Source organism: Odontesthes bonariensis, chromosome 5 (assembly GCF_027942865.1).
Source record: "Odontesthes bonariensis isolate fOdoBon6 chromosome 5, fOdoBon6.hap1, whole genome shotgun sequence".
Classification (NCBI taxonomy): Eukaryota; Metazoa; Chordata; class Actinopteri; order Atheriniformes; family Atherinopsidae; genus Odontesthes; species Odontesthes bonariensis.
In genome coordinates, this window is record NC_134510.1 from 34,041,476 (window position 1) to 34,113,564 (window position 72,089).

Consider the following 72,089-nt stretch of genomic DNA (forward strand, 5'->3'; position numbering starts at 1 on the left):
GTCAGTTGAAGCACATTGCCGTGCTTTTTCTCAGGTCGCATTAAATGGAACGATTCCAGAGAAATCCCACAAGGGAAATATATGGTTACAGTTTATGTGATTGATTTAAAAAATAAAAAGGGTGAAATTGGGGAAAACACAAAATAAGATAAATGAATGAATGGGAATGACCTCCTGTATCGCAGCAGAGCTGAAGAAGCCTCTGACTGAAGACACAAAGCTGGTTTTATCAGTATGTTGTGTACAATCACAGAAAACCCCCAAAATGATAAAAGCTTTACGTGACAAAGAGCTCATTATACATGACGAGCTCATTTGTGATCCTCATAAGAGCCCTGTGTCCTGCTCAGTATAACAGGAGAGCACATCTCTGAATATCTGATGATTGTGAAAGAGGGCTGCAAAGCACCGGGTAACTGTCACTGAAATGCTGCTGACTGCGTGTGCAGTAAATTAGCTCGTGTGGATGCTTTCAGTGTAATCTGTTGGTTTCCTTAGCTAGGCTACTTTCTTTGAATTGGGTCTCACTGATTAGTTTATAACTTATTGTTAAAATGATTTACACAGATTTGCTGCAATGACAAAAGGGAAGACACAAATGCCTGTGTAAGATTTTTTTTATTTTTAAAGATTACAGTTTATTTCAGCAAAGAAGACAGTGTAGTTTGTAGCTACAGCCAGTGCTAATACAATTACCAGTTACTGAAGAGTGATCAGTAATCTGATGTCTTTGCATTCCTATTAATGTAACTAATTATTTTTTTTTTTTTTTTTTTTAATGATTTGCAAATGAATTAGAGTTTAAATGTAATCTAAGACAGAACCATACACCTCCACCTCGCACAGAGTTAGGTACTCCTTCCTGTCTGCCTGGAATGAATATGTTAACATCGCGGCCATCCATCCTGGTACACTGAAATTCAACGGTAGTACCTTTGGCGATGCTGCTGATTATGCCTTACCTGGTAGAAGAAATAGACATGACTTAGTAAGTGCTGGATAGGTTGACTAAAAAGATACACCTCATTTTCACCATTTGCATGTCCTTTATTTGACTTAGGCCAAGAGGAATGTTGGTATTTAAAGAGTTCTCTTTTTAGCAAGTTTCAAAAACACAAGAAAGAAAGTTTAATTAAAGTTATATTCCTTCTACTTTGCTCAATAGGACAAATATCTATCTTTTTATAGATAGATAGATAGATAGATAGATAGATAGATAGATAGATAGATAATAAAAAAGACTTTATTCATCCCCCGTGGGGGAAATTTAAAATTCAAATATATATATAAAACCTCTGATGAATTAAAAAGCATAGCTTAAATTCTTACCAGTTTGGGCATTAAAACCGTAGACCTCCACTTCACAGAGTGTTAGAACTTTGTTTGAACCAGGTATGACCACAATCACATAACGTCCCTCCACCGCATCAGATAAAGTTATAGTGTGTGTTCCCCCATCAGGAATTCCTGCAACTGTAGCAACCCTAGAAGAGAAGAAGCATCTCATCAGTGACGTTTATGATCTGCTTGGAGGATTCTCAGTGGCAGGGTTGTGTCAGGTTAAGGGACGTAATTGTTATGACTTGATTTAAAGGTCAGATTCTCAAAACCTGTTGTGACATATTGGACAGTATTTCTATAAACTAAAATAATTCACAAAGGGAGAGATCAAATGTGGTTATTAGCATTGCAGAAAAATAGAAAACTAAAGGTGCTCCAGTCAGTCACTGTCACAATGTAACTGTTAATGTTCACTCACCGTGGGCTGTCTGGACCATTGTAATCTTTAGAGCTGCCAATGTGAATCTCTGCCCCAGCAATCCTGGTTCCGCAACAATCTCCTCTGTTGGTTATCTTGATGGAAGTGATTACATAGGACTCCAGCAGGTCCACTCTCCACCAGGGACTGGTTTGCTGAACGGTGTGAGTGCATGATCCGGAGTCAAAGTTAGAATTTTGGTTTCCATCGATAGCATTGTAGGCAGCCGCGAATACATCCCAGTCTCCCCTGTAGCGTTGAGACTGAGTGGCTTTACCACGCAAAGCCAAATTTGCTAGAAAAAAAAGCATGTTTTATTGTTTTTTTGTGCTGGTTTTTCATAGGATAGGCGAGGCAAGGCAAGGCAAGGCAAGGCAATTTATAGAGCAAAATTCGAACACAAGGCAATTCAAAGTGCTTCACAGCTACATAAAAATCACAAGAAGGCAATAAAATCATTAAAACGAAATAATAATAAAAATAATACTAAAAAAAAAAAAGAAATTTCAATTTTTTTAAAAACCCATTAAAAAAAATCATTAATGAATTAATTTAAAAGTGAAGAGTGCAGATAAAATACTTTCAGGTGTCATATGCACAGCTAAATAGAACAGTTTTCAGCCTGGATTTAAACATTGTCAGAGTTGAGGCCTGTCACATCTTCTGGAAGACTGTTCCAGACTTTAGGAGCGTAAAACTGAAACGCAGCCTCACCTTGTGTAGTCCTGACTCTGGGCACCAGCAGGAGACCCCTCCCTGAGGTTCGGATACAGTTTTATGTATTTTTTTTTCCTTTTTTGATGTTACAACGTGTTCAGTGTGAAAAATCAACAAAAATAATCAAAACTGGTGAAGTGAAATGGGGGTGAATGCAAAAGGGATCCACTTGAAAAATGTTCACTACACTTTTAGCTTCCGTTGAAGCTAAAATATTGTTGAGTAATGCCACTGCTCGTGTGAGGTGTTCAGCGGACTGCGGTCATACCATCTGCGCTTCGGAAAGGCACGGTCGGGCCATCTACACTTAAAAACCAAGAGTGCATCTACAATATTTTAGCTTCAACGGAGACGATCAGGACCCTGTTAAATGCTACAACGCTTGGGCAGCAACCGATCACTTCAACTCCAGCTCCGGACTCGGTGGATAGCCGCTTAGCATCTCTTTTTCCGTCCCGCCAGCGCAGCATGCCTTTGCCAGCTGCAGCTGCAGTGTGAAGGGAATGTGCCCCTCACTATCAAGCCCAACAGTGCTTCGGTGCATGGATAACTGAATATACCATACCATACCATATCAACTTTATTTATAAAGCACTTAAAACACCCACGGGACCAAAGTGCTATACACAATCATAAAATAAAAGGGTCAAATATAAAAGCAGTACTTAAGCCTGGTTTATAGTCGGTAACGCAAGACGCAACGCAAGACGCAAGCAGCAACGCAAGCCCTTGCGTGGTTGCAAGCCCCCCCTTGCGTGCTTGCGTGTGTCACCTCAATTTTCTAAACTTCACGCAAGACGCAAGCGCAAGCCACTGGCTGTGGTCGAAACCGCCTACTACTTGATCGATCTGACAGTATGCAGAGCGTTTACACACAGTGCACTTCACTCCTGCCCAAGCCGAAATCTATAGGCTAAACTCTGTAAATATATAACTTTAGCAAAATTTGAAACATTTTCAGGCGAGAAAGTAGTCGTTTAGACCCCCAAGGTGTTGAAAATCTGACAAAATACCGGCTGTTTACAAGAAGAAGAAGCATGAATCTATGGAAGAGAGACTTGCCAAAGAGTCGGTGAATTTCCTTTCATCGTAGTAGGCTTGTCATTGAAAAAACCCGCTACTCCACCTACTGTCCTGGCGGTGAATCGCCATGCAGCACAAGCAACCGCCGACGAAGCAAAATTAAGTATAAACGTCTCGAGCCATTAACATACGCGCAAGACGCAAGCGCAAGGGCAGTTAAAAGAAGTATAACTCAGCCTTAAAGTAATTAAAATGTAAACACAATAAAACAAAGTCAAACATCTCAGATTGTGCCAAAAGCCAAAGAAAAAAGATGGGTCTTAAGTTGGGCTTTAAAAACAACAAGTGAAGAGGCCTGTCTTATGTCCAAAGGAAGGTTATTCCATAGCTTGGAAGCTGCCACAGAAAAAGCACGGTCCCCTCTGAGCTTGCGCTTTGTCTTCGGGACCCTGAGAAACAACTGGTCAGCTGACCTGAGAGAACGGGAGGGTGTGTAGGAATGTAGCAGCTCAGACAGGTAAGGAGGGGCAAGGCCACTAAGAGCTTTAAAAGCAAATAAAAGGATTTTAAAATGAATCCTAAAATATACTGGCAACCAGTGTAAAGAAACTAAAACAGGGGAAATATGGTCAAATTTTCGTGTACCTGTTAAAAGTCGTTTCTGAACCCTCTGAAGCTGGGCAATGCATGAATCACTGACGCCTATATATAGTGCATTACAGTAATCCAGCCGTGAGGTCACAAATGCATGGATTGCTGTTTCAAAGTGCTGTCTAGGAAGAATGGGTTTAACTTTGGCTAGCTGCCTTAAGTGAAAAAAGCTGGATTTTACAACAGCTCTAATGTGAGCTTCCAGCTTAAGACCAGCATCCATCTTGACCCATAAATTTTTAACTGTATTGTATCAGTAACTGAAGTGTGTTGATGATGTCTCTATTATTAGGATCATCTCTAGACATAGCAGCAATGAATGATGACAATGATCGTACAGAATCCGGAACAGGGTCTCCGTTGAAGCCAAAATAAAGTTGAGTAATGCCGCTGCTTGTGTGAGGTATTCAGCGGGTAGCTGAGCATTATTTTATTTCGTAAAATACCGGCCGGAGATTGCACAAAACGCCCGAAGCTAACAAGAATGACTTCTGTTTTTTTTAAAAAACTTCTGTTTCAACTACAACTCCCGGTTTAATAAAATGCCTTCCGTTTCCAACTGAAATCCACAAATATTTGACTAGTGTATATGAGAGGTTTTACTAGTGTATATGAGAGGTTTTACTAGTGTGTATGAGAGGTTTTACTAGTGTGTATGAGAGGTTTTACTAGTGTGTAGGAGAGGTTTGACCAGTGTGTATGAGAGGTTTTTACTAGTATATATGAAAGGTAAAGCTTTTCACTAGTTAATATGAAAGCTTTTCAATAGTGTGTATAAGAGCTTTTGAGTAGGTTATATAAGAGGGAAATGTTTTCACTAGTTTATGTGACAGCTTTTCAGTAGTGTTTGTGCAAGGTTTTGAGTATAGTATGTGGAAGAGTTTAATTTCATATGTGTATATGGAAGTTAATTCTGATTTATGTCCTTTGTGGCACCTCATAATAAATGCCCTGGTTTTATTTGAATTGAATCATTTTGGCAAGGGCTGCATGGTGGTGTGGTGGTTAGCACCGTCACCTCACAGCCTCTCGCCCGATGACCGCTGGGATAGGGTCCAGCCCCCCCCGCGATCAAACCGATGAATTCAGCGAATATAGAAAATGGATGGATGGATGAATTTTGCAAGCCTTTGCAGACTTTGTTTACTCTTTAAATTGTCAGAGGGTATTCACAATTTAGATTCATATTAGCACAGCCTTGCAAACTTCCGCTAAACATCCATCCATCCATCCATTTATCCATTTTCTATATCCGCTGAATCTGTCGGTCGGGTTGCGAGGGGGCTGGAACCTGTCCCAGCGGTCATCGGGCGAGAGGCAGGGTACACCCTCGACAGGTCGCCAGTCCATCACAGGGCCACACGGAGACAAACGAGACAAAAAAAACCACACACACACTCACACTTACTCCTAAGGACAATTTTAGGCTACGGCTACACGAAAACGTTTTTCACTGTAAACGATACTTTTTCTTATCATTTGGCTGTCGCGGCCACACAGAGCCGGCGTTCCCACTACCCCAAAACGATAGTTTTTGAGAACTGGTTCCAGAGTGGGAAGATTTGAAAACGGTGTCGTTTCGTTTCCATTGTTACAGCGAAAACGGATTTGTTTACATTGCGCCATAGCCACATGGCTAACGCCAGTGACGTATACACATACGTCAGTGACCAGAACAAATAGCGGCTTCCATTCAAAATCCGGAAGAAGAAGACAACACAACAAGGACAGACAGCGATCATCATGGACCCCACAACATTGATAGCAGCACTGCAGACACTACAGCGGCGTTGTTGAAGGAACAACGTGAGCTTCGCGCTGGTAGAAGTAGGGGCGTATACGCATGCGCATTGCTTCTTCTATTGTTCTGGTGTAACCGGTGCGGGTGGCTTTCAGCGCACCTAGAGGTGTTTCGTGTGTACTGCATCGTTTCATCGTTTTTCATCGTTTTCGTCTGGACCTGTCTTTACAGCAGCGTTGCCGTATGGCCGCAATAATTTTCGTACCCGTTTAAAAAAAAAAAAAACTTGTTTCGTTTTCGTGTAGCCGTAGCCTTAGAGACACCAATTAACCTAACATGCATGTTTTTGGACAGTGGGAGGAAACCGGATTACCCGGAGAGAACCTTCTCTAAACATAATTATTGAAGATCATCCAGATCTTGTACTTTAAAAGTGTTTTTGACTCAAATGCATCAAGTTCTCGCCTTGTTAACTCTGCACCTTAATTAAGTGGAAAGGTTACCCCCATGATCACGAAAGCTTTGCTAATAGGGGCATTAGACCCTGGTAGGGTCGTCCAAGGCAAATAAGTGTCAGGGGAGGTGTAAGATTGAGAGCGGTTCAAAGACCTTAATGGAGAGGGTTAGATGGTGATAGATGGGTGGATGAAGTTATTTTAATAATGAGTTATATTGTTCATTGTTAAAATGTGATGCATGCTTTGTGGAAATTATATAATTGCAGTCCTCCAGCTGGTATATTGTTAATATTGTTAATGGTATATTATTTAACACAACTTCTGATGAATTAAAAAGCATAGCTTAAATTCTTACCAGTTGGGGCTTGATAACCGTAGACCTCCACTTCACAGAGTGTTAGAACTTTGTTTGAACCAGGTATGACCACAGTCACATAACGTCCCTCCACCACATCAGAGAAAGTTATAGTGTGTGTTCCCCCATCAGGAATTCCTGCAACTGTAGCAACCCTAGAAGAGAAGAAGCATCTCAGTGACGTTTATGATCTACTTGGAGGATTCTCAGTGGCAGGGTTGTGTCAGGTTAAGGGACGTAATTGTTGTGACTGGATTTAAAGGTCAGATTTTTAAAACCTGTTGTGACATATTGGACAATATTTCTATAAACTGAAATAATTCACAAAAGGAGAGATCAAAGGGGGGAAATGTGGTGATTAGCATTGCAGAAAAATAGAAAACTAAAGGTGCTCCAGTCAGTCACTGTCACAATGTAACTGTTAATGTTCACTCACTGTTGGCTGTCTGGATCATTGTAATCTTTAGAGCTGCCAACGTAAATCTCTGCCCCAGCAATCTTGTTTCCGCAACAATCTCCTCTGTTGGTTATTTTGATGGCAGTGATTACATAGGACTCCAGCAGGTCCACTCTCCACCAGGGATTGGTTTGCTCAGCGGTGTGAGTGCATGATCCGTGGTCAAAGTTAGAATTTTGGTTTCCATCGATAGCATTGTAGGCAGCCCCGTATACATCCCAGTCTCCCTTGTAGCGTTGAGACTGAGTGGCTTTACCACGCAACGCCAAATTTGCTGGAAAAAAAGCATGTTTTATTATTTATTTTATTTAATTTTGCTGTTTTTTCATAGGATACAGTTTGTCCTTTTTCCTTATTTTGGTGTTACAACCTGTAATTCAGTGTGAAACATTAGCAAAAACAATCAGAACTGTTAAAGTGAAATGCGGGTGAGGGGTGGAAGTATTTTAAAATACTTAAAATAACAAAAAGTGATGCATGCATATGTGTTCACCCCATTTGCCATGAAGTCCCTAAATAAATAAATGAAAATAAGTAAGTAAAATAAGGTCCATATCCAAGGTGCGAGTGTCATGAACTGAGAGTACAATAGGCCTGTTCTGAAAGGAGTCTGGAACACCACAAATTAAGGCATCCCACCTAGTAAGTGACACCATGAAGACCAAGGAGCTCTTTTACAAATACAAGTACAAATTAGGGTTGGGTCAGAGGAAATCTATCAGAAACTCTGAAAATCTCACATTAGATCAATCATCCAAAAATGGAAAGAATATGGCACCAACAAGTATACCAAGAGACGGCCATCCACCAAAACTCTCAGACTGGGTAAGGAGGGCATTAGACATACTGCAAAGAGACCAAAGGTATCAAGGAGGGAGCTGGAAAGCTCCACAGAGGAGACTGGAGTATCTGTTCAGAATCGAAGGAATTATGGTGCAAAAAACAGGTGAATTCTTCTTGTTTCAGTCTTCCAGAGAGTTAAGATTGGCACTAACGCTCACTTTCCAGGAGGACAACGAACCTAAACACACTACAAATACAGTACTCGAGTGGATTAGGGTGAAACTTTAAAAAGCCCAGATCTCTGTTTGACTGAGAATCTGTGGCATGAAAAAAAGATTTCTGTACGACAGATGAACTTCAACAACTTGAAGGAGCTGGAGCAGTTTTGTTTTGAATAACGGGCAAAAATTCCAGTGGCTTGAACTGCCACGGTCATAGAGACAAACCCAAAGAGAGAAAAAAAGAATCTGGCTCATCTTTGTGAATTAGGCTTAAGAGACATGAATGGTTTTAAAAGGAAATATTATCACTATTTTATAGCATTTCTCGTGTTATTCATTACATTAAATTACATCTGTTGTTAGTAAAATTATCAATGTTCAATGTGTTTTCAAAGATTGAATTGTATAGTTAACACATAAACACAAGTATTTTCATACTTACGGTAATCGTACGCTGAGTACATTGGCAACAAGAAGAACAAATAAAATATCGAGTGCTCCATAATTCTGGTTAAAACAAACAAAACAGAAACTAATTGATATTTAAAATCAGAATAAACATCAGGCTTTCCTTTAAAACAGAGAAAATAACACTGATTGTTTCCTGCTCTGAGCATACATATGGTTGATAATATAGTTATTTTTGAGCTGCTGATAGTTTTTCCTCTGAAAATGGAGCGTTTTTTAGGAGTAAAGATAAATTAATGTCAAAATCGGTCAAGAATTCCTTTACTCAAAGATATACTGATCAAATAATTCTGACAAATGTGTCAAATGAAATGCTTACCCTGATTTCTTGGTGGACAGATGTTGTGTCAATGGGGTTGAAGGATTCAACAGAAAGCTTCTGTAAAGATGATCACCGATTCTTTAAATATTGTGGAATTTCTCGTGTCTTCATGTCTCTATCCAATCACATCACAGAGTATAGTCTACTCCTCCTGTGTCAAGTATTTTGTTTAATGTTTCCTCCAGCTAAACTCAGACAATACTGAAATCATTGTCTGTGGCCCACAGAAACAACGAGGAAGTGTTATCAGACTCTCTCTCTAAAACCTAACTATCAAGTTAGAAATCTCTGGATAATGTTGGACTCAGACCTGAACTTTAACAGCCACATTAAATCTGTAACATCAGCAGCTTTTTACCATCTAAAAAACATTGCCAGAATCAAAGGAATAGTGTCTAAACCAGACTTAGAAAGGCTAATCCATGTGTTTGTCTCCAGCAGGTTAGACTACTGTAACGGCCTGCTCACTGGGCTCTAAACGGGCTATAAGACAGCTGCAGTACATCCAGAACGCTGCTGCTCGAGTCCTGACTAGAACCAGGAAATACGACCATATTAGTCCAGTGCTCAGGTCTCTGCACTGGCTTCCTGTCGCTCAGAGAATAGACTTTAAAACAGCTCTGCTTGTGTACAAGTCTCTTCATGGTCAAGCGCCAAAGTACATCTCTGACATGTTAGAGCCATATGAACCAACTCGGGCTCTGAGAACCTCAGGGAGGGGTCTCCTGCTGGTGCCCAGAGTCAGGACTAAACAAGGTGAGGCTGCGTTTCAGTTTTACGCTCCTAAAATCTGGAACAGTCTTCCAGGAGATGTGAGACAGGCCTCAACTCTGACAATGTTTAAATCCAGGCTGAAAACAGTTCTGTTTAGCTGTGCATATGACACCTGAAAGTATTTTATCTGCACTTTTCACTTTTCAATTACTTAATGATTATTTTAATGGGTTTTTTATTTCTTTATTTAATTTTTTATTTCTTTTTCATGATTGTATTGCCTTCTTGTGATTTTATGTAGCTGTGAAGCACTTTGAATTGCATTGTGTATGAATTGTGCTCTATAAATAAAATTGCCTTGCCTTGCCTATGTGGAGGTTAAATGCTCCAAGATGATGCAGAATACAGCAGGTACAGCTGATGGATGAATTCAGCTTGTTTTTCATGTTTAAAGCCTACGTGCTGTTCAACTCTTGAACGACTGCATGTCTTTTATTCTGTGTGATATAGCTGGGTTGACATATGCTATTCTGGGAGTGGCCTGCCGGCTCCACCAGTCTTTGACCAGACGATAGAGATGACCTGTCTGATAAGACGCCACCTGAGGGGATGCGACAACACCACCAACGTGTGGCAGAACCAGACTCAGGATCTACACTACCTACCGGCAATATGCTATGTGAGCTAGCTAACCACGCTCGCTATGCTATACGCAATATTTGCTATTTCGCTATGCTATATTACAAACTTAAAAGTTAAATCATAGAGACAGATTCACCCGCTTTCCATCTGCATAAACAAACCCATATTAACAGTTTTAACAGTTTACTAGTGATGTTACCTCCAACACCGAAGCTCCGAAGCACGCTTCAAACTCGACAGGGTAGTTATGGTGAAGCAGTGGGCCGGAGCTTGCTTCATGTGACGTCACTGATGACGTTTGAACCACTTTACTGCTTCATTCAGACCGAGTCAGCTGACTGCTTCGAGTTGATGTGCGGAGCTTTGAACATTTTCCGCGATTCAGTGTATTCAAGATGGCTGAAGCCCCGGTTCATGTCCCCGTTCTACACGTATTATACGTTACGAACAGCTCTCATTTTTTGATATTCGGAGTTTTGGATTATTCTCTCATGGAGCAACCATCGAGGAAGCATTCTAAAGTGTGGGAATATGTCGACCCAAACAGTTCCTTCAGCACACCAGCCTCCTCTGTTCCCTGTGACAGAGTATTTTCCAAAGCTGGAGAAATTGACAAAAAAAAAAAGAAACCGTTTGAGTCCTTCTACTGTGCAAAAACTACTTTTCTTGAATAAAAACACCTGAAGTAACACAAGCACCCTCTTTATTACACCAAGCACACTCCCAAAGAAAATATGAATGACAAACCAAACATTTTCACATTGTTTTTAAATTATTATTCCATCCATCCATCTATCTTCTTCCGCTGGTCCGGGGATCGGGTCGCGGGGGCAGCAGCTTAAGCAAAGAGACCCAGACGTCCCTGTTCCCGGCCACTTCCTCCAGCTCTTCTGGGGGGACCCCGAGGCGTTCCCCCGCCAGAGATCCAACGTGTCCTGGGTCTTCCCCGGGGCCTCCTCCCAGTGGGTCGGGCCCGGAACACCTCACCAGGGAGGCGTCCAGGAGGCATCCTAACCAGGTGCCCGAGCCACCTGATCTGACTCCTCTCGATGCGGAGGAGCAGCGGTTCTAAAATCGAGAGCTTCGCCTTCTGGCTCAGCTCCTTCACCATGCCGGTGCAGAGCCCGCAGCACTGCAGATGGCGCACCGATCCGCCCGTCAACCTCCCACTCCATTCGTCCCTCACTCGTGAACAAGACCCAGAGTTGCTTAAACTCCTCCACTTGGGGAAGGATCTCATTCCCGACCCGGAGAGGGCAAATTATTATTTCATGGGTAAATTAATCAATCTTTAATGAGGTACTACAAACCTATGTACAAACCTACAAAATATATACAACACACATACATACATAAGTTTTATTATAATGTTATTATATGCATCACATTCGCAGGGCTTCATATGGTGCAACAATCGCTACGCCAGTAGATGTCACCCAAGGGAATTGAATGAAGCTTCGGGTAGTGAACCACTTTATGACACAATGGTTCAAAATGATTCAATGCTTCAAAAAGCCTCGTTTTGCCATCACTACAGTTTACTTACAGTGTACGATCTGCCGAAGGAGACGTTTCGCTGTTGCTTTCCAACTTCCAACTTCGAATGACGCTGTAACAAAGAATGGTACGGATCCGCCTAGTGTGCAGCGCTTCCGCTGTTTCATAGCACATTGTATGGGGGCGGGGCAAGTCGCTGGCCAATTCCGAATGCATCTGAAGCCGAGGTTTGACAAGATCGTGTACAATGTGCGGATCCACATATAGTCCGCAACAGGTCCGCTGATGAGATATAACACTGTGTGGAGGCGGGGCGAGCGGTTGATCAGGACGGCGGATCCGCCCCGGAGTCCACTGCTATCTGGGGAGCGCGTACGATGTGCGGATCCGCCTAGAGTCCGCAACAGGTCCGCTGATGAGATATAACACTGTGTGGAGGCGGGGCGAGCGGTTGATCAGGATGGCGGACCTGCCCGGCTTGAGGGCACTCAAGCACTCCACTGCTATCTGGGTTTGAAGAAGTTTTGAGAGGCTAAGTCCTGAGTCAAACTCTGGGCCAGACTGGGACGTTGTTTTCGTGACACTGGTTGGGGGCAGACTTTGTAGGAACGTGCATATTAGATTCGGTTCTTTTAGTAGGAGGCTCAAGAACGGACCGAAGTAATTCAAGTGAAAATGAAGTGTTTATTGGTAGTCACACATCAAAGCATATCAGCGCTGGGCTCAGTGGAACAGAGCTCCCGCAGGAAGTCTGTCAGACTGGCCATGATTTCCGGTTATCATGTTTATTTAAAGTGTCATAGGTTGGACTCACATTCGACCGAGTATGATTGGACATGAGTAGGTTCAACATGCTTCGTCATATTCTCTGGATCAGCCCAAAACAATGTGTGTGTGTGAATCTGCCCTTGCTTTCCCAGGCTTTCCTAATTGTTTTGTCTTTCTATTCCTGGATCACTTTAGGTCAAATGGAAAAGTACTGAGCCCTATTTCATTCATAATGTCTAAGAACAAAGCCAATTTTAACAATCCCCCTTTTGAAGTGATTTTATCATTTCAACTAATTCAGTCAAATAACTGAGGTAGGACTGTCATTTTCTGTATTGTGTCACATCTGTATTAGCAGTAGCAAGACTTTAGCAGCCACCCCCCAAACTGCAAGAGCCACTTACCTTTTAAGATGTAGCACAACCAGTTAGGAGATGTCTGTCATCCCCCTTTTGATGTGACTTCATGTGTTATTATGTAAGCTTATGTGAAAGCTGTTCATCATTGCAATTAAAGCAGCAAGCAAATCTTCATTGCACAGGCATGGAAATAGTAAACATAATTCTAATGCTTAAGCTACACCTTCAAATCCGGACTATTCCATCATTTTACTCTGAACAGAAACTCTTTCCGAGAGGGTTAAGACCTTCATAAGTCACTGATTATAACTCTGCAAATGAGCACATTTCTTAGAAAATAATAATTTGCTATATGTATTGTGTGTATGTGGCCCCGAACCTATAGCCTGACTACGTCATACTCACGATTCTAGTCAGAATGTGAGTCTGATACCGCTCAATAGAGATTTGGGTATGGGGCGTGTTTCAACCGAACCAGGAGAAAAAATGCCTCTTCGCTCAATTGGATAGACCTACAACCAATCAGAGCAACGTAGTATGTGACGTAGATTAAGCGACACACACTTGTTGTAGGAAGGACGGCAAAAACATATTTTCTATCGATAAAAGCCTTTATCGCGTTCCTCTGTTCGTCTTTCAAAATGAATGCAATGTGGAGATCCTGTAGAACAGACTCGATGCCAGAATCTACACGCCCTAGCTCTCCAGCGGCAGCCGTGTTCAGCTCTTTAGTGACGTAGTCGATAATGTCCCTGTTGATCATCTGTCCATCATCGTATAAAGCCCGCCCTGGCAATCTGATTGGTCCGACCAATTCTTGGTCGGGCATAATGATTTCCCAACTGAGCAGAGCCAGACCGAACTTCCAGACCAAAACTTTTATGGGCGGGGCTAAGTTCGGCTGGCACCCAGGCTACCGAACCTATCCTCTGTGTGGACTTTTTGTTCATAATGGCCTAAAATCTTATGTGGTTAGCAAGGCCTTGCTCCCCCATAAGTACCATAACAACACAACACTGATTTATCAACAAATTTCACATAATTTCTATTCTACTGACACTCAAACATTGCATAAGGCAATTAACATTACCAGCAGGTTCGTCCACCGTTTGCAGCGAATAGGAGCGAAAACCCGATGTATCCGGGAAAAATTCACCTATGGCCCCTAGTTGCACTTGGCGACCGACCAACTTATTACCGTTCTAAGTCTAAGGTCCCGCTCCAAACAGCCGAGTCACCCCACTGGCAATTGACATTCTAAAAATGATTCATTATCAGCCTTTAAGAGGAATTAGCTAAACACTTTAAAAAGTGAAACACAACAAATATAAATTTAACCAAGGCTCGATTATATGAGTATATTAGCCTCTTGAACAATTATGATTAACTTTTCTTTTAAATGATATATCTTTCTTAGATGACCACATGACGAGTCGTGTGGTCTCTTGTGGTCCAATCCTGTCGGTGCTCTGTTTTCCTCTTGGCTGATCCGGAGCTAATCTTGGAAGGAGAGGTCACCAGTACATCGCTTCCTTGAGGGATATTCAGCATCCCCTCCCTAACTAATTTTCTTTTGTGACAATTTCGTTGTATAGTTCTCCACCATCATCTTGGCATGATGGGAAAGGCCTCCCAGAACTCAAGCTTATGAGTCCTCCGGCCGTACGTCCTGTAGTGGTTCTGAATCTGTGGAATAATATTAGCAAATCTCGCAGTGCAGTAGTGCAAAATGTCATTTCCACTGTATTTCTATACTAGGGTATCTCTCTTTGATAGGTTCAATTTCAATGACCAATTCATTTTTCATTTATTTTTCATATGGACCCCAAACAAAACCAAAGTCAAAATAAACAAAACAAAAGAAAATCAAAGAAATAACAAAATAAACAGAACCCAAAACAAAACAACTGGCCAGTTGGTATAACCCTTGTTTTAAGGAACTAGAATAGTCATCAAGCTGCTTGCAGCCTTAATGAGAAATCCCGTGCCATCTCCTTATTTTGCTGTTTAAAAATTTAAATTATCTAGGGAACACATCCTCACGATCAACATCAACACAGTTGGTATAATCCTTCTTTATAGGACAACACCAGAATTCTCACCAAGTTGCTGTCCAGCATTCATGAGATCTTCTGTATTATCCATTTATTCTGCTGTGGAAAATCATTTAGACAGTTTTGGGATCATGACAACACACAAACAACACTCAACACCAGACACCACAGGTTAGGACAACAGATGACAACAAATGACAAACATATATCGCATTTCTGGGTTTGACCAAGCAACCCTCATGTCTTCATTTAGGCCTAAGTAAACAAACAGTGGTCTTCATATTATGAGTTTGATTCCATGTCTTCCTCTTCCAGGTCCGGGAAGTCTTAATGCAAAAGAAGACACAAACACACACAGAATTTTTGGGAAAACTTGAGAAGTTTGAATGATTAATTGTTAATTAATTGCCGAACTGCTCCACTGCAGTTTCTCCTCCTGTGTTGTTGTTTGCTGCAGGACAGAAATATTTGTGGTTAGATCTCATATTGGGAGCAGCACAGCATCAAGAAAGTAGACATTTTTCCAATGAAGAACTGATTAACTTGTTTAGGATAAATATTGTCTGTCCTCTCTGAATTCAGGTCAGAGCGTTAAAAAATAAAATTTCAGCATAACCTGCTTTATTCTTACTTGTTTGCTAGTAATAATGTTGTTTAATTTTTACAAGTGGCTGTGTTTTTTGATGCTGAGCCGTACACAGATAGTTCAGGATTAGCATTAAGTTTTTTCCGGTTCTAATTGAATCAGAAACACCTCCTGTGGTATTAACGGGGTGACATCAGAGCTGTTTCTAACATCACATGATACCATAACATGTTTCCATACAGATATTAAAAGCCTAGGTTAATTTTATTTCTTTATTTATCCTAATTCATCCTTTATTTTTCTTTAAGGATCACATTGTGGCCCCTGCTTCCAGTATGTGTGGCGTGTGTGTGTGCGTGGCTTTATATGTGAGTGTGCATGTGTCTGTATGTGGCCTTTGGTTTCACTGCTTCGTTTGATCTGAAAGGTCTTTGTTCTATATTTTCTTGGGTTGATAAGTGCTATATAAACTGCTATATAAATAACGTCTGATTGATTGATCGATTTAGTGTAGTAGATTAAACACTTTCTGGTCATCTCTAATGGAACGTCTTCCGATGACCCAAAACACTTAATTACAGAACATTTCATTCATCCCATTCATATCCTTTTTCTTTCAACCACAGGCACTGACTCAGCACAGTTTGAATTTCCATCACGCCACCTATTGGTGTCCTTCTCCTCCCCCCTCAGGTAGCCCTTGTCCCCCAAGCCGTTAGTGCCCCCTTTGGGAACACCCCCTTTGGGATCTCCTCAGCCCCCACTCACCATGGCTGTCGCTTGGCAACCCAAATTTTCCACATTCACAAAATATCTCCTAGTGTCCCAAAGAAGCTATGGACAGGGTATTTTCTCCTCGTCCAGGCCTCATGTGGGACAACCTGAAAACATTCATATATTATATATCATATAGGTTCAATAATGCATAATATAATGCATACTAGGGATAGCTTCATCCAAAGTTAAGTCTGTGTCTGTATAGATTTTGTTTTGGCTCACCAAGCTGCACTCTGCTCACGGTTTTTAAATGCGCCTTAAAAACAAACCTTGACTTGCCTTGTTATGGCTCAGTCTTTGCTGCAGCTGTCCTTTCTGTATTCTTCCAATGGATTTAAATCTATTTGCTTTTTTTGTTAAGTTAGCATATGAATTATTTCATAGATCTGCTGCAGTTAACTAGTTAAATGATTTAGTTAAATAGTCAAATGGTTTAGTTTGAATCTAAATATTGGTGATAACTATTGAATATTGAATTGGTGACCTGAGGCAGAGGAAATTCCGAGCAGCTAAAATTTTAAAGTCAAGTTAATATCTCCTAATAAGAATAAAGGCTAAGCCTCAATAAATTTAACATGTTATCAAATTGTTTGACATCTGACTCTCTGGCCATGATATTAAATCCTAAATCCTGGTTGTTTAATCTGTGTCATATGGTCTGACTGCCTGATCTCAGTCCTGTTTCAGGTGGAATCATAACATTTCACTTTGTAGAACATTTTTTCAGATTATATTTTAATTAAAGGAGCAAATCTCCTAAACACTCTGCTTGTGTATTTGACTTTAGCTCTTTAAGAGAGCTGTTAAATCCTATTTCAGCAACAATTTGTATGAATGTCTCAAACACTGTTCTTCCTGGATTTATTGTGTTTTATCTCATCTCTGATTTTTTCATCGTAAAGCTGTTTTCAGTTTATCTACATACTTTGGTGTCTTTCCCAATCATATGCATTTTAAAATAAGACGGATGAATCAAAACTATTTGCTCTAATACAAATTAAACCTATATTATAAGCAGTATATCATTATAAACTCAGTCCAATGATCACCCAGAGTCTGTTTGGATTGTTCTCACTCTCAGGGCTGAATGAGAGAAAGAAAAGACAATCTTAGGGTGTGCGCATTTATGATAAAGAGAACAACTATAAAATTAACTTGGGAATATTATGGCTCAAAAAGCGTTTGAGGCTTTTCATTATTCATTATTTCCTGTAATGCTGCTGCACAGCTGATCTTTAGTTAGAAACTTCAGGCCTCAGGTCAAGCCTCCAAATCTGTAAATTTTTTCCTTACAGGTCTCTTATTAGTGCTTTGATGCTGAAAAAAAATTATTAACTTTTGTCAAACTTTGGGATCAAATATATCATATATCAACTCTTTCCTTCTGTACCCTGCATGTGCTTGATTCTTACTCTCGTTTGTTTTGAAAACATTTTGAACACACACACTCAGCCTCAGTGGAGCAAACTCACACTCTTTTTCTGCATTTCTCCAGTGCAATTTATCTGTCCCTCGTTTTTCTTCTCACCCCGGGACCATTTCTTCCATCTTTCATTCAATTTTTTTTTTTTTTGTGACATATTCACACCATAAAAATACTGTTTTCCCCAAACAAAGCGACCCGCATAGCACGCGCAGCCACTTGTTCTCCCCCCTTTTCACTATACCAAACCCCAATATTGAACAGAAACCACTCAAGATCTGCTGGCGCAGTCAAATTTCTTCGAGCGGCGAACCCCACCCCACAGTTGCATGAAAATGAAAAAATCTGACCCTGTGCCATGCAAGTATAAATTTATTCTTGTCAGACCGACTCTGTTTCGGGATTATAGACCGCTTCGCACTCCGGGAGACTCAATCCCTCATCCTAACTTTCGTCAGAGGAGAATCTTTCCGTGTCAGAATTAGACCACTAATTTTATTTATTTAGTTTACCCACATATTTGGGATTTTATAAACTACTTCGGCCACACTTAGCTATTAGTGCACGGAAAATAATTTTGAAGACAAGTTCCCCTATTGGGATATTCATTTATAAAATGAATTTATCTTGTCACTTTGTTCGAATTCACTTGTCAGGACCCTTATTTACTTTCCCTGTGTAAAAGTATGTGTTTAAACACTGGACGTGTTACTATTCAATGAAAACATCAGACAGTACATTATCACTTGGATCTACGATGACCAGAGGACAACTCAATTCAGACAACTTCATTTAGTTTACCCAATATGCAGAAATTTCACATTTAGTCATTAAGTGGTGTTCTGCTCACCTTTTTTCTTGGCGCCTGATTGTCTGAAAAAAGCTGTCTCTCCTATCACCTCGAGGCGTCCTCCCTCGCACGGGGTCAGTGTCACAACACGGTGGTCCTTTAGCCTTCCAACCTCGTGTCACGGCACCATTTATTAGATTCGGTTCTTTTAGTAGGAGGCTCAAGAACGGACCGAAGTAATTCAAGTGAAAATGAAGTGTTTATTGGTAGTCACACATCAAAGCATATCAGCGCTGGGCTCAGTGGAACAAAGCTCCCGCAGGAAGTCTGTCAGACTGGCCATGATTTCCGGTTATCATGTTTATTTAAAGTGTCATAGGTTGGACTCACATTCGACCGAGTATGATTGGACATGAGTAGGTTCAACATGCTTCGTCATATTCTCTGGATCAGCCCAAAACAATGTGTGTGTGTGAATCTGCCCTTGCTTTCCCAGGATTTCCTAATTGTTTTGTCTTTCTACTTCTGGATCAATTTAGGTCATATGGAAAAGTACTGAGCCCTATTTCATTCATAATGTCTAAGAACAAAGCCAATTTTAACATGCACGTAGGACGGGCTTCTTGCCAGTCGATAATCTCATACAGTTCGTCCAGCATCCTTGAGAGTAGTCTTTTTGGGTCTTTTTTTATCACTTTGCCTCTTCTTCTTTATTGTATTCATGTTGTGTTTCACCATAGTTTATAACAGATCTCCCTGAGTTTCTCTTCAAATAAAACACTTTGGTCCCATCTCTTTAAGCCTGGCGACGGGGTTGTGATGAGGACCAAGAAGGGGAACCATCAGGAGTGGTCAGAACCTTTCCAAGTGCTGCTCACCACCCAGGCTGCAGGGAAGGTTGCTGTGATAACCACCTGGTGCCGTGCCAGCGTTTGCAGGAAGGTCCTGAGTTAACAGACGACTCCTCCCCTGTGGCGCACCTGAAGAGGAATTTTTGGAATGAGCCTCACAGATTAAAGTTTTCTTCCTGATGAGGCTTTGACAAAAAATGCTGTTTACTTCCTTGAGCACAGATCGTCTCACTGGAAAACAAGTGGCTGGTTCCTCAAACCTGGCAAGCACCAATCGCACTTAACCCTCTGGAGTCTAAAGCCTGGTTTATAGTCGGTAACGCAAGACGCAAAGCAAGACGCAAGAAGAAACGCAAGCCCTTGCGCGGTTGCAAGCCCCCCATTGCGAGCTTGCGTGTATCACCTCAATTTTCTAAACTTCACGCAAGAAAAGACGCAAGCCTACTACTTGAAAACGACATACTCATCGATCAGACAGCATGCAGAGCGTTTACACACAGTGCACTTCACTCCTGCCCGAGCCGAAATCAGCCAGCCTGAAAAGCTGATTTCCCTTAAGCTATAAACTCTGTAAATATATGACTTTAGCAACATTTGAAACATTTTCAGGCGAGAAAGTAGTCGTTTAGACCCCCAAGGTGTTGAAAATCTGACAAAATACCGGCTATTTACAAGAAGAAGAAGCATGAATCCACTCGAAGAGGTCCTGGCGGTGAATTTGCTTTCATCGTAGTAGGCTTGTCATTGAAAAAACCCGCTACTCCACCTACTGTCCTGGCAGTGAATCGCCATGCAGCACACGCAAGCGCCGGCAAAGCTAAATGAAGCATAAACGTCTCGAGCCATTAACATACGCGCAAGAAGAAAGCGCAAGGGCAGTTAAAAGAAGTATAACTCAGCCTTAAGACCTTTCAAAGACTTTGAGGCAGTTTGCAACACCTTGACATTTTGAAGTATTTCAACTAACTGTAAACATCTATGCAAAAGTGACACATATGGTTCTATTCTGAAAAGCCTAACAAAAAACAATATGAGAGTGAAGTGAATGTAATACAAACAAGTTTTATTTAAATTGAGGGGAAACACAACTGTACAAAAAACAAGTTTTAGAGGTCTTCAAACAGTGCAAGAAAACACACTATAAATATATCTAGGCAAGACTTTTGAAGGTTGAACCTTGTAAACAAAAGTGTTGGCTGCATAAAAGTAAAGAGTGCAGTCAGAAATGTTTTGTTGTTTCCACACAAATTGTAAAAAAGTCATTGCAACTCAAGGCAGTGTCTCTGTTAGTTGAATACTAATTAGATGGGTGTGTAACACCCCTGATTGCCCCCACCCCCCTGTCACTCTCCATGTGATAATTGTCTGTTTATGCTGGCTGAATGGGGCGTGTTCTCACCTGTGAATAGCCACTCAATCACTTGGTACTTAACATGTGAATAGCGATAGGTGTGGCCTAGGAGGCTGCTGCAGTCTGAGACTACAGAAAATCCAAAGATTTCTGTTCACTCTCTTTAAAAAGGGCCACCTATATAATTTATTTTAATATATATATATTTGAAAAGTAGAAGTTTCAAGGTTTTTAATGGTGTCACATGTTTGAATGACAAAAACTCACAGAGTTACAGATGTGTTTTTGGAGAAGTGTCAAAAATCCCGCCGGCGGGTTCTTAGACTCCAGAGTGTTCACCAAGTTCGACGTTTGTCATAATAGGTTAAACAAAGCTCAACATTTCACACACTGGATACTGAAATGTTTAACTCTTTCAATGCACTCTCAGATCTAAAGGCCCATTTGGATGCTGGCTGTCATTGCTTGTGATTAATTAAAATAAATCCTTCTGTGTCTTTAGCAATTCCAAGATAAATCAAACAACTAATGCAGACATCGTCTCAAACCACACCAACGATCAAAAATCATGTACGACAAACTGCAAGTGTCTTATCACACGGATTTGTTTAATAGACAAACATTTGTACTGGAAGAGCAACACTGCACTCACTTGATGACCTTTGGTAAATGGACCTGTCCCAACTTTTTTAAGATGTGTTGCTGCCTGAAAAGACAAAAAACTGGCGGAGTACCTGGAAATCTGAAGAACAACCTGCAGAAAGCTGAAGAAAAGTTCAAGGAGGAGAAGAAAAACAAGCAGATGCTCAATGTTGAGTTCAATGTTTAGCTTACTGAGGAAAAAAACTCCAGAAAGTGAAATAATTAAGCATCCAAAAAATTTAGTTTGGCAAAGGGCTTTCAGCGGGTCTCACTGGAGCATTAATCTGTGTTTAAATTGGATTAAACAAATGAGAACATATTTAATCTTAACATCCAGCAGCTGCAGCAAATGCCCCAGAAAGAGAGGATTTGAGTTACCAGGTAGAGACTGAAAAGCTGTATCAGTTCAGCATTTTGGAGGTGTTCTGCAAGGAAGATTTGAAAGAGAGCTCCAGAAAGAAACTGAACTGAGAGCAGAGGCACAGAAGAGACAACTGGAGGCTGATATGATCAGTGAGGCACTTCTCCAAAGATTTGCGGAAGCCTGAACAGTCACAGAGAGGCTGTCAGCTGAGACCCAGATGCTCGTTGAAACAGGAAGTTCTGATCCAAGACGACGAGGAGCTCACCCACATACTCGATAGAGAGAATCCTCAGGCCCCGAACGGAAAACTATTAAACTGAAGCCTTGGAGAACAAACAAACTTAAAAAAGAAAAAAGAAAACATGTCATCTGCTCGGACAAAGACTTCCTACCATATCAGAAGAAGTTTTTCCCTTCATTCAAGAAGCAGAAGTAGTAGAGCCATCCTGGCCACTCATTACCACTTGAGTTTTTAAAAAACATGTAAAACACAGCTTTCTAAAGGGAAAATTAAAGAAAAAAATGGCTATAATGAGAATTTTTTTTCGAGAGAAGATGGAAATACTCATCACAACAGTTTGTAACTCCCTTTAAAGAGACACAGAAGAACTGTTGTGTTTGAGCTTTTTTTCAAATATTGTGAAGTTGATTGATTAGAGAAACATGAATTTAATATTCTAGAAATATTTACCAGATAAAAAGAACAGAAATCCAGCCCAAAAAGCACAGTTTAACATTGTTAAACACATATACAAACCCAACTTTCTAATAATACAGCAACGTTTTCATTTTTCATTTACATCGGATTCTGTGTTTGCGGGAGCTATGCCCACGATGGCCAGCGTGAAGCTTTCCACTGGGCGACCAATCGTCAACCACCCCCACTACGAAGACGCTGGTCTCAGGTCAGTTGAAGCACATTGCCGTGCTTTTTCTCAGGTCGCATTAAATGGAACGATTCCAGAGAAATCCCACGAGGGAAATATATGGTTACAGTGTATTTGATTGATTTAAAAAAAAAAAGGGGTGAAATTGGGGAAAACACTAAATAAGATAAATGAATGAATGGGAATGACCTCCTGTATCGCAGCAGAGCTGAAGAAGCCTCTGACTGAAGACACAAAGCTGGTTTTATCAGTATGTTGTGTACAATCACAGAAAACCCCCAAAATGATAAAAGCTTTACGTGACAAAGAGCTCATTATACATGACGAGATCATTTCTGAGCCTCATAAGAGCCCTGTGTCCTGCTCAGTATAACAGGAGAGCACATCTCTGAATATCTGATGATTGTGAAAGAGGGCTGCAAAGCACCGGGTAACTGTCACTGAAATGCTGCTGACTGCGTGTGCAGTAAATTAGCTCGTGTGGATGCTTTCAGTGTAATCTGTTGGTTTCCTTAGCTAGGCTACTTTCTTTGAATTGGCTCTCACTGATTAGTTTATAACTTATTGTTAAAATGATTTACACAGATTTGCTGCAATGACAAAAGGGAAGACACAAATGCCTGTGTAAGATTTGTTTTATTTTTTATTTTAAAAGATTTCAGTTTATTTCAGCAAAGAAGACAGTGTAGTTTGTAGCTACAGCCAGTGCTAATACAATTACCAGTTACTGAACAGTGATCAGTAATCTGATGTCTTTGCATTCCTATTAATGTAACTAATTATTTATTTGTTTTTTTTTTTAATGATTTGCAAATGAATTAGAGTTTAAATGTAATCTAAGACAGAACCATACACCTCCACCTCGCACAGAGTTAGGTACTCCTTCCTGTCTGCCTGGAATGAATATGTTAACATCGCGGCCATCCATCCTGGTACACTGAAATTCAACGGTAGTACCTTTGGCGATGCTGCTGATTATGCCTTACCTGGTAGAAGAAATAGACATGACTTAGTAAGTGCTGGATAGGTTGACTAAAAAGATACACCTCATTTTCACCATTTGCATGTCCTTTATTTGACTTAGGCCAAGAGGAATGTTGGTATTTAAAGAGTTCTCTTTTTAGCAAGTTTCAAAAACACAAGAAAGAAAGTTTAATTAAAGTTATATTCCTTCTACTTTGCTCAATAGGACAAATATCTATGTTATTATATATGTATAGATAGATAGATAGATAGATAGATTAGAATAGAATAAAAAAGACTTTATTCATCCCCCGTGGGGGAAATTTAAAATTCAAATATATATATAAAACCTCTGATGAATTAAAATTCATAGCTTAAATTCTTACCAGTTCGGGCATTAAAACCGTAGACCTCCACTTCACAGAGTGAAAGAACTTTGTTTGAACCAGGTATGACCACAGTCACATAACGTCCCTCCACCGCATCAGATAAAGTTGTACTTTGCGTTGCCCCATCAGAAATTCCTGTAATTGTAGCAACCCTAGAAGAGAAAAAGCATCTCAGTGACGTTTATGATCTGCTTGGAGGATTCTCAGTGGCAGGGTTGTGTCGGGTTAAGGGACGTAATTGTTGTGACTTGATTTAAAGGTCAGATTCTCAAAACCTGTTGTGACATATTGGACAGTATTTCTATAAACTAAAATAATTCACAAAAGGAGAGATCAAAGGGGGGAAATGTGGTGATTAGCATTGCAGAAAAATAGAAAACTAAAGGTGCTCCAGTCAGTCACTGTCACAATGTAACTGTTAATGTTCACTCACCGTCGGCTGTTGGGACCATTGTAATCTTTAGAGCTGCCAATGTGAATCTCTGCCCCAGCAATCCTGTTTCCGCAACAATCTCCTCTGTTGGTTATTTTGATGGAAGTGATTACATAGGACTCCAGCAGGTCCACTCTCCACCAGGGATTGGTTTGCTCAGCGCTGTGAGTGCATGATCCGTGGCCAAAGTTAGAATTTTGGTTTCCATCGATAGCATTGTAGGCAGCCCCGTGTACATCCCTGTCTCCTGTGTAGCGTTGAGACTGAGTGGCTTTACCACGCAAAGCCAAATTTGCTGGAAAAAAAAGCATGTTTTATTGTTTTTTTGTGCTGGTTTTTCATAGGATAGGCAAGGCAAGCCATTTTATAGAGCACAATTCGTACACAAGGCCATTCAAAGTGCTTCACAGCTACATAAAAATCACAAGAAGGCAATAAAATCATTAAAAAGAAATAATAATAAAAATAATAATAAAAAAAAAAACATATTTTTAAATTTTTAAAAACCCATTAAAAATAATCATTAATTAATTAATTTAAAAGTGAAGAGTGCAGATAAAATACTTTCAGGTGTCATATGCACAGCTAAATAGAACAGTTTTCAGCCTGGATTTAAACATTGTCAGAGTTGAGGCCTGTCTCACATCTTCTGGAAGGCTGTTCCAGATTTTAGGAGCATAAAACTGAAACACAGCCTCACCTTGTTTAGTCCTGATTTTGGGCCCCAGCAGGAGAGTTTTTATGTTGTTTTTTTTTTCCTTTTTTGATGTTACAACTTGTTCAGTGTGAAAAATCAACAAAAATAATCAAAACTGGTGAAGTGAAATGGGGGTGAATGCAAAAGGGATCCACTTGAAAAATGTTCACTACACTTTTAGCTTCCGTTGAAGCTAAAATATTGTTGAGTAATGCCACGGCTCGTGTGAGGTGTTCAGCGGATTGCGGTCATGCCATCGGCGCTTCGGAAAGGCACGGTCGAGCCATCTACACTTAAAAACCAATAGCGCGTCTACAATATTTTGGCTTAAACGGAGACGATCAGGACCCTGTTAAATGCTACGTCGCTTGGGCAGCAACCGATCACTTCAACTCCAGCTCCGGACTCGGTGGATAGCCGCTTAGCATCTCTTTTTCCGTCCCGCCAGCGCAGCATGCCTTTGCCAGCTGCAGCTGCAGTGTGAAGGGAATGTGCCCCTCACTATCAAGCCCAACAGTGCTTCGGTGCATGGATAACTGAATATCAGTAACTGAAGTGTGTTGATGATGTCTCTATTATTAGGATCATCTCTAGACATAGCAGCAATGAATGATGACAATGATCGTACAGAATCCGGAACAGGGTCTCCGTTGAAGCCAAAATAAAGTTGAGTAATGCCGCTGCTTGTGTGAGGTATTCAGCGGGTAACTGAGCAATTGTCGATTATTTTATTTCGTAAAATACCGGCCGGAGATTGCACAAAACGCCTGAAGCTAACCACAATGACTTCTGTTTAAAAAAAACAACTACTGTTTAAACTACAACTCCCGGTTTAATAAAACGCCTTCCTATTTCACTGAAATACCTTCCGTTTCAAATAAAACGCCTTCTGTTTGCAACTGAAATCCACAAATATTTGACTAGTGTGTATGAGAGGTTTTACTAGTGTGTATGAGAGGTTTTACTAATGTGTATGAGAGGTTTCACTAGTATATATGAGAGGTTTTACTAGTGTGTATGAGAGGTTTGACTAGTGTGTATGAGAGGTTTGACTAGTGTGTATGAGATGTTTTACTAGTATTTATGAGAGGTTTGACTAGTGTGTATGAGAGGTTTGACTAGTGTGTATGAGATGTTTTACTAGTGTGTATGAGATGTTTTACTAGTATATATGAGAGGTTTGACTAGTGTGTATGAGAGGTTTGACTAGTGTGTATGAGAGGTTTGACTAGTGTGTATGAGATGTTTTACTAGTATATATGAGAGGTTTGACTAGTGTGTATGAGAGGTTTTACTAGTGTGTATGAGATGTTTTACTAGTATATATGAGAGGTTTGACTAGTGTGTATGAGAGGTTTGACCAGTGTGTATGAGAGCTTTTTACTAGTATATATGAAAGGTAAAGCTTTTCATTAGTTAATATGAAAGCTTTTCAGTAGTGTGTATAAGAGCTTTTGAGTAGGTCATATAAGAGGGAAATGTTTTCACTAGTTTATGTGAGAGCTTTTCACTAGTGTTTGTGCAAGGTTTTGAGTATAGTATGTGGAAGACTTTAATTTCATATGTGTATATGGAAGTTAATTCTGATTTATGTCCCTTGTGGCACCTCATAATAAATGCCCTGGTTTTATTTGAATTGAATAATTTTGGCAAGGGCTGCATGGTGGTGTGGTGGTTAGCACCGTCACCTCACAGCCTCTCGCCCGATGACCGCTGGGATAGGGTCCAGCCCCCCCCCGCGATCAAACCGATGAATTCAGCGAATACAGAAAATGGATGGATGGATGAATTTGGCAAGCCTTTGCAGACTTTGTTTACTCTTTAAATTGTCAGAGGGTATTCACAATTTAGATTCATATTAGCACAGCCTTGCAAACTTCCACTAAACATCCATCCATCCATTTATCCAGGCTGGAGCCTGTCCCAGCGGTCATCGGGCGAGAGGCAGGGTACACCCTGGACAGGTCGCCAGTCCATCACAGGGCCACACGAAGACAAACGAGACAAAAAAACCACACACACACTCACACTTACTCCTAAGGACAATTTTAGAGACACCAGTTAACCTAACATGCATGTTTTTGGACAGTGGGAGGAAACCGGATTACCCGGAGAGAACCTTCCCTAAACATAATTATTGAAGATCATCCAGATCTTGTACTTTAAAAGTGTTTTTGACTCAAATGCATCAAGTTCTCGCCTTGTTAACTCTGCACCTTAATTAAGTGGAAAGGTTACCCCCATGATCACAAAAGCTTTGCTGACAGGGGCATTAGACCCTGGTAGGGTCGTCCAAGGCAAATAAGTGTCAGGGGAGGTGTAAGATTGAGAGCGGTTCAAAGACCTTAATGGAGAGGGTTAGATGGTGATAGAAGGGTGGATGAAGTTATTTTAATAATGAGTTACATTGTTCATTGTTAATATGTGCTGCATGCTTTGTGGAAATTATATAATTGCAGTCCTCCAGCTGGTATATTGTTAAGATTGTTAATGGTATATTATTTAGCATAACTTCTGATGAATTAAAAAGCATAGCTTAAATTCTTACCAGTTGGGGCTTGATAACCGTAGACCTCCACTTCACAGAGTGTTAGAACTTTGTTTGAACCAGGTATGACCACAGTCACATAACGTCCCTCCACCACATCAGATAAAGTTGTACTTTGCGTTGCCCCATCAGAAATTCCTGTAATTGTAGCAACCCTAGAAGAGAAAAAGCATCTCAGTGACGTTTATGATCTGCTTGGAGGATTCTCAGTGGCAGGGTTGTGTCAGGGTAAGGGACGTAATTGTTGTGACTGGATTTAAAGGTCAGATTCTTAAAACCTGTTGTGACATATTGGACAGTATTTCTATAAACTGAAATAATTCACAAAGGGAGAGATCAAAGGGGGGAAATGTGGTGATTAGCATTGCAGAAAAATAGAAAACTAAAGGTGCTCCAGTCAGTCACTGTCACAATGTAACTGTTAATGTTCACTCACCGTCGGCTGTTGGGACCATTGTAATCTTTAGAGGTGCCAACGTAAATCTCTGCCCCAGCAATCCTGTTTCCGCAACAATCTCCTCTGTTGGTTATCTTGATGGAAGTGATTACATAGGACTCCAGCAGGTCCACTCTCCACCAGGGATTGGTTTGCTCAGCGGTGTGAGTGCATGATCCGTGGCCAAAGTTAGAATTTTGGTTTCCATCGATAGCATTGTAGGCAGCCCCGTGTACATCCCTGTCTCCCGTGTAGCGTTGAGACTGAGTGGCTTTACCACGCAAAGCCAAATTTGCTAGAAAAAAAAGCATGTTTTATTGTTTTTTTTAATTTAATTTTGCTGTTTTTTCAAAGGATACAGGTTGTCCTTTTTCCTTATTTTGGTTTTACAACCTGTAATTAAGTGTGAAACATTAGCAAAAACAATCAAAACTGTTAAAGTGAAATGGGGGTGAGGGGTGGAAGTATTTTAAAATACTTAAAATAACAAAAAGTGATGCATGCATATGTGTTCACCCCATTTGCCATGAAGTCCCTAAATAAATAAATGAAAATAAGTACAGTAAGTAAAATAAGGTCCATATCCAAGGTCCGAGTGTCATGAACAGAGAGTACAATAGGCCTGTTCTGAAATAAGTCTGGAACACCATGAATTAAGGCATCCCACCTAGTAAGCGACACCATGAAGACCAAGGAGCTCTTTTACAAATACAAGTACAAATTAGGGTTGGGTCAGAGGAAATATATCAGAAACTCTGAAAATCTCACATTAGATCAATCATCCAAAAATGGAAAGAATATGGGACCAACAAGTATACCAAGAGACGGCCATCCACCAAAACTCCCAGACTGGGTAAGGAGGGCATTAGACAGACTGCAAAGAGACCAAAGGTATCAAGGAAGGAGCTGGGAAGCTCCACAGAGGAGACTGGAGTATCTGTTCAGAATCGAAGGAATTATGGTGCAAAAAACAGGTAAAGTCTTCTTGTTTCAGTCTTCCAGAGAGATAAGATTGGCACTAACGCTCACTTTCCAGGAGGACAACGAACCTAAACACACTACAAATACAGTACTCGAGTGGATTAGGGTGAAACTTTAAAAAGCCCAGATCTCTGTTTGACTGAGAATCTGTGGCATGAAAAAAAGATTTCTTTATAACAGATGAACTTCAACAACTTGAAGGAGCTGGAGAAGCCAATTCCAGTGGCTTGAACTGCCACGGTCATAGAGACAAACCCAAAGAGTCTTGCATAAAACAATTAGAAACAAAAAAAAAGAATCTGGTTCATCTTTGTGAATTAGGCTTAAAAGTGGGGTCTGAGATCTTGGAAAAACGGTTCCTGCAAGCTATGTTTTTGAAAATACACAACCTTGGCTCTCCCTTCAGCCCACCCCTCGAAACCACGGCTTCAAAACACATGAACGAGTCACGAGTCTGTGAACGCGCAGGGGGGAGGGGTGAGGGGGGCTGACGGTTGATTGGCGTGTCAGAATCCAATAGAAGTAACTCTCATCATTACTTCTATTGGTCAGACATTTCCTCTTGCTACACCCTCTACAATGGACTAAAAGATTTCATTTTTTTTCCAAACATTCTATTTTAGTGGGTGCAATGGGGTCGTGAGGAGGTTTTCAGACAATATGATAAAAAATGCTCCAGAAAACATCACAGACCCCACCTTTAAGAGAAATGAATGGTTATAAAAGGAAATATTATCACTATTTTATAGCATTCCTCGTGTTATTCATTACATTAAATTACATCTGTTATTAGTAAAATTATCAGTGTTCAATGTGTTTTCAAAGATTGAATTGTATAGTTAACACATAAACAAAAGTATTTTCATACTTACGGTAATCGTACGCTGAGTACATTGGCAAGAAGAGGACCAAATAAAATATCATCGCGTGCTCCATAATTCTGGTTAAAACAGACAAAACAGAAACTAAATTAAGAATAAACTAAATTAAGAATAAACATCAAGCTTTCTTTTAAAACAGAGAAAATAATGCTAATTCTTTCCTGCTCTGAGCATACATTTGGTTGACATAATTATTTTTTGAACTGCTGATAGTTTTTCCTCTGAAAATGGAGAGTTTTTAGGAGTAAAGATAAATTAATGTCAAAATCGGTCAAGAATTCCTTTACTCAAAGATATACTGATCAAATAATTATGACAAATGTGTCAAATGAAATGCTTACCCTGATTTCTTGGTGGACAGATGTTGGGTCAATGGGGTTGAAGGATTCAACAGAAAGCTTCTGGAAAGATGATCACCGATTCTTTAAATATTGTGGAATTTCTCGTGTCTTCATGTCTCTATCCAATCACATCACAGTGTATAATCAACTCCTCCTGTGTCAAGTATTTTTAAACAGTCATCAGAATATACAGTCAAATATTTAACCAAGTTCGACGTTTTACCCTCATGACATGATAGGTTAAACAAAGCTCAACATTTCACAATCAGGATACTGAAATGTTTAACTGTTTCAATGCACTCTCAGATCTAAAGGCCCATTTGGATGCTGGCTGTCATTGCTTATGATTAATTAAAATAAATTCTTCTGTGTCTTTAGCAATTCCAAGATAAATCCAACAACTAATGCAGACATTGTCTCAAACCACACCAACGATCAAAAATCATGTACGACAAACTGCAAGTGTCTTATCACACGGATTTGTTTAATAGACAAACATTTGTACTGGAAGAGCAACACTGCACTCACTTGATGACCTTTGGTAAATGGACCTGTCCCAACTTTTTTAAGATGTGTTGCTGCCTGAAAAGACAAAAAACTGGCGGAGTACCTGGAAATCTGAAGAACAACCTGCAGAAAGCTGAAGAAAAGTTCAAGGAGGAGAAGAAAAACAAGCAGATGCTCAATGTTGAGTTCAATGTTTAGCTTACTGAGGAAAAAAACTCCAGAAAGTGAAATAATTAAGCATCCAAAAAATTTAGTTTGGCAAAGGGCTTTCAGCGGGTCTCACTGGAGCATTAATCTGTGTTTAAATTGGATTAAACAAATGAGAACATATTTAATCTTAACATCCAGTAGCTGCAGCAAATGCCCCAGAAAGAGAGGATTTGAGTTACCAGGTAGAGACTGAAAAGCTGTATCAGTTCAGCATTTTGGAGGTGTTCTGCAAGGAAGATTTGAAAAAGAGCTCCAGAAAGAAACTGAACTGAGAGCAGAGGCACAGAAGAGACAACTGGAGGCTGATATGATCAGTGAGGCACTTCTCCAAAGATTTGCGGAAGCCTGAACAGTCACAGAGAGGCTGTCAGCTGAGACCCAGATGCTCGTTGAAACAGGAAGTTCTGATCCAAGACGACGAGGAGCTCACCCACATACTATATATAATATATATAATAGAGAGAATCCTCAGGCCCCGAACGGAAAACTATTAAACTGAAGCCTTGGAGAACATAAAAACTTAAAAAAGAAAAAAAAACATGAAAATTAAAGAAAAAAATGACTATAATGAGAATTTTTTTTCAAGAGAAGATGGAAATACTCATCACAACAGTTTGTAACTCCCTTTAAAGAGACACAGAAGAACTGTTGTGTTTGAGCTTTTTTTCAAATATTGTGAAGTTGATTGATGAGAGAAACATGAATTTAATATTCTAGAAATATTTACCAGATAAAAAGAACAGAAATCCAGCCCAAAAAGCACAGTTTAACATTGTTAAACACATATACAAACCCAACTTTCTAATAATACAGCAAAGTTTTCATGAAGTTGATGAGAAATATTGATTTGTTTTTAACAAATCAATATTTCTTGGTCAGCACTGCTCACTGATCTATATTATAGGGAGTATAGGGAATTATTCACTGAGTCTGGTCTTTTATTTTTCTTTAGCACAAGTTTCTTGTGTTTACATTGAATCCAAATCTAGCCTAGCTAGTGACTGTTGTGAATAGGGCAGCTAACAACAAGGGAAAGACCATGTGACAGATTGGAAAGACAGCTGACAGGAGGCAAAGACCCCAAAGGTGCTGCCATGAGCTAGCAATCCATGGTAGCGGTAGTGAGGCCTAGCAGCTTTGTTACAACCAGCATAAGCTACAAATAGATTAAAGAGAATACCCCAAGAGTCAGCGAGAGCAGGGGCGGAAGATGACTCACAGGCAGACTACATGGCAACTGACACTGGAACGAACATGACTGAGGTGGATACGCGACTCAGTGAAGGATAGGGGCACAGACCTATTCTCTAGGGCTAGAACTCACCAGAATAGTTCTCAGAGGAAAGAGAGCGTAGTTGGACAAAATAAAAGTGGTAGGCTAGAGGGAAGTAACCTCCAGGTTTGTCCTTGTGGCTGGCAGAAACTAACATCAAATAGAGGCCTTCAAATGCATCAGGGAAGAAAGAAATGTGTGGTAAAAGAAGGGCAGTGTGGCCGCATCGATCAATACTTTTTAAGAAGTCAATTGAGTAAGTCGGATGAAGTCCAGCGGCAGCCACAGTCCAAAGGATATCAATAACACAGCTACGGAGGGGGAGGAGGAGGTCCTAAGAAGGGATGCAGCTGATACTGAGGTGAACAGGCCAGTTATAGAGAGAAATATGGAGCAGAAAGCTAGAGTTAAGTGGCCTAGGGCAAATAGTAACAAAGAATGGGAGGCAGTCAATAAAGATTTGTCAATAATATTGGGTAGGTTTGGAGGAAATGCAAGCGATAGGCTAGAGAAGATGGGAGATATAATTTATTACTATGGTGTAGAGAGATTTGGGGTGCAAGATGCACGGGTCTCCATGAAGACGGCGCCGCGGATGGCTGCCTCGGTACTTCGCTCTCTTGTGTTTTTTATGTTTTTGTGCATATGTCGTGTTTTCTGTGCTCCTTCTCTGGTCACTTATTCCAGAGAAGAACTCCTAAACATTGGTATAACTACCAGCAAAGTTTTTTCTTCGGTTCTCATCGATCCGGAAAACTTAACAGAACTACTCATTGGAGGAGCAGCAGCTCTCTGTGGTCTCCGCTGGAGATGCCGGACACATCGGGGGAAGCGAGCCGGCGCACTCGTCAGATTGCGGCAGCGGGGGTTTCGCACTGCGCTCCCGTCTATTCACCTGGCCAACGTCCGCTCTCTGGCGAACAAGGTGGACGAACTGCAGCTCCTCAACACAACCAACTCGGACTTCAACACCTTCCTGCCTGAAGGTCTGCGCTGACCAACTGGCCCCCATCTTCACCCGGATCTTCAACAGATCCCTGGAGCTGTGCGAAGTCCCCTCATGCTTCAAACTCTCCACAATAATCCCGGTCCCCAAGAAACCCACCATCATAGGACTGAACGACTACAGGCCTGTTGCCCTCACATCTGTAGTCATGAAGTCCTTCGAGAGACTGGTGTTGGCGTACCTGAAGGACATTACAGACCCCCTGCTGGACCCCCTGCAGTTCGCCTACCGAGCAAACAGGTCAGCGGATGATGCCGTTAACATGGCACTGCACTACATCCTGCAACACCTCAACTCTGCAGGGACGTACGCCAGGATCCTGTTTGTCGACTTCAGTTCGGCGTTCAACACCATCGTCCCAGCCATCCTCCGCACCAAACTCACCCAGCTCAATGTGCCCTCCTCCACCTGTCAGTGGATTACAAACTTCCTTACCTACAGGAAGCATCAGGTGAGGCTGAGGAGCATCACATCCAGCACCCGGACCATCAGCACAGGCGCCCCCCAGGGGTGTGTGCTCTCCCCACTGCTCTTCTCCGTTTACACCAACGACTGCACCTCAAGAGACCCGTCTGTTAAACTCCTTACGTTTGCAGATGACACAACGGTCATCGGCCTCATCCTGGATGGTGACGAGTCTGCATACAGACGGGAGGTTGAACAGCTGGTCTGCTGGTGTGGTCAGAACAATCTGAAGCTGAACACGCTAAAAACAGTGGAGATGACAGTGGACTTTAGGAGAAGCCCCCCCACTCTGCCACCCATCACCATCACCAACAACGCAGTGTCTGCTGTGAAATCCTTCAGGTTTCTGGGCTCCACAATCTCTCAGGACCTGAAGTGGGAGACCAACACAGTCACTACCATCAAAAAGGCCCAGCAGAGGTTGTCCTTCCTGCGGCAGCTCAGGAAGCTCAACCTATCTAAGGAGCAGTTAAAAGACGTGCGGCAGCATTTTGCACCACCTGAAACGGGCGATGGAGGACCCACTAACCCCCACATAAAGAGTATTACAGTAATCCAGCCTAGTGGTTACAAAGGCGTGTATTACTGTTTCAAAGTGTTGCTTAGAAAGAATGGGTTTTATTTTGGCAAGCTGCCTCAAGTGGAAGAAAATCGATTTAACGACCGAATTTACCTGATAGTCGAGCTTGAGATCGGTATCAACTTTCACCCTAAGGTTAGTGACAGTTGGCTTAATGAACTGGGACAAGGAGCCCAGATCTACAAAGAGGGCCCCAGTTGTGCCACCAAAAACCATCACCTCTGTCTTCTTCTCATTAAAATTTAAGAAGTTTATACTCATCCAGGCCTTTATGTCGTCCAGACACCTGAGTAGTGGTTTGACAGAATAAGCGTCTTTCTTTTTCAGTGGGACATAAATCTGGCTGTCATCCGCATAACAGTGGAAGGACATACCATGCTTTCTTAGTATGGAACCAAGTGGTAGCAGGTAAAGAGAGAAGAGAAGAGGGCCTAAAACTGAGCCCTGGGGGACCCCACATGAGAGATGAGCAGAGGAGGACACAGAGTCACCAATGCTGACACAGAATGTTCGATCAGCCAAGTATAACCTGAACCACTCCAATGCTACACCACTGATGCCCACAAACTGTTTCAAACGGGAAACTAAAAGTTCATGGTCCACTTTGTCAAATGCAGCAGTTAAATCTAAAAGCACCAGAATAACACAGTCACCAGAGTCAGTAGCTAAAAAGATATCATTAAAAACTCTTAAAAGAGCTGATTCTGTGCTGTGCAAGGTTTTAAAACCATATTGGACGACCTCAAGAATTTTCTGCTCTTCCAGAAAAACCAATGGTTAATTGGTGACTGTAAATTGTCCCTGGGTGTGAGTGTGAGCGCCCAGCCACTGGATAGCCCAAGCCAGTGTATTTCTAGTGCTGCTATTCCGAGCCTAGATGAATGGTGAGGGTTGCGTCAGGAAAGGCATCCGGTGTAAAACGTGCCAAATCAATGATGTGAGATAGACTCGCTTCGGCTGAAAGAAGTAGTAAAATATTTGAAAACACTGACATTTTTCAAAGAAATGATCAAACTTACAGTTGTTTACATGTTTTCTTCAGATCGTTTTAGCATGAAATTGTGTGCTCTTCATCATAACAACCACAGTAGACCTGTAAATGACTGTAATTTGTGGAAGGAGCAGATGTGGGTGTGTAAATATTCATGATGCGTCATATTAACAGTTGGTATCACATATGTGTAGAGCATACTCACTGTCTGATGCAGATAACATATGTCAACAGTTTGTAGATAGAGCTTATTGGGATGTACAGTATACTGTAGCAATAAAATGCTCAATAAGACTTTAGCAAAAGCTAATGGACTGTTGTTTCAAATATCCTGATGTCACCATCAGTTCAACCTGCCAAGACTCCTGATGTGTAGATGCTTTAGGAGATGTTGAGTTAGTAAATAGCCTATGGAGAATTTTGACAAAGTGTCCAAAGTGATGGGAAGGAGGAAGGCGGCACAAAAGACGATGTGAATGACAGAATGACAGGACTATATTTACAGGGTCTGATTGGCTTGGGGAACAAGGGGATGAAGATGTGTTTCTTTTTCAACATTTAAAAAAAACAAGAACAAAATAAAGAACATCCATCATTATTCCATCCCCGCTTCATTGCTGGAGCCAATCCCAGCTGCCATTGGACAAGCGGCAAAGTACACCCTGGACAGGTCGTCAGTCTGTCTCAGAACAAATATGACTGACTGTACCCAGAGAGCTGGGGTACCCAGAGAGAATCCACACACATCCATGCACAGGGAGAGCATGCAAGCTCCACACAAAAAAGGCCCCAGCTAACATCTGGACCCTTCTTACTGGGATGTGAGATTGCTAACCACCACACCAGCATGGTAACAGGCATAGATGTCACAAGACTTCACACATAAAAAAAATGGTATAGGTAGAGAATGTAACAGCTGCTTAAAGATTATGGAAAATCTCCATAGGTCTGAGTGTAAGTTCAAAAGAAAATCAGTGTATATTGTCTTAATGGACTAAACGGTACAGACATTAATGATGCAGTGTTTTCACTCTGGTGATTTCAACACTTTGCAGTGTCTTAAGGTAGTTATTGAGGCTGTGATCAACCCAAACATGATCAACTAAAATTAACCTTAAGGATATATGATTTTTCCTCAGTAGGGACCATCTAGGGGACGTACAAGTCTTTTTCAGAAAGGTGTGTGTGCATTTCAACAGCCAGTCATTGTTTTCTCCTGCCTTCGTTTGAAATGTGAGCAAAGGAAATACAAGTTAATTATCCATAAAATCCCTTTTTTTCATTATGTCTGATTCCCCACGAGATATATAGCGAGGGACCAGTGGGTCCACTCAGCTGGTGTAGATGCTGCACTCTGATCCAGTGGCGTCATCAGCATAGATATCCACCTCGATCGTGTTGTTGATATAAACACAACAGGGTTATTTTAATTCAACAACAAGGTCATGTTAAATGGATGAATACAGTAATTAACCGTGCTGTTTTATTTCAGGCTGTAAATGAATCAGCAAATGATTGCAGGTCATTTTTTTTTCTCTGTGACACATTTATCTTGAAAATGATTTAACAACACAATAAACCTTCATCAATGTGACAGATCATAGTTGTTTTAAACTTCTCCCTCACTGCTCATTATCACTTCTACCTGGCTTGTGCACTGGCTCGGGGACAAGGAGGAGCCCCAGAAACTGCACAGAAATGCACAGATTTCAGCCAGGCTCCGACCCTAACCAAAGAATGAAGGCAGACGTGAAGGAACAAATCTTCCTCGTTCAACTGACCCAAAGGCTTCTGGCAGCTGGTAAAGCCAGAACACCTGCGGTGGCAGCACTGATTGGGGTGTGGTCAGACAATCAGCATGTTCAAAGGTTTGAATCCATGTGGGGATCATACAGGAAAGATTTCCAACTTCACAGCTTTTATGTTTTGCAGCAAATCACATTTTTTATTATTGTTCTCTCGTCCATATCCGTTATGACAGAGATCAGTGTGTCATTCTGTGATATTTGGAAAGGTTTTCATCACATTCAGTTTGTGTGTCTGACTCTCGTCACACTTTTAGGATCACAAAGATATGTGCTGAAATCAGGTCTCTATGCTCACCTTTAGCGACATATATTTAATGATTCTCTGACCAATATGCAATTTCTATACGCGGGCTGAGAATAAGCCTCTCGGTGAAGAGGAAATATTAGCTTAATTTACAAAGAGGTTCAGTGATTGATGACAAATTTGCACACAGCAATATAGTGTTATGTAACTTTTTATGGTATTATTTCCAGTGTCATTAAGAGAAACGGTAGTAAATGCAAAGGTGAAAATTAAACTATAAAACCTATATGAGGGTTATAAGTTGGTTCAGCACATGGTTGGTTATTTCAAATCAAATCAAATTTATTTATATAGTACATTTCATGTACAAACAATTCAAAGTGCTTTACATAAAATAAAAGCATTGCAGCAGGGAAGAAGCATTTAAATACATTAAAAAAATATAAAGAGAAACCAATAAAATAATTTAAATGAATTTAAAACCAAGCAAATGTCTAGATAGGTTAAAAGATAGCGTGCAGATTTCATGCATAGACACATAAGAACAGAAATGTTTTTAACCTGGATTTAAAAATGTCTCCATTTGATGAAAGTTTAATCTCCACTGGCAGTTTGTTCCACTTGTTTGCAGCATAACAGCTAAATGCTGCTTCTCCATGTTTAGTCTGGACTCTGGACTGGACCAGCTGGCTGAGTCCTTGGATCTAAGAGCTCTGCTGGGTTTATATTCTCTGAACAGATCACAGATGTATTTTGGGCCCAAACCGTTCTGGGATTTGTAAACCATCAGCAGGCTTTTAAAATCTATTCTGTGACTGACTGGAAGCCAGAGTAAAGATTTTAAAGCTGCTGTGATGTGTTCAGATCTCTTAGTCCAGGTTAAAACTCCAGCAGCAGCGTTCTGGATGAGCTGCAGATGTTTAATGCTCTTTTTGGGAAGTCCAGTTAATAGAGCATTACAGTAATCGAGCCTACTGGAGATGAATGCATGGATGAGTTTCTCTTGGGGGGTTTTCCTAGAAGCTGGCTTAGCGGAAAGCCTGGCTTATTTCGCTACTTCTGGCTAAATTTAGCGAGAGTTCCGTTCCATAAAGGTGGCTTATTTGAACGCCCGCTGAGTAACCATGGTAGTTTATGCTGCTGAACTAGCCTGCTCCCGGGCAGGCTAAAGTTGAACCTTAGCTTAGCTGCAACTCAAAAAATGTCCGACCGGCTGAAACGAAAGAAATGTTCACCAAGAATTCTGCGCTCCCGCAACTCATGTATTGTCTAAAAAACGAAACAAAAACTGTGGTTATCATATCACCACCTTCACTGTCTCGAAAAATCAATCAGTCGGTGCCAGTGCAACTAAAGAAACGCAACACGTATTGAGCATGAAATTAAATGAGAGAGAACATGGTATTCATTAAAATTAATCAATACCTAACAAACATCCGATCTACACCCACGTAGGACCAGACTCAGAAAAATAGGGGACACGTAATAATGTTAATGATACAAATTATTGAAAGCTCCTTTCAAAACAGTCAAGGACTGTACAAACAAGATATTAGATAAAACGCAGGGATTAAAACATCTTACCATATTAAAAATATGACCTCTGTCCTTTCAGGCTGCTGCTCCACATTTACAGTAGCCAATAATGTAAAACAACCTACTGGCTGAAGTATTTGCATTGAGTTCATCATCTCCCTCAGGCTTCCCTAATGTTACCGGTGCACTACACTGTACCCATGTACGCATCCAAGGCAAGGCAATTTTATTTGTAGAGCACAATTCGTACACAAGGCAATTCAAAGTGCTTTACAGCTACATAAAATCACAAGAAGGCAATAAAATCATTCCAAAAAACAAAAAAATCATTAATTAAGTAATTTAAAAGTGAAGAGTGCAGATAAAATACTTTCAGGTGTCATATGCACATCTAAATAGAACTTTCAGTCTGGATTTAAACATTGTCACATTGTCCAGGCCCCTGCTGGACCCGTGGAGGCTGACTATGTAAACCGAAAATTTTTCCATATCCTAAATGTACAGGTACACTTGGGGATAATTGTCCATAGACTCTGAACTGGATTTCTCATTTTGAAAAACACCAGATAAACCCCTTTGAGTAATGCTGAGCAATGTTACATTTATGCCCTGTGGAACCTCATCATTGACTCCTATCCTCCGTGCATACAGATGATCTGTGATGGAGGTCATTTCATTTCCAACATTGAGGCTAAATGGCCGGGATCAGTTCATGATTCTAGGATCTTCCGAGCATCCTCACTGGCACAGAGGTTTGCGCAAGAATTTTACTTACCCGAAGGAGTGTACTTTTGAAGTAAGGTGTAGCATAGGCAGAATTTTGGTAATGTAATGAGAGGTCAGGTGTAGAGGTCATCTTAAGGAATTTAAAGTGCTCGTCATACTTTATTATAGATAGCCATATAAGGTACATATTGCATCAAATTGCCAAGTCTTAACACATGTATATCCATCCAACATTTCTCTTATTCTGCAGGAGAGTTCAATGGTGTCCTGCTTGGGGACAAAGGCTATGCATGCTGGCCGTACCTCCTCACGCCATATCCTGATCCAGGTACAAGGGCATGCACATGCACATGCACATGCACATGCACATGCACATGCACATGCACATGCACATGCACATGCACATGCACATGCACATGCACATGCACATGCACATGCACATGCACATGCTAAAACAAGGGCACGGATAGAAATGACCTTTGGCCAAATTAAATACAGGTTCATTGCTTAAACTTCTCAGGAACCATGGCTGACTTCTGACAGAGCCATCTTAAATTAATAGTATACTTCATATTTTATACATTTTGTCTTGTGGACAACTTTTCAGGCTGAAGTCTTTTCTTCGTCGAGTCCCCCAAAAGGAGCATTAAACATCTGCAGCTCATCCAGAACGCTGCTGCTGGAGTTTTAACCCGGACTAAGAGATCTGAACACATCACACCAGTTTTAAAATCTTTACACTGGCTTCCAGTCAGTCACAGAATAGATTTTAAAAGCCTGCTGATGGTTTACAAATCCCAGAACGGTTTGGGCCCAAAATACATCTGTGATCTGTTCAGAGAATATAAAGCCAGCAGAGCTCTTAGATCCAAGGACTCAGCCAGCTGGTCCAGTCCAGAGTCCAGACTAAACATGGAGAAGCAGCATTTAGCTGTTATGCTGCAAACAAGTGGAACAAACTGCCAGTGGAGATTAAACTTTCACCAAATGGAGACATTTTTAAACCCAGGTTAAAGACATTTCTGTTCTCATGTGTCTATGCATGAAATCTGCACGATATCTTTGAACTTATCTTGACTGTTGCTTGTTTTTAAATTCATTTAAATTATTTTATTTGTTTCTCTTTAATGCTCGCTAAATGGACAGAGATGATTTATAACTTTCCACACGTTAGGTGATGGCACCCCACTGTGAATATAAATGTAAAAAACACATTTCTAACACGTTGCATGAACCGTACAATAATGACAAGTTTGAGTTCAAGTTGTGTTGAATTGTTTAATTATTATTTCATGTTTCTCAAGCTGTGGATAGAAAACAGAATTAAATACAGTTCACAATACCAAATTCTCGTTTATCTGGATTTATACTAACATCCCTCTCCAGTTTCATGATCTCTGGCTTGATCTTTTTTATTTTCAGTTTCTTCCATATCTAGTTTGGTGCTCTCTTTATTGGACAAACACATTTCTTCAAAGGCTACTTACCACTCTGAAATATGTTCCTGTACTTTACCTTCACTTGCTGCCAGGTACGCTTTTGGCTGTTAAGATTGCTCCTGTTGAGATGTAACAGTGAAAAATTAATATGTGGGTCTCACACTCACGATATTATAGTCACAAAGTATGATGATGCGTGTCGATTATTGGGTTATTAATAAACTGAGCAGGGCCAGTATATGTGTGCTGTACATCTCATACAGAGACAATTCAGCATGCTTTATGTAAACAAATTATAACACAAAGAGGAGAGCATAAATACATGAGGACAGTAAAATAAATGTCTAACAATTGACAATGGTATGAAACTTTCATAACGTACGCATTTAGTCGGTCTGCAGTTGTTTGCCATGCCGTTTCTTCGCTTTATTGATCGCAGCTGTATTACCATTTCTGGTGATGACACTTTTAAAATCCTCATACAGCTCCATAAGCATTATTTGTTCAGCTGCCGAAAAAATAACAGCCCTTGTCTTGCTCTCATTTTCACACAGATCTCCGTTTTTCCACCATCCACTCGTCAGGGCTTCTTACGTTGCTCGTGCACTCGCACTTAGCTAGGCAATGTAAGCCTCGCTTGGATTAGCTTCACCGAGATGCAGCTAAAATATCTTCGAGGAACGACTTGAGGCTTAAATGGGAGATGGCGCTAGTTCAAGCGACGCTTACCGGCTATAGCCTGGCTTTCTTTAGCTACTTTCTAGGAATACCCCCCAGGAGTTTATTATTATCAAAACAAGCCTAATAGCTTCTCTGCTGCTAAAGCTGCGTCGACGTCACTTCCTTGATCTGGGAGCTTCAATGTAAGATGAGGGTTGATCTACTACTGTAGACAACAAAGCAAGGCTGCTCAATTTCTCCATTGATAAAATAAATTCACAACTCTACAACATAAAAAATCATGTAGAATATAGCATATACTTTGTTGTCTACAGTAGTAGATCAACCCTCATCTTACTTTGAAGCTCCCAGATGAAGGAAGTGACGTCGACGCAGCTTTAGCAGTAGAGAAGCTATTAGGCTTGTGTTGATAATAATAAACTCCTGGACTATGTACTAACTTCCAAATGCATCGTTTTGTGAGTACAGACCATATTTGTACTACTGTAGAAGTTTGGTGTCATGGCATGTGATTTTAGTGTGGTCATTTTGGAGACACTGCCAGGGTCCGTTAGCGCTTGTACTAAGCTATTCGGGATAACTCAGTAACTCAGCTGATGTTCGCAGTGGTGTAGTCTACGTTGAACGCAGGTATAAGGCGTATACCCACCTCTTTTTTTGGGGGATTTCCGTATACCCACCTAAAATGCTCAGTATACCCACCTAAAATGCTCAGTATACCCACCTAAAATTCGTTTTTCAATATTTAGAATAGCACAGCCACGTTTCATCAACTACCACTTTTCATGGAAGCCTTGTTATAATTTAACAATACAACGACAACACTTCCGAATTGCATTCATTCGGAAATTGCGGCAGTCAGTCAATCTCCAACCAATCAGACGCGTTTTTTATGTCTCGCTGTCAGCCAAAACAAAAATCTATCATGGGGTGCGTACGTAGGTGCTTAGTGGCTAAGGAAAGGACTTTGTAAAGTCGAGGCTTCTACGAAAAGTCATCGTACATCTGGAATAGGCTGATACGATATGTTCTCCATGTTCTCACCATTCTGATCGGATTATGGAATTATCATCTCATCATCTCAACCCGAGAGTTTGCATTTCCAGGGCACACTTTTCCATGGCTGTTGACAGGTATGGTAGTGATTTATTAACACGTTGTCTAACTTTCGTGAACATATTGTAATGACTTCACGGAGGCTCTGAGACCGGCGGTTGCCGAACGGCTCTTTATTAAGTTATTACAAGCAGTACAATCGCAGAACACGGGTGACTCTCAGTCCTGCTCCGCAACCAACCCCAGGAGAAAACCAAACCTTCACACAGACAGGCCCACGCCCACTCCTCTCCCCCAATCACCAGCCCACACCTGAGTGATGACCTGCGGTCCAGTGATTGACAGGGAGAGGAGGAAACAAGCCAGTCCGTGTGCTTTTACCCTCATTCTGGGTCGTTACAATATATTATTATTATGATGATGATCCTTATTATTTGAAAAGCCTCAATGCGTGATGAAAACATGCCAGTGAATTTCTCTAGGTAGCCGACCGCGAGCTGCCAGGTTAAACAAAGCAGCAGCGTTCCAGGTTTTTAGTTGGGGACGACGAGGATCATGGCCAGGGGCAAGGGACAGCAAGACCTTAGGAACTTTTTTTAATAAGGTTGCCCGACCTGACGTTTCCGAAAGTAAGTTAAGTTGAGTCAAAAACATAATTCACGCTTTTTATGAGACTAGTATTGCTACCAAGTTACCCTTCTAGGTTGTTTAATTTGTGGACATAACACGGCAATAACACAGGCTAGTCATGCTGTAGTCTAGCTTTCGTTCTTCTCTCAATACTAGCAAGCTAGCTACTCTGATCCACGTTTGCTTACTTAGTTTAAAATTCTAGACGTTTGTTTATCTGGGATTCTTCTTTGGGAATAACTTCTAATCGCCATACCTGTCTGTATATGGTCTACATGATGATATGTACAGTGGCTGTCTGGATTAAGTAATTTATCTATCATAAACTAAACTTTATTTACTAGCCAGAACCATGCTATCTCCATGGTATGCATGGATGGGGAGATGTATCTGTACTTAGGCAATGGTAATTACATTATCTACTACACTGTTACTGCTATATAATGTCAGATGCAAAAACCTTTAGTGCATGTGATGAGTTTACAAAACAGGCTATATTTCTATAGGCCTACATGTGACCAGACCATAGGAGAAATGGACACAACAAAATAAATTTGTGGGTTTGCTTATTCCCAGACTGTACTTTATTTGAAAAGGCACAGCATTAACTTTGTAATTCTGAGTGGAATATCACAGTTACCAGAAAACCAAAACAAAAATAATTTCCTACTATCTCTCTTGTGTAGGCTAGCTTCAGTTTTGTGAACATTAATCCGGTAATACAGACAACAGTAGTGGCTATCTCTATCTGTAAACAGAAAATAAACACACAAAAATTGACTGAATAAAATACACATTTCTAGCCACTCTGGATACCATCCTTTTAAAATAAACACCATTACAGTAACTCAAATGCATATATAAATATATATAAACAAGGTAGATTTTTTTAATCATCTTCTAACTAAAAAGAATTCACTCACTCCTCACTTGGAGTCTAAGAGCCTCACGTCACGCTCGACGCTGCTCAAACTCGGCTCCTTCTCCCCTCTGCGAGGCACACCAACACAACATATTACAGTTTCATAAAATAAACAAAATCTGATGACCTAGCGGTGCTAATCATTGTTTGAACTGCATATTAATAGCGACTTACGCTGTCCCGACGCCATAACAGGTGGGCTCTCGGCACGGAGGAAACTATGGAAAACACTCTGAACCAGTCCTCGGCAACAAACAAACAGGTACACTCTCCAGTCCCGAATGTCAACCTGTGAGCTCACAAAGTCTCTCCACCATAGATTGCAGAAACTAATCTTGCGGTTGTACTCACTTTTCTCTGAGTTATTCGCACAGGTAACATGCACGTGTTAACGCCATTATCTGCTCAGTTTCTCCAATTCGCGGTACTCGCGTCTTTCGTTCTTTTGCAACTCTCGCAGGAGTTTCCCCATACGCAGCTCTTAAAGTGACAGGACACTTAATAAAACACACCACAGAGACAGAAAACACCATCACCCCTGTTCACCTGGCTACATTCTCCCCTGCTACAAGTCAACGTCCTCGGTGGCTTATGTATCCTTAGCCCCATTAAGTTGTGATGAATAAAGGACCATTCCTGCTAACACCTGAGACAGTAAATCTGGACTAAAGGACACCGCGTTACATGCAGACATGGGCAAGTTAAAAGGGTTTCTGTTTTGTCCAGCAGTTGTTCTCTGACTCCTGCGTGTAGGAGGAACGGGTGTGTCTCCATTGACAGCCTCCTTTCTCCTGCGGGGAGCAGGTACAGGCCTCTCCTTTGACCTCTCTGCAGGCGTGGAGGGAGCCCTAGACAGTGGATGAGGGCAGGGCAATTGTTCCGTCTCCAAGCTCTCTTCCGACATGTTACTTATCTCCTCTTCAAGTCCTTCCTCTCTCTCCTCCACACTCTCAGCTCCTTCATTTGGATAGTGCTCCGTCTCAATCCCTGGATCCACATTCTCAAAATCCTGAAATGCTCCATGCTGAGCTGTTGGATGTGTGACTCTCTCTTCCAGAATGAACTCAGGCTCCATGAACTCCATCTCTGATTCTGGACTGTGGTCAGTTTCATCCATGGGGGTAGGTGAACGGTGACGCAGCCTGGGTGCCGGCACAGGACCTACACAGGGCTGCAGGTTAGATCTATGTACCCTCTTTGCTGGCCCACCCTCTAGTGGTTCCACTGTGTACGTGGTACCCTGAACATCAACAACTTTATACACCATGGCTGACCAAGCATCCTGAATCTTGTTCCTTCCTGGTGGTCTATAGCGGAGAAACACAAACTGTCCCACCTGAACATTTGGACAGTACACTCGCTCTTGCTGCCGAGCTACTCTTTCCTCAGCCTTTCGTTCAGCACACTCTCTCGCTCTGGCATGAGCATCTTGAAGACGCTCCTGGTGTACAGCTAACCAGTCTGGTTTATCACTGTTCTCCTGTTCGTGGCCCAACAGTGCATCAATCGGAAGGTGAGGGTGAACTCCAAACAGCAAATAGTAGGGTGAATACCCTGTGGTCGAGTGTGGTGTGACATTGTACGCATATACTAGCTCTGACAGGTGTTCAGGCCAACGCCGCTTTTTCTCAGGGGGGAGTGTACGCAAGAGGTCATGCAAAGTGCGATTGAACCGTTCACACTGGGGGTTCCCTTGCATGAACGGTGGTAACGGATGAAGCAGGGACATGTACTTTGTGTTTATCAGCTACACGAGCCATAGACATCTTCTCAATGGGTTCTGCCTTTTGCACTCGATTGAAGGCCTCTCTCCAAACAGAGTCCAGCTCACACCGAAGAGTGGTGTCTACTTCTGAGAGCATTAACTGTCTGCACCGTTTAGCAATGTTCATTCCAATGATGCCTGGTAGAGACGAGTTTGGTTCATTTGTGTCATCATCTTTGATTACGAGGAAACCACACTCTGGGATGGTGAGCCCCATCACCTGTATGTCCAACTCAACATAGCCTAAGTATGGCAGTGGTAACTTGTTTGCAGCTGTCAGTTTAAGCCATTTAGCAGTGCAGTGCATGTCGTCTTCGTCTCCATGGAGGTATTTTGTGAAAAAGCTTTCCGTCAAAATGCTAACATTACTTCCTGTGTCTAATAAGCACCTAAGAGGGACACCATCTATCTGGATGTCTACCTCTGGGCACTCACCTACAGCATTTTTTAAGAAACGCTCTTTGGTCAAGGTGTCTGGTGAGCCTTCTGACTTGCCTCGCATTGTCCGGCTCATAGCAATGGAGGGCTCTCGTTTCCCTGTACTGCAGGAGGAGGTGTAACAGACTTGCTTCCTGGTGTACGTGGTGTAGTGCACTGTCTAGCAATGTGCCCCACCCCTTCACAGCGCAAACAGATTGGTTGACCCTCACTAGTGTACTTGGGCTGAACTTTAGGTCTGCTACTCTTAGGACCACCTCCTGAACTGACAGTCTGTGTTGTGAGCTCACGAACTGCATTGGTAAGTTCCCCAATCGCTTTTCCTTGCTGAGCAATTATCTTAACTACTTCCTGCAGAGTCATTTTTAAGTCAGTTGGTGAGTCAGTGGTCCGGTTCGCCTTTTCTGTCACTTCATTGGGGCTGGCACCAACTAGATTTCTACTCCTTGCTACGTTTGAGCTCCGAGGACGGTCTTCCAGGGCCCACATGATCGCTTCTTCACGTACATCAAACAGAGTAGACCTAGGCTTCTCTCTAACGAGCCTGCGAAGTTCGCGGCGGAGGGCAGAGTCGCGCACGCCTTCAATGAACTGGTCTCTAAGTGCTAGCTGCGCGTCAGCTACTGCATCAGGGGACTGTTGGAGAGCGGTGTTAAGCAGCCGTGAGAGAGCATGTGAATAATCTCTAAGGTCCTCTCCGTCTAACTGTCTACGGGCATAGAAAGCATGCAACAGTTGTGGGGTACTGCGCTTCTCCCTAAAGGCTTCTCTCAGACAGGTATATACATCACCGGGTTGCCAATCCCATCCCCTCATGCACAGTTTGACTTCCTCCAAGGCTGAACCCCTTAACAGTGAGAGGATAAAATCTACTTGATCCTCGGTGCGTAGACCCCTCGCTCTCATTGTCCTCTCCACCTCTTCTATAAACTCATCGACAGTGTAAACATCTTTCCCAGGTTCACCACTAAATGGTACAATGTGTTTTTCTCTTGGGATGTAAACAATGGACCTTGCCTGAACATTACCCAAATCAGCAATACTGGACATAACATTATCATGTTTCTTACTCAGTTCTTGGATCTGTGATTGCAGCTGTACCAAACGGTTACCTTCATCCTCATATCTAGAAGTAGCAGGGCCATACTCGTCATCGCTGAGCTCCGCTCCTGGAGCTGCCGCTCCCCCATCTTCTGCTGACATTTTGGAAAGTCTCTTATAGTGTCTTTATTGCAGGAAAAAGACACAGTCAGTAACCAGTTCACCGTCCCTCAGTCCCACAGTCTCACGGACAGAGACACCAGACGATCAGCTCCTCCAAGCGGCCCACAGCAGTGATGCAGACACTCCACTCGTCCAGGAACTCCAACAACGCGTCCTGTGCAGCCACTTCCAAGACACCACGCGCTGCTCCAGTCTTCACCACCACTGTTGTCTTTTACTCCCTATAACTTCTATCTGACTGTGATCTCAAAATTAAACAGGGGAATCCCACTTCTGACACCAATTTGTGTGACCAGACCATAGGAGAAATGGACACAACAAAATAAATTTGTGGGTTTGCTTATTCCCAGACTGTACTTTATTTGAAAAGGCACAGCATTAACTTTGTAATTCTGAGTGGAATATCACAGTTACCAGAAAACCAAAACAAAAATAATTTCCTACTATCTCTCTTGTGTAGGCTAGCTTCAGTTTTGTGAACATTAATCCGGTAATACAGACAACAGTAGTGGCTATCTCTATCTGTAAACAGAAAATAAACACACAAAAATTGACTGAATAAAATACACATTTCTAGCCACTCTGGATACCATCCTTTTAAAATAAACACCATTACAGTAACTCAAATGCATATATAAATATATATAAACAAGGTAGATTTTTTTAATCATCTTCTAACTAAAAAGAATTCACTCACTCCTCACTTGGAGTCTAAGAGCCTCACGTCACGCTCGACGCTGCTCAAACTCGGCTCCTTCTCCCCTCTGCGAGGCACACCAACACAACATATTACAGTTTCATAAAATAAACAAAATCTGATGACCTAGCGGTGCTAATCATTGTTTGAACTGCATATTAATAGCGACTTACGCTGTCCCGACGCCATAACAGGTGGGCTCTCGGCACGGAGGAAACTATGGAAAACACTCTGAACCAGTCCTCGGCAACAAACAAACAGGTACACTCTCCAGTCCCGAATGTCAACCTGTGAGCTCACAAAGTCTCTCCACCATAGATTGCAGAAACTAATCTTGCGGTTGTACTCACTTTTCTCTGAGTTATTCGCACAGGTAACATGCACGTGTTAACGCCATTATCTGCTCAGTTTCTCCAATTCGCGGTACTCGCGTCTTTCGTTCTTTTGCAACTCTCGCAGGAGTTTCCCCATACGCAGCTCTTAAAGTGACAGGACACTTAATAAAACACACCACAGAGACAGAAAACACCATCACCCCTGTTCACCTGGCTACATACATTTAAAAATCAGTTCATTTCATTTTGTTTGGGCTTGACTTGCTGTACGTAGGCCTACTTGATAGTAACATTTTTGATTGTCATAGATGAAAATGCTTAAAAATGAAACTTTACATTGGCCTATTTTTTGTCATGGCTTTTCATCTGAACTGTGTTATGTCATAGTATTCTAGTACTATGGTACTTATTACTTTTCAATGACTATTACAGCGCGCCACTGGAGGTACGGCGTGCATTAAGGGGCTACTATTGGTTCCGAGGGGTCCCGACCCCTAGTTTGGTACCACGGGCCAATGACTGGCCAACTATACAGTATACCCACCTCAAAAAGGTAGACTACACCACTGGATGTTCGGCCAAGATCGGAAAAACTTCGGGTGGGCTACTTGGCTGGATGTCACGGTTCAAATGACCCTAGGGTGAATCTACTCCGAACTATCACTTTAAGTAAGGACAAAGGTATTAAAAAAATGAGGAACAATTTCAATTTAATAATTCAAAAATGAATAAATCCAAAAAAAATCAAATATGAATAACAATTAAATCATACAAAAAACAAATGAGGTCAATTAATTGAACACTAACAACCAGGGTTGGGGAGTAACGGATTACATGTAACGGCGTTACGGTAAAAGGATACAAAATAAAAGTAACTGTAATCCGTTACAGTACAAGCAAAAACGATGTACTCAGATTACAGTTACATTCAGTGAGAATGGGGGTTACTTAACAGGATTACAATTTGTGCGAGGTTGCAGTGACAGAAGTACAGAGCGGCAGGGTCGGACTGGGGAAAAAAAATCGGCCCAGGCAATTTTCCCCGGGACCAGCCCAGCCTCAGTATTAATTAGTATCTCCAATCTAATTAAATAAAAATAAAAAAACGAGCACAGACTGCTCATACAGTCAATGGCATGTACCCATAGAAAAAATACACACTCACACACACATCACACAACCTGACTATCAACTGCTAACAACCATTATCAACCTACACAAACCCAGACACATAATGGCTCGGCGGCCAGCAATCGGATAAACCAATGAAGTGAATCAATCCTGTGAAAGAATGAAAACAAGTGAATGAAACCTGCACTCACCCATTATGAAGTTAACTCTGCCAGCCCCATAATCTTGCCCCTGCTCAGCCAACTCCTTGACGTCGGGTATGGTTGGAAACGTTACTGCGGCTAGCATTAGCAACGAGGCTGCTAGGCTTGCTAAATCGGTAAGCATTAGGCTACTGAAGAAAGCTAGTCTTTTTAGCTACGTTATATTATCATCTTTCTTCTCGGCTATAAGTTAACCTTTGTTTACGGCCACTGGCCCTAACCTGACGCGCTAGCTGTCAAATCACCTGGAAGTTTTCACCGGAAGTACTGGCGCACACACACAAGCAAGGGTGTGCAAAGAAAAATAAAATGTGATGTAAAAGTCTTACTTTGCTTATTTATTAATAAAGTAGAGCACTTCATTGTCATTGCACATGTATTAATGAAATGCAGTTTGGCATCTTATCAAGTGTAACGCGTGCAGATTGTATAGCATGCAGTATTTAGAGATAAAATGCAGTTATTTACAGCTAGTGTAAGGAAAGATGGTTAATAGATATGTGCAGAATAGATCAATTACCTAGGGAAATGCATGTATGTGCAGAGAATGTATAATGTAGTTATGGCAGTACAATGAAAAGAAAAATAGCATGGTATAAATAAATGTGATAAATACAGATGGAATCATACAGATAATATACAGATTATCCTATACCATAAATAGGTAAAAGTAATCCAAAAGTAATCCAAAAGTAATTAGTGACATTACTTTTTTTAAGTAATCCAAAAAGTTACACTACAATTACATTTTAAACAAGGTAACTTGTAACTGTAACGGATTACATTTTTAAAGTAACTTACCCAACACTGCTAACAACCCAACCAAAAACTGACCTCCAAACAAAGAACCAAAGGCTGCTTAAATAGGGATGGAGTAACCTAAATCTGCCACATGAGGGAGAATAATCCATCCATCCATCCATTTTCTATACCGCTGAATCCTTCGGTCGGGTCGCGGGGGGGCTGGAGCCTATCCCAGCGGTCAATGGGCGACAGGCGGGGTACACCCTGGACAGGCCGCCAATCCATCACAGAGGGAGCATAATAAAAGGGAAAAATTAAAAATTTAACCACAGCAAGATATAAAACAAATAAAGCAAAACTAACTTTACTTAGCACAAATAAGTGAATGTTAAAGTGACAAAATTAAGGAACTAAGGCCAAATTTAACAAATAAAGTCCCCCCCCAGTCTTTTAGAAAGAGTGGTATGTTCCAGGCTTCCTCCTCCAGCTGATCTGAATTTGCAGCACCTCAAAGAAGCAGAAGAACAAGTGTAAGTAAATCATTCAAAAAATTATCTAAAATGCAAATATAGAATAAATAAATACTAACACGGTGTGGTGGTGGTAAGAGCATCCACCCCAAGTATGTACTGATCAAACTAAACACGTTGGTACTCAACCCAAAGAAGGACACAAGACATCTGGTGATTTCTGAACCTGACCTTATTAAAGTATTGTTTTAAATTTCCTTTGTATGCTTCAATCTCTAAATCCACTTTTTTTTAAAAATTGCCATTTCAGCAATTTAATTAAAGCGATACTCCGGAGTAGATTCAACCTGGGGTCATTTGAACCGTGACATCCAGCCAAGTAGCCCACCCACAGTTTTTTCGATCTTGGCTGAACATCAGCTGAGTTACTGAGTTATCCCGAATAGCTTCATACAAGGGTTAATGGAACCTGGCAGTATCTACAAAATTAACACACTAAAATCACATGCCATGACACCAAACTTCTACAGTAGTACAAATATGATCTGTACTCACAAAACGATGCATTTGGAAGTTTGTACATAGTCCAGGAGTTTATTATTATCAACACAAGCCTGATAGCTTTTCTGCTGCTAAAGCTGCGTCGACGTCACTTCTGGGAGCTGGGAGCTTCAAAGCACCACTCTGCTTCAAAGTAAGATGAGGGTTGATCTACTACTGTAGACAACAAAGCAAGGCTGCTCAATTTCTCCATTGATAAAATAATTTCACAACTCTACAACATAAAAATTCATAAAAAAACATGTAGAATATAGCATATACTTTGTTGTCTACAGTAGTAGATCAACCCTCATCTTACTTTGAAGCTCCCAGATCAAGGAAGTGACGTCGACGCAGCTTTAGCAGCAGAGAAGCTATTAGGCTTGTGTTGATAATAACAAACTCCTGGACTATGTACAAACTTCCAAATGCATCGTTTTGTGAGTACAGACCATATTTGTACTACTGTAGAAGTTTGGTGTCATGGCATGTGATTTTAGTGTGGTAATTTTGGAGATACTGCCAGGGTCCATTAGCGCTTGTACTAAGCTATTCGGGATAACTCAGTAACTCAGCTGATGTTCAGCCAAGATCAAAAAAACTTCGGGTGGGCTACTTGGCTGGATGTCACGGTTCAAATGACCCTAGGGTGAATCTACTCCGAACTATCACTTTAAGTAAGGACAAAGGTATTAAAAAAATGAGGAACAATTTCAATTTAATAATTCAAAAATGAATAAATCCAAAAAAAATCAAATATGAATAACAATTAAATCATACAAAAAACAAATTTGGGCCCAACTAAAATGAGGTCAACGAATTGAACACTAACAACCCAACCAAAAACTGACCACCAAACAAAGAACCAAAGGCTGCTTAAATAGGGACGGAGTAACCTAAATCTGCCACATGAGGGAGAATAATTCATCCATCCATCCATTTTCTATACCGCTGAATCCTTCGGTCGGGTCGCGGGGGGGCTGGAGCCTATCCCAGTGGTCAATGGGCGACAGGCGGGGTACACCCTGGACAGGCCGCCAATCCATCACAGAGGGAGCATAATAAAAGGGAAAAATTAAAAATTTAACTACAGCAAGATATAAAGCAAATAAAGCAAAACTAACTTTAACTTAGCACAAATAAGTGAATGTTAAAGTGACAAAATTAAGGAACTAAGGCCAAATTTAACAAATAAAGTCGTCCCCCCCCCCCCCCCAGTATTTTAGAAAGAGTGGTATGTTCCAGGCTTCCTCCTCCAGCTGATCTGAATTTGCAGCACCTCAAAGCAGAAGAACAAGTGTAAGTAAATCATTCAAAAAATGATCTAAAATGCAAATATAGAATAAATAAATACAAACACGATGTGGTGGTGGTAAGAGCATCCACCATAAGTATGTACTGATCAAACTAAACACTTTGGTACTCAACCCAGGACACAAGACATCTGGTGATTTCTGAACCTGACCTTATTAAATTATTGTTTTAAATTTCCTTTGTATGCTTCAATCTCTAAATCCACTTTTTTTAAAAAATTGCCATTTCAGCAATTTAATTAAATGTATACATTACACTAATGATTTATCTAATCAGATTGTTGTTATACTGACAGGTGTTCTCATTACCTTGTCTGCCATATTTATATAATTGAGGATAGGGTAAGGAGCAGAAACACAGATCAAATTTGATAAATTCGTCTTTTAACCTTCATTGCATTTTTTTTAAATATACCTATGCTCCAGTCAAACTACTCTTCTTCTTCTCTGCAGAACCAGGACTTGGTGGCACAGAGTGATTCAAAATGAATGTGGATGTTGAATCAGGTTGTCTGGTATGGCCTCCAGTTCATTCAGCCAGTTGTGAGGTTTTTCTACTCTCTCGTGGTAAAAAATGCATTTGTGGAGCTTTAACGTTCCACAGTATTGTCTTAGTCTATTCACTGAAGTTGGATCATAAATGTAACATCTCGAGTCTTCAATGCAGAATATTGTTGTTATTCAGTTACAACATCCTCAGACTCATTCCAGTCTAGAGTCGTACACCTCCACCTCACCGAGGCATAGATACTGGATTTATCCAGGAATGGCAATGTTGATGTATCGACCATCCATCCCGTTCCAATCTATAGCATCGTAAGCGATGCCTCCAGAATTCACTGATGACTGTGAAGCTTTTCCATAAACTGCCACTGCCAACATCTGAAGAACAGCGTCTGAAGCTCTTCCTGACGCCCCACATGTGCATCATGGCGTCACTGATCTGCTCTAAACAGGCATGTTTCTTATCTCAAGTCAAGTCTCTGAAACAGAAATTGTATTTAAAAGAATCTGATATTTGATAATTTGTTTGGTCTGTAAAGTTTCTTCTTTGTCTAAATCGTGCGTCGACGTGTTCTGTATTAAATGTAACCGTATGTTTTCTCTTCACCCTGTTGTCAGTTGTTTGGTTGGATCGGAGAAAAGTTCAAGCATCAGAGTGTGGTGTTTGCACTCATGGCCATGATGGCCTTACAGGGAGTGGCCAACCTGCAGGCCCAGTGGGCGATCATCGGAGAGTTCAGCAACCTGCCGCAGGAGGAGCTGCTGGACTGGATCCAGGACAACGCCCGTCCTGGTACGGGACGCCGTCCTCTTTCACGGCTGCAGTGAAAGGAAAATTAGCTTTGTTGTATTTTTTGATATACATGGAATATGTTATCTGGAGAAATAGACTGACCATCACATATTCTTGGTTAGATAAATGTTCACTGTGGCTTCTTTATTTGCTGCATATCAACACTTTTGGCAACAGTTGATGATGTTGATGATGCTGCTGTTATAGTTTTCCAGAGAATGCACACAACAGTCCTACCTGCTCAGAGAAAGCTCTGATACCAGACAGACCTAACATGATCCAAACAGACTCTTGTATGTTATTCTGATAAACATTTCTAAGGTACAAAAGTACAAAAAGACTTGATGGAGTAGACTGACCTGCTCAACGTTCCTATTCCACTCTTGGTTTATTGGTCGTGTTTTGTTTTTGACTTGTTTTGGGGGTTTTTGGGTCTGATTGGTGCAGATTCTGTGTTTGCGGGAGCTATGCCCACGATGGCCAGCGTGAAGCTTTCCACTGGGCGACCAATCGTCAACCACCCCCACTACGAAGACGCTGGTCTCAGGTCAGTTGAAGCACATTGCCGTGCTTTTTCTCAGGTCACATTAAATGGAACGATTCCAGAGAAATCCCACGAGGGAAATATATGGTTACAGTGTATTTGATTGATTTAAAAAAAAGGGGTGAAATTGGGGAAAACACAAAATAAGATAAATGAATGAATGGGAATGACCTCCTGTATCGCAGCAGAGCTGAAGAAGCCTCTGACTGAAGACACAAAGCTGGTTTTATCAGTATGTTGTGTACAATCACAGAAAACCCCCAAAATGATAAAAGCTTTACGTGACAAAGAGTTCATTATACATGACAAGCTCATTTGTGATCCTCATAAGAGCCCCGTGTCCTGCTCAGTATAACAGGAGAGCACATCTCTGACTATCTGATGATTGTGAAAGAGGGCTGCAAAGCACCGGGTAACTGTCACTGAAATGCTGCTGACTGCGTGTGCAGTAAAGCAGCTCGTGTGGATGCTTTCAGTGTAATCTGTTGGTTTCCTTAGCTAGGCTACTTTCTTTGAATTGGCTCTCACTGATTAGTTTATAACTTATTGTTAAAATGATTTACACAGATTTGCTGCAATGACAAAAGGGAAGACACAAATGCCTGTGTAAGATTTTTTTTATTTTTAAAGATTACAGTTTATTTCAGCAAAGAAGACAGTGTAGTTTGTAGCTACAGCCAGTGCTAATACAATTACCAGTTACTGAAGAGTGATCAGTAATCTGATGTCTTTGCATTCCTATGAATGTAACATATTATTATTATTTTTTTAATGATTTGCAAATGAATTAGAGTTTAAATGTAATCTAAGACAGAACCATACACCTCCACCTCGCACAGAGTTAGGTACTCCTGTCTGCCTGGAATGAATATGTTAACATCGCGGCCATCCATCCTGGTACACTGAAATTCAACGGTAGTACCTTTGGCGATGCTGCTGATTATGCCTTACCTGGTAGAAGAAATAGAAATGACTTAGTAAGTGCTGGATAGGTTGACTAAAAATATACACCTCATTTTCACCATTTGCATGTCCTTTATTTGACTTAGGCCAAGAGGAATGTTGGTATTTAAAGAGCTCTCTTTTTAGCAAGTTTCAAAACAACAAGAAAGAAAGTTTAACTAGAAAGCTGCAAGCAGCTGTGAGCGGGACCGAGGTGTGCGTACGTTGGGATGTGCGCACGTTGGGGCATGCGCTGGACGCTGGAGCCGCAGCTCTGCCCACACACACAATACCCTCTGCGTACGTACGAGCACATAATAACTCCAATGAGGAGGGGTTTTTGAAAATTTCTAGGGGGCGCCACTGAGCCATTTTGCTCAGCCCACACACGATACCCTTCACATACGAACGAGGTCATCAGGGTGGACGTGTGTGCCAAGTTTCATTAAGTTGCGATGATGATAAGGCTTTCAAATCACAAACGCCATCACACGATTGTCGCCGCCTGGCCACGCCCACACCGTTCAGAGTTTGGAAAAGCTTCTCAAGAGTTTTCTTCCCCCCTAGCTTAAGAGTAACCTGGCCAAGTTTGAAGATTTTAGCATTAAATATGTAGGAGGAGTTTGATCAAATGCGAGGTGTGAAAAAAAAAGATGTTTCCAACCACCAGCAGGTGGCGCTATGGGTGGATGTCACTATGATAATATGTACGCGTTCAGGCTGGGTCCAGCATTCACCGTATGAAGTTTGGGACAGATTGGATAATGTATGTGGGAGTTATAAGCAACTTAATTTGTTGTGGCGAGTGATGGCGAGTCATCAAACTTTGAGGCGTCGCCACGCCCACGCCCTTTGAGGTTTGAAAAAGTTTCTCCATGAATTTTTCCCCCCATGTCTTAAGAGTAACCTGGCCAAGTTTGAAGTCTGTAGCATTAAATCTGTAGGACAAGTTCGATCTTATACAAGGTGTAGAATCGGTCAAAAATGGCACGAAAACGCACTTTCCATCCAAAATGGCCGACTTTCTGTGGACGTGGGACCATGGCGGCATGAGACTTTTTTGTGCGTCTGGGCATGATGAATGAGTGTACCGAATTTCGTCGTCCCACGCAAAACTAACCCCAATGTGTGGACCATTTTTAAGTACCCTAGGGGGCGCCACTGAGCCACTTTGCTCCTTCCACACACGATACCCTTCACATACGTACGAGGTGTTCAGGATGGACGTGTGTGCCAAGTTTCATGACGTTGTGATGATGATAAGGCTTTCAAATCACAAACACCATCACACGATTTTCACCGCCTGACCACGCCCGAATTGTTCAGAGTTTGGAAAAGTTTCTCCATGAATTTTTGCCCCCATGTCTTAAGAGTAACCTGGCTAAGTTTGAAGCTTGTAGCATTAAATCTGTAGGAGGAGTTTTATAAAATGTGAGGTGTGGCAAAAAATGACATTTCCGACCACCAGCAGGTGGCGCTATAGGAGGATGTCACTTTGATAATATGTACGCGTTCAGGCTTGGTCCAGCATTCACCGTATGAAGTTTGGGACAGATTGGATAATGAGTGTGGAAGTTATAAGCGACTTAATTCTTCATGGTGAGTCATAACTTTGAGGCGTCACCACGGCCACGCCCTTTGAGGTTTGAAAAAGTTTCTCCATGACTCTTTTCCCCCTTGTCTTAAGAGTAATCTGGCCAAGTTTGAAGCTTGTAGCATTAAATCTGTAGGACGAGTTCGATCAAATGCGAGATGTGGAAAAAAAGAGATGTTTCCAACCCCCAGCAGGTGGCGCTATAGGTGGATGTCGTTATGATAATATGTACGCGTTCAGGCTGGGTCCAGCATTCACCGTATGAAGTTTGGGACAGATTGGATAATGTATGTGGGAGTTATAAGCGACTTCATTTTTTGTGGCGAGTGATGGCGAGTCATCGAACTTTGAGGAGTTGCCACGCCCACGCCCTTTAAGTTTTGAAAAAGTTTCTCCATGAATTCCCCCCCCCATGTCTTAAGAGTAACCTGGCCAAGTTTGAAGTCTGTAGCATTAAATCTGTAGGACAAGTTCGATCTTAAGCAAGGCGTGGAATCGGCCAAAAATGGCACGAAAACGCACTTTCCATCCAAAATGGCCGCCTTCCTGTGTACGTGGGACCATGGCGGCAAGAGACTTTTTTGTGCGTCTGGGCATGGTGAATGAGTGTACCGAATTTCATTGTCCTACGCGAAACTAACCCCATTGCGGGCACCATTTTTAAGCATCGTAGGGGGCGCTACAGAGCCAATGAGCAACTCCCAAAGATATAATGTTTAGATTCTTTCATGTCGTCGACTAGCACGTGGCGCTCGCAAAATTTCCTGAGTTTTCGCATACCTTTTGCAAAGAATAAGAATAATAAGAATAATAATAACTAGAAAGCTGCAAGCAGCTGTGAGCGGGACCGAGGTGTGCGTACGTTGGGATGTGCGCACGTTGGGGCATGCGCTGGACGCTGGAGCCGCAGCTCTGCCCACACACACGATACCCTCTGCGTACGTACGAGCACATAATAACTCCAATGCGGAGGGGTTTTTGAAAATTTCTAGGGGGCGCCACTGAGCCATTTTGCTCAGCCCACACACGATACCCTTCACATACGAACGAGGTCATCAGGGTGGACGTGTGTGCCAAGTTTCATTAAGTTGCGATGATGATAAGGCTTTCAAATCACAAACGCCATCACACGATTGTCACCGCCTGGCCACGCCCACACCGTTCAGAGTTTGGAAAAGCTTCTCAAGAGTTTTCTTCCCCCCTAGCTTAAGAGTAACCTGGCCAAGTTTGAAGATTTTAGCATTAAATATGTAGGAGGAGTTTGATCAAATGCGAGGTGTGAAAAAAAAAGATGTTTCCAACCACCAGCAGGTGGCGCTATGGGTGGATGTCACTATGATAATATGTACGCGTTCAGGCTGGGTCCAGCATTCACCGTATGAAGTTTGGGACAGATTGGATAATGTATGTGGGAGTTATAAGCAACTTAATTTGTTGTGGCGAGTGATGGCGAGTCATCAAACTTTGAGGCGTCGCCACGCCCACGCCCTTTGAGGTTTGAAAAAGTTTCTCCATGAATTTTTCCCCCCATGTCTTAAGAGTAACCTGGCCAAGTTTGAAGTCTGTAGCATTAAATCTGTAGGACAAGTTCGATCTTATACAAGGTGTAGAATCGGTCAAAAATGGCACGAAAACGCACTTTCCATCCAAAATGGCCGACTTCCTGTGGACGTGGGACCATGGCGGCATGAGACTTTTTTGTGCGTCTGGGCATGATGAATGAGTGTACCGAATTTCGTCGTCCCACGCAAAACTAACCCCAATGTGTGGACCATTTTTAAGTACCCTAGGGGGCGCCACTGAGCCACTTTGCTCCTTCCACACACGATACCCTTCACATACGTACGAGGTGTTCAGGATGGACGTGTGTGCCAAGTTTCATGACGTTGTGATGATGATAAGGCTTTCAAATCACAAACACCATCACACGATTTTCACCGCCTGACCACGCCCGAATTGTTCAGAGTTTGGAAAAGTTTCTCCATGAATTTTTGCCCCCATGTCTTAAGAGTAACCTGGCTAAGTTTGAAGCTTGTAGCATTAAATCTGTAGGAGGAGTTTTATAAAATGTGAGGTGTGGCAAAAAATGACATTTCCGACCACCAGCAGGTGGCGCTATAGGAGGATGTCACTATGATAATATGTACGCGTTCAGGCTTGGTCCAGCATTCACCGTATGAAGTTTGGGACAGATTGGATAATGAGTGTGGAAGTTATAAGCGACTTAATTCTTCATGGTGAGTCATAACTTTGAGGCGTCGCCACGGCCACGCCCTTTGAGGTTTGAAAAAGTTTCTCCATGACTCTTTTCCCCCTTGTCTTAAGAGTAATCTGGCCAAGTTTGAAGCTTGTAGCATTAAATCTGTAGGACGAGTTCGATCAAATGCGAGATGTGGAAAAAAAGAGATGTTTCCAACCCCCAGCAGGTGGCGCTATAGGTGGATGTCGTTATGATAATATGTACGCGTTCAGGCTGGGTCCAGCATTCACCGTATGAAGTTTGGGACAGATTGGATAATGTATGTGGGAGTTATAAGCGACTTCATTTTTTGTGGCGAGTGATGGCGAGTCATCGAACTTTGAGGAGTTGCCACGCCCACGCCCTTTAAGTTTTGAAAAAGTTTCTCCATGAATTCCCCCCCCCATGTCTTAAGAGTAACCTGGCCAAGTTTGAAGTCTGTAGCATTAAATCTGTAGGACAAGTTCGATCTTAAGCAAGGCGTGGAATCGGCCAAAAATGGCACGAAAACGCACTTTCCATCCAAAATGGCCGCCTTCCTGTGTACGTGGGACCATGGCGGCAAGAGACTTTTTTGTGCGTCTGGGCATGGTGAATGAGTGTACCGAATTTCATTGTCCTACGCGAAACTAACCCCATTGCGGGCACCATTTTTAAGCATCGTAGGGGGCGCTACAGAGCCAATGAGCAACTCCCAAAGATATAATGTTTAGATTCTTTCATGTCGTCGACTAGCACGTGGCGCTCGCAAAATTTCCTGAGTTTTCGCATACCTTTTGCAAAGAATAAGAATAATAATAATAATAATAAACCTTACAGATACAATAGGGTCCTTGCAGTTTCACTGCTCGGTCCCTAATAATAAACCTTACAGATACAATAGGGTCCTTGCAGTTTCACTGCTCGGTCCCTAATAATAAACCTTACAGATACAATAGGGTCCTTGCAGTTTCACTGCTCGGTCCCTAATAATAATAAACCTTACAGATACAATAGGGTCCTTGCAGTTTCACTGCTCGGTCCCTAACTAGAAAGCTGCAAGCAGCTGTGAGCGGGACCGAGGTGTGCGTACGTTGGATGTGCGCACGTTGGGGCATGCGCTGGATGCTGGAGCTGCAGCTCTGCCCACACGCACGATACCCTCCGAGTACGTACGAGCACATAATAACCCCAATGCGGAGGGGTTTTTGAAAATTTCTAGGGGGCGCCACTGAGCCATATTGCTCTGCCCACACACGATACTCTTCACATACGTACGAGGTCGTATGTGGTCATTAACTCGTGTTTCCCTGTTCCAACAGGTATCCTTTGAATGGTGTTACGGTGGTTTTTTCCCCTCTTTCCTGTCCTCTTAAACCCCAGTTGGTGGAAGCGGATGGCAGCCCTTCCTGGTTCTGGTTCTGCCAGAGGTTTCTGCCTGTAAAAAGGGAGTCGTTTATCTCCACAGTCGCCTCAGGCACGCTCAGGACGGGAGATTGGACTGAAGACAAGTTTCTGTGCAATCTGTTGGTTTCCTTAGCTAGGAAATTGTTTTTGAATTGGCTCTGTATGAATGAATTGGATTATTTTCAAAATAATTATGATTACAAATAATTGAATTCCAATTGGTTTGAATTGGACTTTATTATTTAAGTGCTTTGAGATGAGAAAGCTGTTTTTTGTATTCGGCGCAAATAAAAATAAAAATGAATCGAATTGCATTGAATAAAATGAAAAATGTGTGCTTTCATGCTGAAAGACTTTGTATTGTGCTTTTTAACAAAGATATATGTTAGGCTATGGCATATTGATAAGTATATAAATGAATTTAAATATAAATGTTATCTTTTTATCAAGAAAGAAGTTTGATTGATCATTTGATTTTATTTCTCTCTAACTTACAGACAGACATACATACAAGCTTATATATTGGATTCAAGGATTTATTTATTAGGAATTTATTTATTCCTACATTAACACATTCACAGCATTGTTAGCCATGCAGCTATTTAAACTGTCTGTGACAGTGATAACCTGCCATTGTAATAATGCGATTAAAAACTGTCTATTTGGCTAAAGTTTGTTTACAGGTCCTTTAATCCAGTGTTTCCCAACCTTTTTTGGCCTGAGTACCCCCTGAGCCTTCTTGTCACACCACAAGTACCCCCTCACACATACAACGCGTGCAATGATTCTCAAAAAGTTGAGCAACACAGTGGTTATTACATGAAAATCATTTTATTTAATCCTTAACTTGAACATAAAATTCTCTGGCTTTCTCTATATTTTTTCTTAACCTCAGTTGAATTCAACATAAGAATAAAAAACATTTTCTTGAAATATAAATAATTAACCAAAATAGTATAAATACTAAATCAAAATAGTCTTCTTTTGTTATCTAACTGAAATAAGAAACATTTCTCAATTTTTTTAAGAATACATGAACATAACTCATTTCTCTCTTTTTAAGAATACATTAGCAGGCCTAACTCATGTAACATTCATCACAAAACTGGAGTCTCCTTCATAAACAGTCCTCCATAAAAGTGTGATGCCTTAATAAAAAAAAGAAAAAGCTCTCCCCCTGCAGTACCTCCGCGTACCACTAGGGGTACGCAGAGCCCCGGTTGGGAAACACTGTTTAGTAAAATTACTAGTTGGTCCAGTTAATCCATTTTAACTAAATAAAGTAATTTCTCTTTCTATTATGATTTTACATGATAAACTTTTGGTTTTAATCACCCATTATTTTACCATAAATACATAAAATAAATATATATTTTTATTTTCTTAACGTGTCCAGTAAAATGGCAACATGAGGGACCTACCTAACATGGTGGCAGGTACAGCCAATCGTAATGTACTATATTGTGCGACGTGTTCAGCAGCCAATCTGAAATGTGAGGCGATTTTTTTTCCGGTTTACTTCCGTGTTTTGCCATCTATGGAGCATGCGCAGTAAGAGTCATTGTTGTCAGGGGCGGGATTAAGCACCCGTATATCACGCTGATTGGCTGTCTCCTGCTGTGTTGTGATTGGCGGATATGTGTCAATATAAACGCAGGTAAGCTCTTTTTTGGCGTGATTGTTCGAGACGTCTGTGTTAGTGAAAACTTATTCAGATCCGAGAATAATCACTTTGTACGTAATTAGATAGAGACCGAACTATACCACATTTTTACATTATCAAGAAGGATTGAAAAGGAATTTATTTGGCCTTGAGGTGAGTAAATCTGTGTTGTTTTTTACTGTAGTGTAACACGGTGGAATTGTATGGTTACATTGCACGGAAAGGACGTTATTATTGTCTAAATTACAATAACAGTGAGTTATTAAGTTAATGTATAAATTCCAAGGAATTTGATGCTATCTTATTACTCGCAATTACTTTAAGATCCCGAGATAACTCGGTTGAAAGTCAAATTGAACGTGTTTGTAGACGGTGAAACACGTGGTGTATGTGTCTTTGTTCTGCTTGGGTTTGAATTTTTCCCGGGGTCGTGTAGAGGATGTCGGAAATGACGATATTACTCTAGTTTATAAGGCGTCGAAAATAAAGAAACGGCATCAAGGAGAAAGCGCCGCTGTGCATGGCGTTTGTGCAGTAAGCACAAAGGAACTTTAGAGGCACAAGTTGTTCGCCATTTTCTCAAATGCTGAGTTTAACCGGGAGGTAGGGGAGGGGGGGAGAAGAGAAGGGGGGGGGGGCTAGGTCCTGTATGGAAAACTACACTAGTTAGACTGCTCAAATTTGGATAGAATTATTATATAGACGCTGTAGATTTATTAAAACTTTGTTTGGGATTTGTGAAACGTTTTTCTGATTTGTGAAAATGCAGAATATGGCCATTTTACTCCTTTTCAATTTAAATTCAAATTTAACAGGCATTATGATGGACAGCTATTCAAGTACATGTCCTTGATGTTAAGATTTTTAAATAACTAGGATAATTATTTTTACAGTTATTATAAGTTATAAATGGTTCCTACGGTTATACCCTAATAATGTCAAATTATGAAGAATTCAAAGAGTTATTAACTTTTGCATGTAACAGTTGGGCTAATCATGGGTCCTTCATTGTGATATTGTTTCCTGTAATATGATTTTCTTACACAGATGAACAAAATGGTTCGTCAAATGTTGGTTACACTGTTTTGACCGTTTAGGAAGTTGACGTGTTAGTTATAATATGCAAAATGATGGTGTTCCATTTATTTTATTCAGTGTCAAAAAACGCTAATGTAGGATTATGCCAAAGTAGTTGATAATGTGTATTAATGAGAATTTAACTTTTTTTTTTTTTTTGAACAAGTTTAAAACTTTGGTACATAGTTTTTATGGTTTTTAAAGGTAGTATTTATAATGTGAAATTGAATACAGTGAATATCAATGTGTATTGATAATGAAAACATTAATTGGAAATATAGGAACATTTTAATAGTGTTCAGCTGATGGTGGCTGTATTTGTTTTCCTTCTGGTGAGCATAGTGTTATGTAATGATGTTAATTCATTGTTTTAATCCACATCTAGATGCCGCGTGGCAAGAGTCATCGTGAGGCGTTGAAGAAGAGGAATGCTTGCAGATCAACTGAGTCTGTGGGAATCCGGATGGCTTCCAGCAAGTTTCGTGCATGTATGTATTATCATTATCTGTTTCTCCATATTTGCAATATTTGAGATAACATTTGGGTTATTTTTGTAATAGTAAAGTGTGTAATGATATTATTTGCGGCTAATATGACTAGTAAATGTTTATGTTGCTTTTTGTGTCTGTTGATAAATAGCTTGTGGTACCGGCTGGCGCCATAAAGTGAAACGATGGCAAATTTCTTTGCACACTGGGCGAAGTCACAAATTGGTCGTCCCTGCTGAGTTTCCAGACAAGAAGGTATGTACAATTTATATACAACAGAGTTATTTTGTGGAATTATTATTTGATCTTATTCTAAAGGAATCTTTGCTTTTGTTCCAGTTCGTGCTTCTTGTCGGGGACTCCCACCTGCGTTCCATCGCAGACGGCATTGTTCAGATGCCAGAGGGCTGCCTGTCCTTTGGTGTGATGTCAACGCCGGGGGCCAGTGCTGACCAGCTGAGGACTGAAGTGTTGCACGCTGCTCTTCCTCGGAAGCCTGACGCCGTGTGCATCTTGGCCCCTAGCAACAACCTAACAAGCAGCAGGACGGTTGATGAGGCGGCTGCCTCCTTCAAAGAGTTCCTTTCCACTGTCTGTACATACTGGACAAAGGTATATTAATTTCATTTGTATCCTGTTTATTGTAATGACAGTGTATCTATTTTAATGGTGTGGCATTATGCAGATAATACAATTGATAATGAATCCCTATTTCATTTGTCTAGGTTTTTGTTGTGGACATGCCTCCACGCTTGACCGTGGACTTTGAATACCAAAAGCTGATGAGAGACGAATTCCACCGTGTGGCATCAGAGCTTGGTATGTTTTAAAAAGGGTGTACGATGGATTATGTTTTATTGTGTAAATAGTTATAAATTAACATTGTTTAATTTGTGTTAAGGTGTGAAGTTTTGGAACACAGCTGACTATTTCCCTGTCAACTGTCTGAAGTTGTGGTGCCGTGATGGGGTAAGTAGCTGTTGGGTTGTTGTTTTGGTATAAGAAATGGAAAAATATTTAATGTAATTTGAAACTTAATATTAAATGTTTCATTATTTTTTGACATTTGTTTTTTTGCTTTGTTTTTTCACAGGTGCACCTCAGCGACGACTTCGGGATGCCGCTCCTTGTGCAGCTGATGTGGATTGCTGCTTACCATCAACTGGAGATACCGGTTCCTCAACCACAGGTACCTCACTCGGTGTCTGCTTTGACATCAGTGCCGCGGAATGCTCTACCTGCCTCTGAGTGGCCGGTTGTAGGATCGGGTAGGAAGGTAAGAAGGTTGACAGTTATTATATTTTAATTGAAAAGTGCTATTGTTGTTAAAGAGAACATCAAAGCTATGGTGAAATGGTTCTTATATTCATGTGCTTTTTGTCTTTACAGCGGAACCCTTCTGGTGACCCTGAAGTTGCTTCTGGTGCACCCAAGAGAACGCCTGAACATGAGGTTTGCTATGTATTTTTTTTAAATTCATATTTGAGAAAAGTGCTATTGTTGTTAAAGAGAACATCAAAGCTATGGTGAAACTGTTCTTATATTCATGTGCTATTTGTCTTTACAGAGGAACCGTTCTGGTGAGCCTGAGCTGGCTCAGGCTCATGCTTCTGGTGCATCCAAGAGGAGAAAGGCTCAATACAAGGTTTGCTATGATTATGTTTTATTTATATTTAACTAAGATGAGTATGCAATGTTGATCTGAACTAATTTTGTCTACATTGTACAGGTGGATGGAACTCCAGTGGTTTTGAGGGAGTGTTTCATTCCACTGAATCCTGTGCGGTTCTCCACTGATATATTGGCTGCCATGGAGAAGGTGGTTCCATCATCACTTGATTGTGATGTTCCTACAAGTAAAGAGGTACATTGCTTTTAAATTGTGTGTGATGGATTAAGCATTATTGTAAAATGACTTCTTCTCCCTCATCCTTGAGACTGTGTGTATTGTGTACACAAATCTATTGCACAAATATTTTAAAACGCAATTGTGTTTGTCTCACATTAGACGCTGCCTGTGGAACACCGGAGAAAAACGGCTGTATTGAAACGCAGACAAGTTAGGCGTAAGGTATGTAATGATTGAATTCATTTGAACAGCATATGTGGTGCATTTTTAGTTGGAGAGCAGGAGGGAAATATTTAGCATTTGTGTATTCATATCATGTATTTTTGTAGGTGTTGGCCACACCAGGTGCAGAGGTGTCTGTTGAAGGCATGAAAGTGGAGGCGCTGGAGAAGGTTGGTTCAATTTGTTTGAATGGTTTCTCCTGAATTTAGGGAAATTATTTTGGCTTGCAGTATGTGAGGTTATATTTTGTGTCAGTTAAATATCATTTGACTTTCAGAGAAACTGTGTTAAACCATTGTGACAAAAAAGTGAAAAGTACACAAAAGGTTTTTCTTTATGTATTGTGGTTCTGACATTATTTAATTGTTTTTACTCTCTTTAGGTCGATGCCACACCAATTGCGGTGTCTGCTCGTCCAGAAGCTGGGGTCCTGGACCAAGAGGTCGGTACAACTTGTATTTTTTTTTTTTTTTTTTTTTTTTTTTGTTATTTTTATTTTATTTTTTTTGTTATTTTTAAAGTAGCCATGCAAAGGGAATTATTGTCATTGGGTATGTAGTTAAAAAAAAAAAGAGGGATATTGTTAAATGAGCAATTTAGCAAAATACGAGTCTTTCATGTTGCTTATAAGGTTGTTTTGTTGTCCTTTATGTTTATTTATTTTTGTCCTAGGTGGAGGCCACAACTAGCCTTGTGTGTGCCTGTGACGTGCCGCTGCCCACCAGTCCTGTTGAGGTCTCTGCTCGTCCTGTTCCGGTGCCTGTCTGCTCTGTGGAGGTGGTGGAGAACCAGGAGGACAGAGGTGTTGGTGTGCGGCGCTCTCAAAGATTCACCAAAGGTTTGAGTGTTAAGTCCAGTTCATGCTTGCCTTCACAGGGTGTTCCACTGTCTGACGAGTTAGTTGGTAGTACATTTGTCAGTGGGCGTACATCAGTTCAGGGAAATTTTCACCAGGGTGATAGTCGGTTTATAAATGCTGGATTGCAGTGTATGGCTATAAGTTTGGTAGCTGTAGCAAAACACACAACTGACAGTGTGTTTTTGTGGCAAGCGGCTACACTGGATAAGGTTGTAGTTTTAGGTGATGCGTTGTATTCAGATTTGCGTGACTGTGATCAGATTAGTAGTGGGGCAGATATGCTTTCTGTTCCAGATTTGCCCAAGCAGCGTGTTATAGATGGACAGAAGTTTGAGTTTGAGTATGGTGATTATGTAACTGGAGATGCTGCTGGAGAGAGTGAATTAATTGCAACAGGGGTGCTTATCAGTCTTAGAACAGGGTTGACAGAAATATGTAGGAAATATGACACCTGTCTTCTGACATTGTGTGGTGGTACATGTGCCATCATTCGTCAGAGTGGACAGTATGCAGTGGTTGACTCGCATGCACGCAGTTCAGATGGGATGGTAGATGGTGAAGGGACGAGTGTAGTTGTGTATTTTAATGATCTTGAGCATCTGTTCTGCCATTTGTGCAAGTTTACAGAAGCACTTAATGTTTCTCCTAAGTTGTTTGAACTTGTCGGTGTGCGTGTCATTGACAGGAACTCAGGAAGTGATGTTACTAGTGTTAATTTAGATGTAGTTTTTGTTAGCGATGTTGGAAGTAAATGCTTAGAATTTAATCCATTGTGTAAAGGTGATGCAGACTCCCTATGCAAGCGATTAAATATAGAGTCTGAGATTAGTCATGTAGCATCTGGTACAGTTGGTGTGTTAGGGGCTCCATGCAGGACAGAGGAAATAGTTGGTGATGGAAACTGTTTCTTTAGGGCAGTTAGTCAGGCCATTAGTGGCACACAGAAGAATCATCGGAAGATTAGGCTTGCCGTTGTCAAGCAGATGGAAAGCAATCCTGTGGCATATCAAGGTATTTTGAGAAATCCAGATTCCTCAATGGCAGAATACCTGGTGGTGTCAAGGATGCGTTATGTTGGCAGTTGGGCTACAGAGGTCGAGATTCAAGCTGCAGCAGACTGTTTAGGTGTAAGTATTTTCACATATCACAATGAGCGTTGGCTTGAATATAGTTGTCACAACCATCAATTCTCCAAACAGGCAGTTTATGTAAAGAATTGCAATGGTAACCATTATGAAAACGTAGTTTGTGTTCAACAGGCTGAAACACAGGCATGTTATGGTTATTGTAAAGTGCAGACATGTGATGGATACAATTTAAGACAGCAAACACCGTATGTATTTAACGAGCAACCTGCAGAACAGGCAAGACAAAGTGTGTTTACATATACAGGAAAGCTTTGGAGGAAGGAAAGCCAGAAGGAAAGAAGTAAAAGAAATTATGCTCAAAATAGTTTGTATAAGGAAAAGCATAAGGCTATGAGTAAATTGACATATAGGTTACAGAGAGAGAGTGTGAAGGAATTGAGTAGGAACATGTACAGGACTAATGTATTGTATCAAGCCAAGAAGAAAGAGATTAGTATATGGAAGTACAGGACATATGTGGTACATAGAGAGAACTTGAAGGCGATGAGTAAAAATAAATATCGTACAAATGTAGTACATAAAGAAAATGTGAAAGTAATGAGTAAAAATAAATATCGTACAAATGTAGTACATAAAGAAAATGTGAAAGTAATGAGTAAAAATAAATATCGTACAAATGTAGTACATAAAGAAAACTTGAAAGTAATGAGTAAAAATAAATATCGTACAAACAAGGTACATAGGAAGAAGGTGAGGAACATGAGTAAGACAAAGTATGCAAATGTTGAATATAAACGGCGTGTTGTAGCAGGTATGAAGCTGAAGAGGCAGCAGTTGAAAGAAAAGCGGCAGCAATTTGACTTTGTTATGCAGCAGTTTTTAGATAAAGTCAGAGATGGACCAGATTTTGTGTGTTGTGTTTGCCACAGGTTGCTGTTTAGGCATCAGGTTTTAACCTGTAAAAGGGAAGATTATAATAAAACTGGAGCTGTAGCTGCTGTAGCCGCAAAGTGTATTACTGATGATTATCTGCACAAATGTGATGCCAGTTGTGAGATGCCGTGTCACTTGGTTGAATCACCCAGAGGAAAGCTTTCGATCTGTTACACCTGTCATAGTAAAATACTTAGAGGACAGGAACCGGCTGAATCTGCAGGGAACAATTTGACTGTGTCTCACATTCCAGCAGAACTGGCCTGTTTGAATAGTTTAGAACAGCATTTGATCGCGCTACATATACCATTTATGAAGATGTTAGCTTTGCCCAAAGGTGGGCAAAATGGAGTACATGGCCCAGTGACATGTGTTCCAGCAAACATTGTTCAAACAAGTAATTTGTTACCTCGTTCCAATATGGAGGGGTCTTTGTTGCCTGTGAAGCTGAAGCGTAAGTTAACCTACAAGGGTCATTACAAGTATGAATTTGTGGATACCATGCGTGTTAGGCAAGCGTTGCAGTGTTTAAAAAACATTAATGCACATTATAAAGATATACAGTTTAATGAAGCATGGCTTAATGAGTTTTGTAGGGAGAACGATGAGGTAATTTTAGGAGCAGACAATGATTGTAATGTAGAAGCCAGTGATGGTGGCGAGGATGAACTTCTACATGACAGACAGCAACACTGTATGTTTCAGGACAGTTGTCTGATGCCTGTAGACATTGGTCAAGAAGTGTTGGACCAGTATTTTGATGGTGTTGTGAACGTGGCTCCTGCAGAGGGAAATAGCCCTGTTAGCTTGCTGTCTGATCATGGCAATGAAGCCAAATGTTTTCCAGTGTTGTTTCCGCAGGGACAGCATACCTATCATGATAGCCGACCACAGCGTTTGACATTAACGCGTTATTTTAATAACCGTGTTCTGCATGCTGATGGCAGATTTTCCCGGAATGTAGAATACATATTTTTTGCTCAGTACATGTCGGAGGTCGAACACGTCGTTTCCAATGTGTCCATAGCGTTAAGAAAAGGAAGGGGAGGTGGCACACTGACAAAGGTTAACAATCTATTGAAGAGTGACGATGGGTTGAAACGGTTGTTGGCGTGTGATGATGGCTATCGGTTTTTGAAACCTATTAGAGGAACCCCAGTGTACTGGCAGGGAGCGCAGAGTGACCTGTTAGCTTGTGTTTGTCAGTTAGGTGTCCCTACTTGGTTTTGTTCCTTTTCTTCAGCTGATCTTCGTTGGCAAAATCTGCTTGATAGCGCTTTGCGACAGGCTGGAAGAACACAGACAGCTGACGAGTTGGAGTGGGCTGATAGGTGTGAGCTGTTGCGGCAGAATCCGGTAACTGCAGCCAGGATGTTTGACTTTCGGTGGCATTGTTTTTTAAAGGAGGTGTTGATGTCTCCATGCAATCCGATAGGTAAAATAATTGACTACTTTTATAGGGTCGAGTTTCAGCAGCGTGGTTCCCCACATGTTCATTGTTTGTTCTGGATCGAGAACGCTCCGTTAATTGACAGGAACAGTGACGAAGAGGTAGTTCAGTTTATTGACAAATATGTAACATGTGAACTACCAGCAGATGATGACACATTATTGGACATTATCACATCTGTACAACAACATTCCACTCGACACTCAAAGTCGTGCAAAAAGAGGAATACAACATGTCGTTTCAATTTTCCTCGACCAGTATCTGCACGCACGTTTATTAGTCGTAAGCGAGTAGAACCAGTCTGCAAGTGTCAGGAAAATGTGACGGATGCAACATGTGAAAAGCATGGAGAGAACAGGTGGGAGATGAAGAAAGAGCATGCTGATGACATTTTAACAAGCGTTAAGAAGGCATTGAACGATGGTAGTTGTGAAAATGTACAGCAGTTGTTTGGTGCTTTACGCATGAATCAGGAGATTTTTGAGGCGGCGTATAAACGTCTTGGCAAGAAGACAGAAGTTATTTTAAAAAGGGATGTTAAGGAGTCGTGGATTAATCAGTATAATACGTCCCTCTTGAAATGCTGGAATGCTAATATAGACATCCAGTACGTTGTGGATGCGTATGCATGTGTTGTGTACATCATCTCCTATATTTCTAAGGCAGAAAGGGAGATGGGGCTGCTGTTGAGCAATGCCCAAAGAGAGGCATCCAAAGAGGGCAATCTTAGTGCAAAGGAGGCCTTAAAAAATCTAGGTACTGTGTACTTGCATAACAGAGATGTTAGCGCACAAGAAGCAGTTTATAGACTAACAAATATGCACTTAAAGGAATGTTCAAGGAAAGTCGTCTTTGTGCCCACAGGGGATAATATTGTGAGGATGAGTTTACCGTTGAGTATTTTAAGACAGAGGGCTGCATCAGAGGATGTCACATCTCAAAATATGTGGATGACTAGTTTAGTTGACCGCTATAAGAGTAGGCCAATAGATGTGGCATTTGAAGACATGTGTTTGGCAACATTTGCATCAGAATATCGCATATTGAGTAAAAATGAAAAATGTCGGAATCCAATCCAGTTACAGAATCGGTGTGGTTTTATAGTCAAAAGAACACGCACACAACCAGCTGTCATTCGGTATGCGCGGTTTTCAAAAACCAAGAACTCGGAAAACTTTTTCCGCAGTAAATTGCA

At 41.2% G+C, this 72,089-nt stretch overlaps 1 protein-coding gene and 1 long non-coding RNA gene across 2 annotated transcripts; both read right to left on the minus strand.

Annotated features, from left to right (window-relative positions):
- Positions 1 to 599: 599 nt before the first annotated feature.
- On the minus strand, positions 600 to 30,507 carry LOC142380383 (uncharacterized). The gene is made up of 9 exons (XM_075466202.1): positions 30,330 to 30,507; positions 29,980 to 30,047; positions 28,127 to 28,421; positions 27,691 to 27,845; positions 7,141 to 7,435; positions 6,705 to 6,859; positions 1,760 to 2,054; positions 1,330 to 1,484; positions 600 to 962 (listed from the first exon to the last, which is right to left on the minus strand). Exons 2-9 carry the CDS (start codon positions 30,041 to 30,043, stop codon positions 952 to 954), a joined length of 1,425 nt encoding a protein of 474 aa, XP_075322317.1. The 5' UTR covers positions 30,044 to 30,047; positions 30,330 to 30,507; the 3' UTR covers positions 600 to 951.
- On the minus strand, positions 12,473 to 16,239 carry LOC142380385 (uncharacterized). The gene is made up of 2 exons (XR_012769830.1): positions 13,858 to 16,239; positions 12,473 to 13,314 (listed from the first exon to the last, which is right to left on the minus strand). It is a non-coding gene; the product is annotated as an uncharacterized LOC142380385 (long non-coding RNA).
- Positions 30,508 to 72,089: the final 41,582 nt, after the last annotated feature.

What these genes read in the sequence shown, in the direction of transcription:
- LOC142380383 (XM_075466202.1), bottom strand. Translation starts at nt 30,043, where the DNA reads ATGGAGCACGCGATGATATTTTATTTGGTCCTCTTCTTGCCAATGTAC. An exon ending in GTACTCAGCGTACGATTACC is followed by an intron (nt 28,422 to 29,979) that starts GTAAGTATGAAA and finishes TTTTTTTTCTAG; the next exon opens with CAAATTTGGCTTTGCGTGGT. An exon ending in CGGTTATCAAGCCCCAACTG is followed by an intron (nt 2,055 to 6,704) that starts GTAAGAATTTAA and finishes TTTTTTTTCTAG; the next exon opens with CAAATTTGGCTTTGCGTGGT.